General features: G+C 40.4%; 2 protein-coding genes across 4 annotated transcripts; both read right to left on the bottom strand.

Annotated features, from left to right (window-relative positions):
* Positions 1–37689: 37689 nt before the first annotated feature.
* On the bottom strand, positions 37690–45188 carry LOC109217256 (uncharacterized membrane protein At1g16860-like). Of its 2 annotated transcripts, none has more exons than XM_019381485.1 (5): positions 44980–45188; positions 43100–44025; positions 38718–38873; positions 38398–38609; positions 37690–38213 (listed from the first exon to the last, which is right to left on the bottom strand). In XM_019381485.1, exons 2-5 carry the CDS (start codon positions 43997–43999, stop codon positions 38021–38023), a joined length of 1461 nt encoding a protein of 486 aa, XP_019237030.1. In that variant the 5' UTR covers positions 44000–44025; positions 44980–45188; the 3' UTR covers positions 37690–38020. The 2 variants fall into 2 exon arrangements, with proteins under 2 accessions (XP_019237030.1, XP_019237031.1); XM_019381486.1 differs by having other exon boundaries at positions 43100–44039.
* Positions 45189–54879: 9691 nt separating this feature from the next.
* On the bottom strand, positions 54880–58964 carry LOC109217257. Of its 2 annotated transcripts, XR_002066612.1 has the most exons (3): positions 58529–58964; positions 56361–56519; positions 54880–55183 (listed from the first exon to the last, which is right to left on the bottom strand). XR_002066612.1 is itself a non-coding variant. In XM_019381487.1 (2 exons), the coding sequence occupies exon 1, from the start codon at positions 58797–58799 to the stop codon at positions 58539–58541; it is 261 nt and encodes an 86-aa protein (XP_019237032.1). In that variant the 5' UTR covers positions 58800–58961; the 3' UTR covers positions 54887–55183; positions 58529–58538. The 2 variants fall into 2 exon arrangements, 1 of the variants encoding a protein (XP_019237032.1); XM_019381487.1 differs by lacking the exon at positions 56361–56519 and having other exon boundaries at positions 54887–55183; positions 58529–58961.
* Positions 58965–72089: the final 13125 nt, after the last annotated feature.

Below are 72089 nucleotides of genomic sequence, written 5' to 3' on the forward strand. Positions count from 1 at the left end.
TCGATTCCAATCCTAGCTCTCTGTGGATTCGATCCCGACCCAAAATCGGGTAAAAGCTATTGCGACCCTCTCTTGCTACTTATTAGTGGTGCGGAGTTGGTTGTGATCAACTTTTTGGCGCCGTTGATGCGATGGGTGTTACTTCTTCAAGAGTTTGATTTGGAGATAGTGGACCGGAAAGGTAGTGAGAACCAAGTGGCGGATCATTTGTCCCGCTTGGAGGAGGGAGGAAGGCTGTGTGATGGCTTAGAGATCAATGATACATTCCCCGATGAGCAACTACTTTCTGTGTCGATGTGTGATATGCCATGGTTTGCGGACATTGCGAATTTCCTTGTGACTGGCATCATCCCGTGTGAGCTCTCTTCTAACCAAAGGAAGAAGCTCAAACGGGATAGTCTGGACTTCTATTGGGACGAGCCATACTTGTTCAAGATTTGCACCGACGGAGTGATCCGGAGGTGTGTACCTGAGGAGGACAATTTAGCATCCTAGAGGCTTGTCATTCCCCCCCCCCTATGGTGGCCATCATGGAGGGGCAAGGACGGCTTCGAAAATTCTGAGTTGTGGTTTTTATTGGTCAACCTTGTTCAAAGATGCAAGTGATCTAGTAAAAAGGTGTGATCAATGTCAACGAGCGGGCGGGATTTCCAAGAAAGATGAGATACCTCTAAACACCATTCTTGAAGTGGATATCTTTGATGTATGGGGTATCGATTTTATGGGCCCTTTTGTAAGCTTGTGTGGTAACACTTACATTCTTGTAGCGGTTGATTATATGTCAAATTGGGTTGAGGCCGTGGCCTTGCCCAACAATGAAGCTAGGAGTGTGGTGGCATTTCTGAAGAAGAGAATTTTCACAAGGTTTGGTACACCTCGGGCAATCATTAGTGATGGAGGATCGCATTTTTGTAATAGAGCCTTTGATGTCTTGCTTTCCAAGTATGGTGTCAACCACAAAGTCTCTACGCCTTATCATCCTCAAGCAAGTGGCCAGGTTGAAGTGTCTAACAGGGAGATCAAGAACATTTTGTCCAAAACTGTCAATGCCAATAGGACCGATTGGTCTAAAAAGTTAGATGATGCTCTATGGGCTTACCGGACCGCGTACAAGACCCCAATTGGTATGTCGCCATCCGGTTGGTGTTTGGGAAAGCATGTCATCTACCAGTGGAGTTGGAGCATAAGGCCATGTGGGCCTTGAGGAAGCTTAATCTTGAGTGGGATGTTGCGGCCAATCTTCGTGTTGAACAACTCAATGAACTTGATGAATTCCGGTTCCATGCCTACTCGAGTTCATCCTTGTATAAGGACAAGATGAAGTACCTTCATGATAAATATGCTCGTGGAAATGAGTTCAAGGTTGGTGATTTGGTTCTCTTGTTCAATTCCCGGTTACGTCTGTTTCCAGGAAAGCTAAAATCAAAATGGAGTGGACCGTTTGAAGTTGTGTTGGTGACCCCCTTTGGTGCTCTGATTTGAAAAACAAAAATGGTGAAGTCTTTAGAGTGAATGGGCACCGGGTCAAGCATTATCTTGGGAAGTTTGATGATAGCCAGGTGGTGGCTGTTGTTCATTTCAAATGATTGGAGGGTAATATGCGTCGTGCCGCGACGTTAAATCAGGCGCTTCTTGGGAGGCAACCCGTGTGTTTTTCTTTTTGTTTTCTTTGATTTTATTTATAGTATAGGATTGATTTTTAGGCTAACTGGTTGTGAGATATTGCAGGGTTGAGTTGATGCAGTACAGGACATAATTGGCAAATTGCACAGGTCTCTGAAGTTTCCAGTGCGGCCGCACTACCATTTTGTGCGGTCCGCACTGGTAAAGGGTGACAAAAATCGCTCTTTGAAGTTTGCCACCGCGACCACGGTTGATTTGGTGCGGTCCGCGATGGACCACCGCGATCGCGGTCCATTTTGTGCGGACCGCGGTCCATTTTGTGCGGTCCGCGCTGGTAGGTGAGCATGGGCCCCAGGGGTTTCTCTATAAATAGACCCCAAGGACCCCCTTTTACCCTTTTCGCAAAATCGAACCTCAGAGCTATTATTTACTGTTCATCCCTTGCATCTTGATCGTAATTCTTGCTTGACATTGATTACTTGCACTTCATCTCTCTATCTGGTAACATCTCACTCAATTCTTCTTTGTTTAATTGTATAATTTCATTTTATTTTCATTTTTCTTAGATTATAGTTCTTCTTCTTCCCGTAATTAGTTCGATTTTTAGGTTAAGTTAGTTTAAATGATGATTCATGTGGACTTAGTGAGTATAATGGACTTGGTAAACATTTAGGGACATAAATTAGGGACCAAACTGACCTTAATTGCAAAATCTGAACCCTAGTTTATTGCTAAAACTGGGCACCCTGTGCGGACCGCGGTCAATTCTGTACGGTCCGCGGTGTCTCTGCGGTCCACGATACCATTTTGTGCGGACCGTGATGGTGATAGCTAAAATTCGGAACTTTGGGCAGTGCGGCCGCGGTACATTTTGTGCGGTCCGCACTGCCTAGATACAGAGAGTGGGTAGTCTGACCCCCACCTCTGTGCGGACCGCGGTTGTTTTTGTGCGGTCCGCACTGGGCAATTTCTGCAACAGTTTGCAACACTGTGTCTCTGTTCTGCTATTTGTTCTGCTGCAATAACTTGAACTGCCTTGATTGATACTAACAAATACATTGAATGATGTTTGCAGACAATGGTAAGACAACAAGGAAAAGGCTCAAAACAACCGGGAAAAGGAGAACCCTCCCGAGGAGGGAAGAAGAAGATGATAAAACTCACTCCCCAAGCTCGGGAAAACATAAAAAAGACCAGAAAAATAATCAAAGATGCAGACAGAGCTGCTTCCCATTCCTCGGGGAGTGAGTATCAACCTTCAAGGGAAATTTCTTCAGACTCCGTGCCAGGATATGTTGAAGACTGGCCGGAGAGATTCAGGCTAAGAGATACTCCTCCACCATCACCCACTGCCCAAGCACCAGAGCATGTTCCCACTGAGTCGTCTGAGGGCTCAGCAGCCGGCAGTGGTGAATCTCCACCTCCCCCACAGCTTCATTATCCGGGGAGAGTGCAGACGGAGGTGAGGTGGAGGTACAGGGAGAGGAGGAGATAGCTGAGGGTGGTGAGCCTCAGGTGGGAGGCATCACCCGAACTAGAAAGCCCGATGTTTGGGAGGATAGGTTCATGAGCCAGGTGGCGTACCACAAGTTTAGGGAGTGGTGGCCGGTGAGAAAGTTGATACCGGAGCGGAGTTTCATTGACAGAGATCTATTACCCCACAACCCTGACGTGTAGAGACAGTTCAGAACTAGAGTGGGTTGGGAGTACTTTTTAGATGACTGTGTGGACGCCAACGAACACATGGTCAAAGAGTTCTATTGCAATGTAGCCCACATAAAAAAGGGCTCCAAAGTGACCAAGGTTCGCAATAAGACAGTGTTGTTTGATGGGAAATACCTTAATGAATACTTGGGCTTCAATGAGGAGGAAGAAACTTTGTACATGGTGAAGTTGGAGATGGGCGAGGAGGTCCGTCCATGGTTAGCTCAGTACCTGGCAATCCCAAGTACCGTTCCTGATTGGTTGACTGTTGGGGTCAAAATATTGCGGAGGACCTTAAACTTTGAGGCGAGGGGTTGGGAGACATTTGTTTGCAGCTGGTTGGATCCTACTACACATGACCAGACCCTTCCTCTCCACCGGGCTGTTTTGGTTGCTTCGATTATGGCGGGATACCCCATCAATGTGGGGAATGTGATGTCCCGCATTATCTGGTTAGTGGGATCAGAGCATGACCGGAACTACCCTTTTCCTAGCACCCTCACCATATACTTTCGGGACTTGAAGGTGGACAAGAAGCCCTACGACGTCAAGGTCAAGGCGATCGCCCCGTTTTCCTTGTATAGCTTGAAGGGGAATGACAACCCCAAGGACAAGAATTACAAAGCCCCTGCTTCTACCCCAACTGGCAAGTCTGAAGAGCCAGTTGTGGTAGAGGTCCCTGCTGGGCCTACCCCCACTACTGCTGACATGCCTCCCGAACCTTCCACATCTGCAGGCCCGGAGATCCCATCTACCCGGGCCCATCCCATCACTGCCCACCGACTGAGCCAGGCTCTTGCCAGTATCAACAACTGGATTTCCACAGCGTCATCCAAGTTGTCTATCTTGACTACCACTGTAGAGGCTCAGTCAGCTCCCCCAGCCCCACAGGTACCCCAGTCGATCGAGGATGCGCTCAAAGAGATACTTGAGAACCAGAAGAAGATCCTCGCCACTCAGGCTGCGCTCTCAAAGGCAGTGGATTCACATAGCAAGGCTCTCAAGGAGCTTTCTAAGGAGCATAGGAAGTTGCGGAAGATACGGGCCTCCAAGGAGTCAGTGAAGGAACTGCGGGCAGATGTTGATAGATTGAAGGCAGACCAGCTGCCTTTGGACCTGTTTCTTAATGATCCAGTCCCAGCAGCTCATCCACAGCCAGAGCAGACCCAGAGGCCTCCGAAGAGGAAGAGGACGATCCCTAGAGCAGATGATGCCATCATCCAGTTAGCGGACCCACCGGAGGCTTCCTCCAGTCAGCCACAGGATGTACCAGTTCCAGAGCCTGTCCAGGTCCAGGCCCAGGTCCCAGTAGCAGCAGAGCAGACCACCGGGAACCAGTCTGAGGTTCCCGAGCACACAGAGGACCCAGGGACCACCCATGATCCTATGCAGACAGACACGGCTTAGGGAGTCTTCTATATCCTTTTTCTATATTTTTAGTGCTTATTTAGACTAGTTGGCATTGGGGACAATGCCAGCTTTCATTTGAGGGGGTGAGCCCTACATTTTGGATGATTGTATATATTGATACTTTTTATGCTTTCTTTATCTTTTTATCTTTGGTCTGTATATAATTCTGATATTTCGTACATTTATCATATTTTGATTTCACTTTTGGTCTGTATATAAAGTTACATTTCATTTTATATATTCATCCCGTCTATTGTATATTCAAATCCCCTCTTGTATATATTTATTCTATTTTCCGCAAAAATTTTCGTTTTTAGCTTCTTATTTGTGATTTGTAGCTTTTTGTTTTCGGATTTTTCAATAAACCTTTGGTTTTTTTAATGCCACGGTTCTTTCCAAAGGTGGAATGTTGTGTGAACCGGGTGGCTCTTCCCAATGATAGATGGCGTGACAACCTTCTTAAGGGTTTGAGTCCGTTTTTCTTTTTCTTTTTGGTTTTTAGTAGTTAGTAGTTAAGGGTGCCTCAAGCAAAGCTTCACTTGGGCCTAGCACATTTGCCTTTGATCTTATGGTCAAAAATAAATTATTGTGTTTAGGATGGTGAAAGTTGTGACCTTGAGACTCTTGCGTTGGCCGATAATCATCAAGTGATTTTTCGGGACCATTGTGTGCTCAAATCGTATCTAAGGTCGTTGTGGGCCCCCGACTCTATGTCTTTAGCAATCCCTTAGCTTGTGTGGTGAGTAATTAAATTGAAAGTCCAAGTCCCGAGCCATTGGTCTAGAACTTGCCCTGAATGTTTGTTGAGGCGAAATCCTAGGTGAATTTTGACTTAAGACATGATTATAGGCTCTCCTTGATCCAATTGATAGTTTGAACAATTCCATAACCTACCGATGATAAGATCCCAAGTTAACCCTTTTGAGCCTTAGACCTTTTTCTTTCAAGAACCGTGATACAAGCCTATACCCGTTCTAAAAGATACCCTCTCTTGGCACCCGATCTTTCCTTTAGCACATGGCAAAAGTATAAGTTTGGGGGGAGAGACGAGGATCGTAACAAAGTGGTAAAAAGGCACAAAAGTGAAGAAAAGGAAAGACAATGAAAAAGAAAGAAAAGCAAAAAAGTCAAAAAGAATGTTCAATGTGAAAAAGAATAAAAAGGGATTCAAGAAAAGCAAAGAATGAAAGGTGTGGAAACTTGGAAAAAGGAGAAAAGGTTTGAAATGCATAAGAAAAAGTGACAATGTGTCTCTCTAACCCCTTAGAAAGAAGTGAAAATGACTCAAAGAGTCAAGTGAATTGTGCCAAATGAATCAAATGAAGTGCTTAAGGGAAGATGGAACCCACTTGAACAAAAACATGACCTACCCTGGACCAAAAGCCTTCACAATGACTCCACAAAAGTCCTATATGATCTTGAGTCGAATGAAGCTTACATTAGTGGATACTTACATAAGGGGCAAGCATATGGTACTTAGAGCCGGACTTGTGACCTTTCCTTGAGAGAGATGAGTGAATTCCCAACGACCTCGTTTTGTATGCCAATATTCTAAAGGTGAGGTTTGCTTAGGGAGAGTTGAGGATGTGTGAGTTTGGGTTCCACAATGACCAAAGTAATTGAAAAGAGTTCTTTGATGTGTTGAGTCAACTCTTGATGCTCTTGTGTCGCACTTGATCCATGGTTTTTCAAAGGTTAAATATTGTTAATGACTTATGTGTGTCGAGGGCAATTGTTAGTCCCAATTGATGGTAGTTGAGGTTGCTTTAGGAAAGCTGAAAATTTCTTGGATTTTCCCTTAAGGGGTGGGTCTTATTGTGTTTGCTTGAGGACAAGCAAAAGCTTAAGTTTGGGGGAGTTGATAACTAGGGATTTTGACGTGTTTCATGCTCCTTCTTGCTTATGCTTTGATTATAAATTCTTACAAAATAGTCCCAAAAGGCTCATAAGTTGTGCTTGATTGCAGGTTTGATCAAAAAAGTGACGAGAAGTCAAAAATCGGCTCAAAAGGAGTGAAACCTGCACAAGTACCAAAGACAAGACAACTCAGGACAAACAGGCCTAGTGCGGCCGCACTACACTTTGTGCGGTCCGCACTAGGGAGATTCAGAGACCTGGATTTGAAGGCATCAAAGCAGTGCAGCCGTAGTAGATATTCTGCGGCCCGCACTGAAGACACCGTGGCCGCACTACCATTTTATGCGGTCCGCGGAAGCAAACTTCAGAGAGATGTCAAGTGCCAAGGTTCAAACCTGTGCGGTCCGCGGTCGTGTTTGTGCGGACCGCGCTAGATGCCTCCGCGGCCGCAGTCCATTCTGTGCGGTCCGCAAAGCCTGGGTTCAGAGAGTTGATTTTTCAGAGTCAAGGGCCTAGTGCGACCGCACACCATTTTGTGCGGTCCGCACTGACCCCGCAGGGGCAATTTTGTCCAGTTTTTCCAGCTTAATATAAATAGATTCTTTTTCCATTTTTAGGGTATCAGATATTACAATACTATAGCTGCACTCGTGAGACAATATTTCCTAGCCATTTTGGGCACTTTTGCTTAGTTTTAATCATTGAATCTCTGTATTTACATTAGTAATTAATTAATGTCTTTCTCTTCATCTATTTCTTGCTTTTCTTCTTCTAATATGAGTAGCTAGACCCCATAGCTAGGGTTGTGGCTCAACCCTAGTGTGGTAATTGATGGGTGTTGTGATTTAAGGTTAGATTGATTATGGGTGTTTGTTATTTGGTCAATTTTATGGTTTAGTTTATGAATTATGGTTGCAAAAACTAGTTTGTGCTAAGTTGACTTAGGTTCTTCTTGAGAAAGAGAGCCTAAGTCTCCAAAATTGACTCAACAAGGAATTGGGATGGACTCAAGAGATTTGATAGTTCCAATTAAAGGGTTAAACCTCGAGAGAGTAATTACCCGACTTGAACCCTAGTTGCTTGGGCAAATATGCATACCTAATTGGTCTCGAGAGAGTCAATTGGGCAAAACCACTCTTTCTACCGAGAGGTGTAGAGTGGGTAGTATCGAGCAACGGTTATAACATATTTCCCCAATCATGTCAATCGTGCCTTAGATGCATTTACCCGTCAATTAGCCACTTAGGTGAAAGTCACTACCCTAGTGCCTTTTAAACCATTAGATACAACTTGTAGCAATTTCCTCTTAGTCTAATTTAGTTGCAATTATAATTTGTAGTTTGATCATAGTAGAATATAAAGAAAACCCCAAAAATTATGAGAAGTGTAATTAAGAACACACACGCAATCCTAAGCTAAATAGATACTCGATTCCAATCCTAGCTCTCTGTGGATTCGATCCCGACCCAAAATCGGATAAAAGCTATTGCGACCCTCTCTTGCTACTTATTAGTGGTGCAGAGTTGGCTGTGATCAACATCCACTAATATAGTTATTATATTTCATAACACTCCCCCTTAGATGTCTATAGATAATGTGCCTCGTTAAAACCTTACTAAGAAAAAAATCCTATAGGAAAAAAATCTTAGTGAAGGAAAAAGAGTACACATATCTTGTAATACGCATTACTTGCTGCCCCATTAAAAACCTTGCTAGGAAAACCCAGTGGGATAAAACCTTAGCTAAGGGAAAAAGAGTACAGTGCGTATTTGCCTCCCCCTTATGAAAACATCACTTTTATTTCTCGGAGATGACGAATTCCAAGCTTGTATATCAACTTTTCTAATATTGAGATCGCAATGCCTTGTGAAGAAGCTTGTCAAATTATCATTTGAACAAATTTGTTGAACAACGATCATGTCTGAAATAGAACTTTGGTGAAATATGATTTATTTTGTCTCCTTCGATAGTCCTTCTATCAATTGAGCTATGTATGCAGTATTGTCGCGCCCCCTTTTTGCCCTCATCGCGGAGAGAGGTCCGGGTTTCGATATTCACGGGGTGTAATGACTCATTTCCTTTTGGAAATTGGGTATTTGAAGAGTCGCTACCTAACGGATTATGGTGCGTTAGGGCACCTAGAGTGATTAACTCTTGGATTAGTTTGCGTTACCAGAGATTAGGGTAAGGCTCGAAGTAACCTCGAGGGGAAGGTGTTAGGCACCCCTCTTGGTCCACAACTGTGGGCCCCGGCCGAACTTGTGTTCACAAATTAGTCCACTACAAATAAACAGTTGGATCAAATAAGTTACAAGTAAAGCACGTTAGATAACTCAAGTAGTAAGATAAAGATTCGGACAGGTTGTAAAACAAAGGTTTAAATAAAAGGGAATTTTGGTGAAGGAAGGGTCCTAGGTTGGTTAGCCTATAGGATCACCCCACACAATGTCCGGTAAACACTCCTCGATGAGGGGCTACACGTGACATTAGCGCGTAGTCATCATATCCCATATCTACCCTTCCCATCCCCCTTATTGGTCATGCAAAGCGAGTGTTTGGTCAGCACTCTCTATTGCATGCTGCTACCCGTCCCTTCTTAATGGTCCTGGAGGGAGTTAGGACCTCCACCTATAGGTGGTTCTAGACGGACCCCTAAGGTTTCAAAAGGTGAAAATCTAAGGCGACAAGCAAAACACTTAGGACTTTCAGCACATAAAAGGGGCAATTAGAGGCTCAAAGTTTCCTCCTCAAACAAGCACATAAAAAGCACGACTCAAGCACAATTAAGGGCTTTTATTGGACAATATCTTAAGACGGGATGTCTAGGTGAATATGCAGAAGACAAGCAACTTATTTTTATAAACTCAGGAGTAGTGACCCTAGCAGTTGCCTACTGATTTTTTAAAGCCTGTTAGGATCAAAAAACATTAAGCGTTAGAAACAGTTTTAGAGTTGCAGTTTGGAAAACGCCCTAAAGGCTTGCCTATACGCAGAGCACTAATTAGTACATTTATATAGTGAAACAAAGCAGGTTTTGAAACGGATTTCTGTAATACTTATAGGCATGATATCTAATGATAGATTGAGGCCGTTTTAAAGAACTTGTTTCGGGAAATATGAAATACTTAATTAAACCGGTTCAGAATTGACTAAACGTGGATTAAATTGATTTATTTAGACTAGTTTAGGTTGACAGGCAGAATTTCGAGTATGGTTCCCTATAGGCACGATATCTATTAGCTAAGCTGATTTTAAGACATTGAAGATATGATTGCTATTACAGAATTATTTGAAACCTATAGGCATGGTTTCTAGCATGGTGAGATAAACATGACAAGATATAAATCCCTATAAACATGATTTCTACTTGATAAGGTAATCAAATTAAAATGTAAAGTCCTATGAGCATGATTTCTACTTGGTAAAGCAATCAGATTTAAACCTAAAGTCCTATGAGCATGATTTCTACTTGGTAAAGCAATCAGATTTAAACATAAAGTCCTATGAGCATGATTTCTACCCGTATTACCCCACAAACATGCATCTACCCATCCCTTTCACTAAATACCCCATATTTGTTTACAAGTTATTACAGACCAATGAATGAATTACATAAGTAAATAAGAAAAATAAGAAGCTATTCTATAAGGAGCCTTCGATTAGGCCCAGATTCCCAAAGCCTCAAATGGCCTCGAATGCCTCAATTCCATAGACAATGACACAGTCTAGGTGCATCAAAGTTCCCTAAGGATCTCAAGGATCCCGGGCAGTGCTTACACCTAGACTTGGTAACCAAAAATTGAACAAGTGCAGTGTGGAAGGGCCAACCTCAGTATGCCAGAGTTCAGAGGGTTCTCAAGAGGATCCCAAGGCAGTACACATACTGGAGGGGGCAGAACTTATTGACTTAGGAGCAGAGTCAAAGTGATTGACACAAGTTGAAAGTTTTAGTGAAAAACTGTATTAAAACAGAAAGCCTGTTTGAAAGTGATTTAGTAAAACAACAAAGATTGTTTGAAAAGAGATTGAAGAAATGAACAGAAGTCCAAACACAACACCTTAGGACAGGTTTATGCATAGCCAGTGGTCACAGAACCAAAGTAAATTCAGTAGTCATAAACAAGGGTCAAGGGGTTTGGGATTCATGGAACACTTGATTGCAAACACATAATCAAGCAAAGGTCTAGAAATTGATATAGACATGCTCAGAGACACCTGACCAGGCATAGTCACAAAACTAGACATGAAGAACAAAATCACATACAAGGGTGATATGGATTTGGGGATTCATGGAGCATATGATGGTAAGCACACAACAAGTAAGAGATAATTGGTATAGACATGCTCAGAAACAAACAGAGGGGTAATATACTGATCTTAATGAAGGGGAGTACATAATAATGTAAACATCAACTGCAAGTTTCACAACAAAACCACAAATAGAAGCAAACTAGAAACAGGATGAACTGAAACAATAAGAGAATCATATTGTTGTGGAACTTTGAATTGAAACTAGAACATACCAGTAAAGAGGACAGTAAGCAGAGTGAAAGAACAAGAGAACACAATGGTTAGCCTTGGCTTGCAGCCGGCTAACTTAGAGTAGTAGCAAGTAGCACAAAAGATAGCATAAAGTTTTAGGTGTGAGAGATAGTTTTTGAACCAAGAGTTCGTGTTGTGTTAATGAAAGACTAGGGTATTTATAGTTTGAAAGCAGGTAGTAAATAAGGTAAAAATCAAAGTCCATTAGTAATTAAGGAACTCAGAATCAATCAGTCAGGAAATCAAGATAAGTACTCCCTTTAATTGAGGAATTAACCTCAAACGGTAATAGATATATAACAAATAAGGAAGGAAATCGTATAAGGCTGAACATGCCAATTAAGGAAATATTTTCTGCATAGTACAAGTACACAATATGTAATAGAGGCCAGGTTCAACACACTTCAATCAAGGAAAGACTTGAGCAATCAATTAATAGCATAACTGACCATAGAATAGGGTCGAAAAATATTCTACAAGGTAAAAATCAGTAGAAATAACATGCGGACTCAGTGAAAGATCAATCACAAAGATTCAAGGATGCAAAAATAGGAGATAACACTGATTTAGCACCACTCTATAAGAATAGGCACATGGTAAGCAAAATCAGAACCCTAAGAGGTCGAGTAGGACAAAAATCACATATAAAATTAGGGATTCATGTAGAGCATAGTCTGAATTAGTATGCTAAGTATGATACAGGTAGGAGAAGTGAAGAATCAGAAACATCGGTGAACAAAAAATAGAGCAAAATCACACAATAGGTAAGGATAACCACAATTAGGAAACCTAACAAGCAAACATAGGGCAAAAATCACAGAATCATAGGAACATACAGATTAACTGAACATATTATCAAAACGACACTCAGAAACCCAAGGTTGGGACTAAGAAATTAGGGTTTTCAACATAGGCGAGTTGAAAAAGTAGTAAAATCATAGAATCAGTTGAAATATGCAAGAGATAGAAGTTTTAAACATGGAGAATCGGTTTAACGAAGTGTAGAAGAAGTTCCGAAAAACCCTAACTTCAAAAGGAAGTAAAAACAACTTGAAATCGATGATTTTTGCAAAAGAGGTTCAAGAACAGTGTGAAACATAAAAGGAACAGACTCGAATCGTTTAAAAATAGCAGAGATCTAAGAGATGCAAACAAAAATTAGGGTTTCAAAAGAAACCCAAATAGAGATGGTCGAACCTGTTTAGAAACTTCATAGATCGTAACAAATACAGTGTGATTTTGCTCGAAATCACACCGGAGTAGCCATGAACAGCCAAAACAGCAAACCCTAGATACAAGTCGGCATGGCCCAGGGCCCTTGAAGGCCTCAGAGAAGGTGAGCATGGCAATAGAGGGGCCATTGGAGGCTTAGGAGTTGATGGGAGATTACCGGAGAAGACCGGAGAAAGGGAGGTCGGCGGTTAAAAGAGCTGGGGTTAGGTTGAGTGGTTGAGAGATGAGAGAACACAGAGGCGGCGGGATTTGGAAATGAAATGGGGTTAGGGGGTCATTTGGGATTTGACGGGTCTTGGGTCGGGTAGGCAGGTTTAGGGCTTGGGTCGGGTAGTTTAATGTGAAATTGGGCTGGGGTTGGGTCCAATTTAAGCTATAATCGAAATGTAAATCTGGCTATATTTTAAATAGCCATTTTTCCCCTATATAATTTATAATAAATAATAAATAACTTCTGGAAAATAATTTTATGTACCAAAATAATTTAAAATAGATATTTATCATTTTAAAAAATATAGGAACCAATTTTACCCATATAAAATGTAATTATACGTCAAACGGGCTAATATTGCAATTATGTGCAATTTAGCTTAAAAAATACCAAATGCGATAATAAAAATGCATAAAAAATATATTAACCATATCTTGGCATAAGTATAGAAATTAAATGACTAAATCACCATGGTAATAATTTGGGGAATAATTATTGGAAATTTTATGAATAAAAGAGAAGGAAATAACATAATTTAAATCCCTAAAATTATGGAAAAAATTATAAAAACCTTGTGCATGCTTATGTATATGCTATTTTGAAGGTATTTATGCATATAAAAAAATATAGGGAAAAATTGGGTATCAACAAGGAGTTCGTACGAAAATGTGATGAAAGTCAAAGACATATTCCGATGATACATTAACCTGAAGAGCTGTTGCATTCGGTTTTGTCACCATGGTCATTCATGAAGTGGGGGATGGACATCGTTGCCCCCCCTTCCACGGGCACCCGGTAAGGCTCAATTTATATTGTTTGTGACCGACTATTTTTCTAAGTGGGTTGAAGCCCAGGCGTACGAGAAGGTCAGGGAGAAGGAAGTCATCGACTTCATTTGGGACCATATCATATGTAGGTTCGGAATGCCTTCCGAAGTCATACGTGACAACGGGAAACAATTTATCGGCAACAAAGTGACCAAATTTCTCAAGGATCGGCCCTAGTGGGAATGGACAAGCAGAATCGACCAACAAAACCATACTCCAAAACCTCTAAAAGAGGTTAACCGACACCAAACGAAAATGGAAGGAAATCCTACCCGAAGTCCTATAGGCATATTGTACGACCTCGAAGTCCGGTACCGGGGCCACCCCATTCTCGCTGGTTTAGAGCGCCGAAGCTCTAATACCGGTCGAAGTCGGTGAACCAAGTATCAGATTCCGATATGCAACAAAGGAATCGAATGATGAGGCCATGAGTACGAGCTTGGAGCTTTTAGATGAAAGGCGCGAAGCCGCCCTCGTCTAGTTGGCTGCCCAAAAATAGCGGATCGAGAGGTATTACAATCAAAGGGCCAACCTTCGACACTTCAATATCGTAGACTTAATACTAAGGAAGATCACACTAAACACTGGGAACCCGAACGAAGGGAAGTTGGGGCAGAACTTGAAAGTACCGTACCAAATTTTCAAGATCGCTAGAAAAGGATCGTACAAACTCGGGGCAATGAACGGTGAAAGGCTACCAAATAACTGGAACATAACTCACCTGAAGTGATACTACTGCTAATGTGCGACCCCATTCATTTCCTTTTTACTTATTTTTCAACTAACACTTGCAGGTAACCAACAAGAAGCAGTACAGATTTTAGGTCTGAAAGCACGCGTTGCACTCTTTTTCCCTTGAATCGGTTTTGTCCCAAACGGGTTTTCGGCAAGGTTTTTAACGAGGCAACAAGGGATCGTGCTAACTTATAATAGAAGGCCGGTCATGAATCGGTGTTAAGGATCGCATCAACGAGGCTTCTCTCTATGATCAACCTCGAATATTGGAGGGCATTACCCTCGGATATTGACTTTAGCAAAGAAAGAAACTTCGTGATGAAAGGGTCTCGATAGATAGGATTTATTGTAAGGGCCAAACGGTCAAACGAACCGTGCCCGTATAGATTGCTCGAGCCCTAGCACAAAGCATGTACGCATATGTAACTATTTTACGCAAGAATAAAAAGAAGTCTCTCCCTTGCGGATAAATATTTTGTCCTTTTAAAAACAATTCTTGCATTTTTCAAGGAATTTCCTACATCCGGTCCCCTAAAGGTATCGAGCCCAAGGGCCTCCTTAATCCGAGTTCGAACAATCACTCTCACTGGGGGACTACTGTCCGAAAACAAACTCGAATGGTCCAGGCTATCGGAGCTCGGGGGCATAAGACCTTTCAGGCAACACCAAATTCTTAAAGGCCACAGCCATCCCTACTCGGGGATTGTTGTCCTAAGCAAGCCCGGATAACTCGGGGAGATCATCCCACTGGTCGACACCCAAACTAAAAAGGCCACGTCCAAATTAAAACGGCTCGGAGACGTCCGAGGACCCGTAATAAAGACAACAAGGCCTTAAAATTTCAAAACCGGTTCTAAAGGCTACCCTTGGCAGACTGTGACTTAAAAAAAGTCTAAGTACTTGGGGGAAAGAAAACTTTCAGTCACTCCGAACCCCCACGATGCCTTAAAATTAAATAAAGTTGAAGGCAAGGTTTCTTCGAGTCTTTGAACAAAACCTAACTATTTCATGCTAAGGCATTTAGATCTTTGCAAATAAAAGTACATAAGGCAAAGTGAAAAATCGGAAGCTGTTGAAGGGAAAAAGCCTTATATTCATAATCAAAAATTCTTTTTACAAGGTCCAAACAGCCCGATGAAAATTACTACAAAGGGCCGAAAGGCCTCAACAAAAATACAAAAATACAAAAAACAAAAACATCTAAAGACTAAGTGGACTAGTCTTCGTCGGGGGCAACATCATCACCTTTGGGATCTCCGCCACCCTCAGACTCGCCCAAATCTTCGGACTCCTCGTCATCTTCGAGATAGGCCAGTTTTTTGGCCTCGGCTTTGAGCTCTTTGGCACTTTCGATCTCAGCTGATAAGTCGAAACCCCGAGCATGAATTTCTTCAAGGGCCTCCCTTCGAGATTGTCACTTAGCATGCTCGATGATGTCTTTTACTCGAACCGCCTCGGCATCAACCTTATAAACGGCCACCATCTCGTCGGCATAAACTTTAATTACCTTGGCCTCCGTCTTAACCGTTTCGAGCTCCTTGGCCAGATTTTCTCGATTAGAGACGGCTGAATTCAACTGAGACTGGAGCTCCTCGATCTTCTTAGACTGCACCAAGGACTTCTCCTTTACAGCTCGAAGCTGGACCTTAGCTGAAGTCAGTTGTGCCCAGGCAGTCTCCTTTTCTGAGGCTAGGCGGTCCATGTTCTTTTTCCATTCTTCGGATTCGGCCTTTACTGCATCCACCTATTCCTGGAGCTGTCTGATCTGGTCAAGATTTTGTTGGACCTGCGGGTTCGGGTCATTAGCCACCGTATCTGACTCATTGTCACTAACCTCAAAACTATTCTTACCTGCTCGACCAGGTCGGCATGCTCCTTCCGAGCTGCCTCCAGCTCAGCTTGAAGTTTCTTGACCTTTCCCTCATGTTGCTCACTGAGAAGTTTGTAAGCACCCCTCTTCTCAATGAGCTCATTGGCCTCATGTTGGTTTAACTCTTCTCGATATCGGAGAAAAGTCTCGTAATGAAGCACCGAGGACTACAAACGCAAAAGAAAAAGTTACAATCTTTTATGACTTAATCTAAGTACATAACAGAAGTCGAGAAGAGGCATTTGAAGTTACTTAACGCATGTTGGGCTTCGTTGAACAGGCATGGTGCTTCTACCTCGTTCATCTATGCTTGATCCTTTTCAGTCACCAAGTCGACAAGAGGCATTTGAAGTTACTCGGTTTAACGCATGTTGGGCTTCGTTGAACAGGCAGGGCGCTTCTACCTCGTTCATCTTTGATCCTCTTCGGTCACCAGGCACCGAAGATAACTTGCAACCCCCACGGGGGGCAGAGAGGACTCGGGCATCCTCCGAAATAGAAATAATAATCGACCGCTTTCGATCGGGATCTACACTCGGAGTTGGGAATCGGTTTACTAGTTTCGAGCTTGAAGAAGACCCGCTGGTCCCCAAAGACGGCCTCTTCTTTTCTACCGGTAAATCACCCAACCCCGTGACGTCTTCCGAGGCGGTAGAGTCTAAACCTCCAAAGAAGTTGTGAAATGGGTCTACCACCCCTTGGGGCCCCTCATTTGGGCGTTATTTGAGCCTCTAAGCATCGTGGATCATGGAGTCTGTAAATGAGGGTGACTCAAATAGATCGATCACTCCGAGTGCATCCTTTAAGGCATTATCCTCTGCCCGAGGAGAATCAGCCACAGTCTCTTTGTCGGCCTCGCCCCTTCTGGTTCGAAGGCCTCGGTCATTGCCTCCTCATCGCCCCCCCTAGTTTAAGGCAGTTTGGTGTTGCCTCGCACACGGGCCACCAGTTAGGAAACTTCTTCTTCTTCTTCGGACTCATCCCTCAGCCGGTGGATTGAGTCCGATGAAGCTTCTTCTTCTTCTTCGGAACCTTTCTCTTCTTCTCCTCTTGCCTCGGAGCGGGGACTCGACGACGCTATCCTCATCACCAGATAGAGGCCCTATGGTGACATCCTTGGAAAGACCTGCAAAGAAAAAAGAAATAAGTAAGAGCTCAACAACACAAAGGGAACCCAAGCGTTGCTCACTCAAGAAAGTAATCTCACCGTTAGAATGGACCTCCCACCGGCCCTTCGAAATTTTGTGCCGTGTGCGCTCGGAATATGTTTTTGTGAGACAATGTCCTTAACCCATTCCTTGAGTCGAGGAACTGCATCTGGAATCCAAGCAACAACTACATCGACACTGAACATCGATTAGAAAGGATAAAAAGAGAGTAAAAGTAAAATTCTGGAAAATAGAACTTTACTTACGTTTTGTGTTCCACTCCTCGGGGAACGGCATGTCTTTGGCCAGGATCAGGTCTGACGTCCTCACTCGAACAAATTGGCCTAGCCAACCTCAGCCTCAATCTTTATCGATGCTCGAGAACGGGGCTTTAGAGGCCCGACATGCGAGTTTAATCAGTCCCCACCCCCCGGAAGAATCGGGGACTGTACAGGCGCATCAGATGGTCAACGGTGAATGGGCATCCGTCAATATTGCTCACTAAGAATCTGAGAAGAATGACTATCCCCCAGAACGAGGGGCGGATCTGACCAAGGCACACCTCAAACCTTTTATAGAATTGGATGATCACCGGGTCCAACGGACCCAACATAAAGGGATAAGTGTAAACACTTAAGTATCCCTTAACGTGGGTAGTGATATCTTCTTCAGGGTCGGGCACCACCACGTCTTTTCCGGCTCAGTTGTAGTCCTTTATGACTGTAGGGAGGGTCTCTTTGGTGATCGAGAAAATATATCTCGATACCTTTTCACCGCGCCCGGAACAGGTGAAGGTTTTTCAACTTTAAAGTCGGCGGTCATTGAGCACCCCCCAGGAATAAACGCTTCAAGAGGAGGTTCCACCGTTGGTTCCTCGTCAGCCACCCGTGATGAAGAAGCAGTTTCTTTTTGAGGGACTGTCTTAGAAGTAGGGCTGCTTATCGGGCAGATTGGGCATTTATTTACTCTTAACGATTTGGCTTATCGATTATCGGCTTTTAAATGTATAAATCTGCTAGCCACCCGATAAGATATCGAGCGGATTGGTATCGGCTTAGCTCTTATCGGACGGTTATCGGGCAGTTTATCAGCCTAATTCAATCAAAATAAATTAAGATTTAGTCTCTGTATGTTTAAATAGGTGGTCGACGTACTAAGAGGGACGAATCAGAAGAGACGCCATGATGGGTAAATCATCTCTCTAGAATCGTATTTATGTATATGCACATTGGCCTTAGTCCATGTGAAAGATTTCCAATTGACCGTTGTTAAAATAAATGTTCGTCATGCTTTGAATCTAGGAAGCCTTAAAACCCATGCAAAGTTGATGAAGCAATGGTGTAACGGTGTTGTTATCTTGTTTCAGACAGCAAATTCCGTCTTTTGTCACAGTTAGATGACTCCTTTTATTTGGCTTTGTTTTATTCTAATTCACTTTGATAGAGCAATGGAGGAAGAAGGGTTTTTGATGATTTAATATATACATGGACAAAAATAAATTTCATATGTATATATATATATTCTTAACGGGTTAACGGATTTTCCGTTAAGAAAATTGAATAATTCGCTCCCAAACCGATAAGCCGTTAATAAAAAAAATCTCTATCCGTTCCCCGTCCATTAAACCGTTAGCCCGATACCAATAAGCCATTAAGCTTCGGTTTCAGTTCCGTTTTCGGTTTCGGTTCGGTTTTGAACACCCCTACTTAGAAGTCTTCGCCATTTTTTTTTCTTTTGGATAAAGATGAAGAAGAAGGAGATAAAGGAACGCTTAACAGTTCAAACAAGCTAGGGTTCTTACAAAACTCTCAAGAAATTTGGGTACAAGTACTAGAAAATGCAAAGATTTTTTAAGAACAAGAGTAGGAAAAGATTGGATATAAAGTTTGAATGAATGAAGGAGGAGATATTTATAGTTTTCAAACGACGGTTCAAATCCTGAACTGGACAACCAGCAACTAACGAACACTTAATGCCATTAAGACGTGACTAACAAGATATTTCATCCATTTTGTCGTTTCTGACGCAAAGTATCAAGATGAGGATCGGGGGCTCATAACGTTTCTCGTCGTTTACACTCCGAAAAACGAGGGGACCATCTGTATATGGTCAAAATCGGGCTCGTCTATTGCATGACGGATCGGGATTAAAACATAATGGATTAAAGATCGACCCTGGGTTCCATCGAACTAGGGTATGAGGACACTGCACTCTTGTTACTATTTTGCTTTATTTGTGCATTGGGGACACTGTACTCTTTTAAGTGTGGGGTGGGAGAATTCTCTAGATGATTAGAAGGGTAGAAAAAATGTCAACTTCTTATTTGTGATTTCGTAGTTATGTAGTATTTTAGTAGCTATGAAAAAAATTGATTTTTTTTTTTTAGAAAATTGGACTCTTCCCGGCGATGGATCTCCTAGATAGTTTCTTGAGGGATTTAAGTCTATAGAAAAAGGACAAAAAGATTTTCTTTGTAGGTAGTGTAGTAATTCCCCCTTGGTTTTTCTTTGTGTCGCGGTTCTTTTCCAAGGGTTTTGTTTGAACCAGGTGTAGGTAGTTTTTTTTTTTTTAAAAAGAGCCATTGTGATGTGAATTGAATTGAAGCAATATCACTTGACTTTGTTATGCCTTGAGAATAGTTAGAACTTTGGTTGTGACACTTAGGCTCAGTTTTTGACTCTTGTATAAGTACCTTAAATTGTATAATCTTAAATTTGCTTAACTACTTTGACTAGAGTGTCTTGATTAGTCCAATCCTGAGTGAGTTATGTGCCATGTGTGCGTGAGGTTTGTATGTTATTCTGTGCATTGCATTTGATGTCTAGAACTTGCCCCATGTGTTTGCAAAGCGAAATAGTAGTTTTGTTCAGTCTTGGAAGTGATATAGGCGTTTCTTTGTTGAGCCAAATATATATAGTTTACCCGCCTAATTGTTATGTATCGTAGTTAACCCCGTTGAGCCTATAATCCTATTTCTTTGGCAACCACATTACAAGCCTTACCCATTTGTTTGAATTAATCATCTATTTGAACCTTTTCACCTCTCATGAGGACTTGAATTGTTATGAACTTTGTAAAAGTTAAAGTGTGGGGTGTTTGGTTTGGCTTTTGAGTGGAACTAATGAAATAAGGAGAAAGGTGCACTGTTTTGAAAAAGTAAGAGCCACTTGAATTGAAAAAGAAGAAAAGAAAAAAAAAAATATATATATATATATATATATATATATATATATATATATATATATATATATAGCTGTATTGTTGTGAAAAGTATTCTGTGATAGTGGTGACTCATGATGTAATTGTGCTTAAAGAAATATGGAGTTAATATACATTGATTTGAAGGTGGAGTTATGGCTTGACATAAGTATGGGGTTTGAATGTTAAAGTATATCTAAGTGCTTAGGGAGGTGTAGTCACTCTTATATCCAAATGTATCTTACCCAACCCGCAGCTTACATTACAACCAATGAAAGTCCTACTTGATCCTAGACTGAATGAGCTCGATTAGTGGAGTATTACACTACGGGCAAGCCTATGGTGCATCTTTTGTAGCATATGAATGTTATTTCTGAGAGTGAGTGAATTCTTTCTATCTTGAGTTCCTAATTGTTCTTAAATTTTTATTATGTGTGGAATACTCTCTTTGTTGCGTGAGGGCACTTGATTCATGAAGGAAAGGTAATGTCATTGACCAATATGTTAGAGTAAGTGAGTGAATTGTGAAATAATGCATGGTACTTGTGAGTCAAATCTTGAGGTGAATATGTTACACCCTTGTGCTTAGTCTATTTTAAAGATTCTTGGTATAATGAGTTAAGGGAATTTCTTAATAGGTTGTGTCTATAAGTATAGTTTGATTGCTCGAGGACGAGCAATGTTTAAGTGTGGGGTATTGATATGGGGCTATAATTCCATAGTTTCGTACATTATTTACCTTGCATTTTACATGCTTTAGTGATAAACTACACTTTATTTGCGCGTAATGGAGTCTATTTTATGTGTAGGTGAATTGAAGATGAAAGTAGAACCAAAGTGATACTTAAACGTTGAAAATGTGCTAGAGAAATAGTGAAAAGGAGAAAGCTAGCGACGCTAGGCTTGAAGCAGGCGTTAACCTAGCGAGGCCAGGCTTAAGCAGGCGTTGACCTAGCGAGGCCAGGCAAAGGCCAAGCAGAATCAGGCATTAGCCTGGCGACGCCAGGCCTGGGGCCAGGTCCATTCCGAGTCTTGAAGCTTTATTTCGTCTCCTGGTTTGACTGGAACTTGACCTACAAGTTTAGGTATTTTCCTACACATATAAATAGACCTAAAAACGCCACTTTGAGAGTATTTTGCGACGGGAGGCAAGAAGATCACGTGGACAACTTTCGGAGGAGAAAATCATAGAGTTCTTCATCCCTTTTTCTTTTCTTTGTAATTTGTCTATGCAGAATACTTGGAAAAATGTTATTATGAACATGAGTGGCTAAGCACTCTACGTTCTAGGGTTGTGGTTGACATGATTATTAACGTTTATTAACTACATCTTCGCTTATTCGGATTATCATTGTATACCTCGAAAATACGAGTAACAATTAAATTTGATTTGTGGTTTTAAAGATATGTGATTTAGTTCAATACCTATTAATAATCAAGAAATAAGAAGTAAAGATAAAAGAGATTAGTGAATCGAACCAACGTAACTCAGTAGCAGCGACCTCGAGACGGTGACCTCGATACAGGCTAATAGCAATAAAATAAGATAAGTAAAGTAAGAAAAGTAGAGCTAAAGGACAATGCTGATGAATAGTTGGCAAAAAGTACAGAGTACATTCTTTTTTTAGTGATCAGATAATCTTACAAATGATTGGGGTTCCCTTTATATAATAGGGGAACCCTAAATAAGGAATGTTTCTATTTACAGTAGGGAATATTCTTGATACAGTTGTCAAACCGCCTAGTACGGAATCGTACAATCTTATTACGGGATTTGTGCCACGATTATGGGGACATGGCAGGAATCTAGCTCATTCTGTTATAAATTCCTAACTGTACTATTTCGGGGTCGAGTATACTCGGGCCTGGTATTCCTCATACTCCTATCTTCGGGCATTGCGCTCTATCTTCGAGCTTGATTTTGGTCCACTGATCTCGAACTCGACCTCGCCCGAACTCGGGCCTATGACGGACCCTTGAGCCTACAAATCGGAGGCATATGATTTTGATCGTATACAGATAGTCCCTGTGTTTCTTAGAATAAGATGATAAGAAACGATTTGCACCTCGATTTTCCCGAGCTTCTTATGATGATGTCATGCCCGTGACTTAGGTGCTTGAAGTGACCGGAAATGTCACGTCGGCGCTCTTCCCCAAAATATCAAATGCGCGCCAGTGCTGGTCGGCCACTAGCGTCGCGGAACCGCCGTCGCCGAACTGCCGTCGCCTTTCTATAAATATGAGGCTACTCTATTAAACAAAGAACTGTATGCATTTCATCTTCATTCACTCTGATTCTTTCCCTTCTTTCTCTAATCACCTGTTTCCATGGTTCGAACCTGCGATCATAAGGTCGCATGGCAGCAACTTTACCAGTTACACCAAGGCTCCCCTTTTTAAAGCTTCGATTCGAAACAATGAGAGAATGGAGCAGAACCCTTCCCGCATCAGAAAATATGCGAACTTCACCTTGCTTCTCATCTCTCTTAACTTCAACCTGGTGTGGCATTTCATTTCTTTTGCTTTCCATGGAATGAGGTGGCACTATCATCTACTAACTTTTGCATCCTACACCGACACAACGTCCCAAGGATGAACATTCTTGGATCGTTGCTCGTGCATCTTACAACCCTTTTTGTTTTTCTTGTGATAGTAGGTGAAGCTACATCTTCTTGTCTTCCCTTCTGGTCTTTTTCTTTTGCTGCTCCTTTTTAACGGATTATGGCTTAAAATTTCGACGGAATGCTTAATCCCCACTGCTGGAAATATAGTTACATTTATCAAGGGTTTTCTGCCCTAAATCTCTTCGGGCACACAGACATTTCCAAAGATCAAAATGGGATCCTCGGGAAGGAGGTTCCCAAAGATGACGCTCTCGAGGACGTGGCCTTAAAAGTAGATTAGGTTCTTGGATTTTGTTTTTCTCTTCTTTGTTCCTGTGTAAGTACCCTTCTTGGATGTTGTAGTTATATTTTGTAACCATCTCTTGGAAATATAAAAGGAACTCTTTGTCTCCTTTTTTGCTCGTGTTGAATTCCATTCCGTCTTTACTTGGGAAAAATATGGTTGTATATCTTTAGTGACTAGTCCAAATACCGGACTTAGGACATAATAAACCCCCAGGTTTTTAATTGATCAAAATAATACCCCTTAAGGTTTGCTAATCCTCAATCTAAGCTTATATTGTTTTGATGCGAGTTCGGGACATCGGGACTCCTGAGTTCGAGTTGTACGAGACCAAGGTCTCGAATTTGAAATGAAGTTAGTCCTTAGGCGTCGTAGATAATCACCGAATGAGGATTTTCTCAAACTCGGGTAACCCTTGGGCTTAGTAGTCGAGTGAGCACTTGCTCGAACTCGAGATAAAGTTAGCCCTTAGGCATTTTTATTGTCCCCGGGTGAGAATTTTCTCAGACTCGGGTAGCTCTTGGGCTTAGTAATCGAGTGAACATTTTATGCGAACTCGAAATTAGTCGATAAGAAACAAATTAATCTTCGATGCCTCGATCCTGATGCCAATCTCGTGACGTCAGTGGCTGTAGTGACAGAAAGGTTGCTTTTCGTGCGGTTCCCAAAGTCATTAATTGGAGGCGACTGATGGTCGGCTTTTTGGCTTTCTCAGTATGCTTAAATGACCTCTATAAATAGATAAACTTCAAAATCTTGCAAACTTTATTCATATATTGTTCTCAAAGTCTCATTAGCTCTTTCAATTTCTCTCAATTCTCCCTTCTCTTATATTAGCTCTTACTTCATTGTCAACATTCTCCATTTTCTTTAATTTCCGCATTATAATGGCTAAGACCTCTAAATCGGTTCCCCAAAAAGAAAAAGCTTCTTCATCTTCTCGACCAACCAAGAGTAAACCGGTAGTGCCCCCTGGTATTGAGGAGTGCATTCCTCCGCCATGCGAAATAACATCTGATTTCAAGATCGAGAAACCTGTATCGACACCAGGCCGATGCGAGCCCATGTCTCGATATGTCAGTTTGATAACCAAGGACGAGCTCGTGCAAGTTAAGGAGGACTGCAAGTGGGAGAACAAAGAAGTAGTGATCCCTTCCCCCGAGGAGGATATCACTACATATAAAGCGGGGTACTTAAGCGTGTATACCTTCCCATTCATGCCGGGCCCTCAATTCCAGCTCAGGGTCCCATAGATCTAGTTATTCTCGACTTTTGCCAATGATACCGAGTGACGCTTGGCCAGATCTACCCTTCATTCTGGCGAATCGTTCATTTGATCAGGTTCTTTTTGAGTCAGGTCGAGGGGATGCCTTTCACCCTCGACCATCTGATCAGACTGTACAGTCCTCGACTTTATTGCGGTGGCTTGATAAAACTGCAACGCCGATCCTTGAAATCTATCTTCTCCAGTACTGATGAGGACAAAGACCGAGGGTGGATGAGCCGGTTTGTCCGAGTCAGGACCTCCAACCTGATTCCTGCTGAATGGATGCCGTTCCCCGAGGAGTGGAACATGAAACGTAAGTACATAATAGGTTTATACCCTGCTTTTTCTTCTTTTTCTCGGTTTTATCTTTTCCCTTGGTCTAACCCCTTTTTGATGGCGCAGCTACTGCTTGGTTTACTGGTGGGGTCCCAGATCTTGAAGGTTGGGTCCAAAAATTGGCTTCCACTTCCTCTTATTCGGAGCGTTGCTGGCGAGATTTAGCCAAAGGCCGATGGGAGGCCAAAAATCATGGTCTCTTGTTTGTTTACTTGTACTTCTTTAGTGGAATACTTACTTCGGTTTTTGTGCAGGTTTTGGAGATGTTGTTGCTATGCGGTCGGCCCGGCTGGTAAAGAAGAGACCCCGAAGCCTTCTAAAGAAAAGAAAAGAAAAAGGGAGTCACCTGCAAATCCCTCGAAGCCTAAGAAAATCGTGGCTCGAAAGTCCAAGGCCGATACGGTGGCTTTATTTCCGGAAACCGCCCAACGCTTTCAGGATCAGGATGAAGAAGAAGATGACGACTGCCTGTTGGTAGATTGTAAAAGAGGAAACGCCGGTGCTTCAAAGTCCATCGAGGCGGTGATGGTTAATGTGGTTTATTCCAAAGTTGGAGAAATCTCCAAGGGGAGAACAAAGTCCCCGAGCCATCGGGCAGAAAAAAGGCACCTCGCCTAGGAGGCCATTTGGAGGGTGAGGCCTAGGGCCCCAATCCCGAGCCTCTTCAAATAAAAGAGAATGCCCTTAGTGGATCACTTAGGGTAATCAATGTGGATGACTCACCGCCTGGTCCCGAGTTCTCCGAGGGGCAAATCCGAGATGCTCAGAACATGAGATCTTCTGAAGTGGGGGCGAGCCACGAAGGGCATGAAATCTTTCGAGAATGCCTTGCGGGGTTTGGAGATGGCCCCGACCCAGATGCTTCTTTCATCTTTGATGAAGCTCGTCGACTCTTCAAATAAATAAGTTTTTTCTCCTTTAGAATTATGCCTATGTTTTGCCTTTGTTGTTCTGAATATAACTTTCTCCCTTTTTTATGAAGGCTGTGGTGCTCCATAAAAAGGCATTTTCCAAGTCTCAAGCTGATCTTGCTCGATGTGAGGCTGAGTTTAAGAAGATCTCGGAAGAGATGGACAGTCTTAAAACCCTCTATGTCAAGAAGGAGGAGGAAATCAGCGATCTTCGAGCCGAATTGGCAAAAGCTTGTCAACAATGAATCGAGCTTACCTAAGGGGTAATATTCCCTCTGAAGTTTTATCATGGAACAACCCGTTCGGTCTTCTAACAATTTTATTTTTTAGTTTCAACGAAAGGGCGACTTGGTGGAGCAGCTTCGAGAGGAGCTCAAGATGAAGGAGGTCGAAACCTTGGGCTGGAGGCAAGGCATGGACAATCTTGTCTCTGAGAAAGAAAACCTTCGGGAGTAGCTGGCTTCACTCGAACGTCAGTTCAAAAGCGTGAAGGAAGAGGGCCTGGCTCGAGGCCGCGAAATTGAGGGGCTCAAGGCTAAATTTGCTGTGGAGCTGGCTAAGGCCAAATCTGATGCTAAGGTAATTATGTCCTCGTACCGAGACGACGCTGAAGCAGCTAATGCCCGGTCCAAGAAGATCTCCATTGCGGCCGAAGTTAAATTATCATGTGCACTCGACCATGCTAGGCGACAGTCCCGGAAGGAAACCCTCGAAGAAGTACACGCTCGCAGCTTTGATCTTTCAGCCGATATAGAAAAGGCGAAGACCTTGGAAGAAGAGGCTACTGCTTTGCTTTCCGATGAGGACGATTCAGCCAGTGGCTTTGAGTGTGGAGGAGACGAAGATGGAGTCCCCAAGGGTGAGGACCCCGAAGATACTGCTCCTGAAGATGCAGCTGCCGAGGAAATGGCCCCGAAGTAGATTTAGGTTTCTTTATTCGCAAGTATCCCTTGTGTAGATATCTTTTGTAATCACCTTTTGGAAATACAAAGGAACTTTTTGACTTGTGCTGGATTTCATTTTGTCTTGGATTTCATTTTGTCTTTATTTATTGAATACTTTGATTGCATAACTTGAATGGTTGGCCCGAGAATTGGTTCGGACTCGGGACATAATAAACCCTTGGGTCTTTATGATAGATGTAATAATCCTCGAGCTAAGTTTAAATCGATTCGATGTGAGCTCGAGGTGTTATGACTCTTGAGTCCGAGTCGAGTGAGAGCGGAATCTCGAACTATATGTTTTTGGCCCTTAAGCCTTTCGAAGTTGGCCCTTTAGGCTCTATACATCGGCCCTTAGGCTCTTTGAGTTGGCCCTTAGTCTCTTATATATCGGCCCTTAGGATCTTTAAGTTGGGCCATTGCGGCCTCTAAAGTGGCTATAATTTTTCCCTCTTTTTGGCTAAAAGTCATAGTAAAAAAAAATTTGTATGCCTTAGCATGTGTTTTTTGTACCCGTTTGGGTTTCTCGAAGGTTCGACATATTGGAACCTTATTAGTAATTAGTTTGTGTAAACATAATCGAATACCTCATTGAGGTTTTTTCGAAGATTGATGTCTATCGAAGCCGTTAAAGTATTCGAGGACTGAATTTATCGAAACCCTTCAAATTATTCGAGGGCTGAATTTATTGAAGCCCTTTATATTTTGCTTTTGCTGAGGGTAGCCTGATTTAACCGGTTTTTACAAAGTGTTTGGAGGCCTTTGATTTATAGCGGAAGTCGGACGTCTCCGAGCCGCATTATTTAGGCCGTAGCCTTTTTACGTGACTGTAGTCTTTTGATATGGCCGTAGCCTTCGGGTATGTCACTTGGACTTGTTTCTCGATAACTTTTCGAACTTGTTTGAAAAGTTAGTCCCCGAGTATATTGGCCTTGCCTTTGTTTCGAGGGGATGCCTCTTTAAGGTCTTGTGAGTCTGAATTTTTGGTGACCCAGATGTATTGACTATCCATGACAGTCCCCGAGTATTTGGGGGTGCTTTTATGCTTTGGCTCTTAAGCCGTTTCCCGTAGGATTATAAGTGTAGAGCTCGTATAATAGTAGACTTTTTGAGACACATTGTTTTTGATATAAACAAAATGCTTCTTCAAGTAATGCGTACATGTTTTGCTGTTGGGGCTCGACTATTCTATATGGACACGGTTCATCTGACTGTTTGGCCCATTACAAAGTTTTCCTACTGAGGCCCTCTTAGGCATGAAGTATTTTTCTTGAAAATATAACCTCCGAGGGTGATGCCCCCCAGTATTCGAGGTTGATTGAAAAGAAGTCTTGGATACTATTGAGTTCTCCTTAGGTAGCACATAACTGTTGCCTCATTAAAAACCTTGCCGGTAAAACCCATTTGGGACAAAATCCAATCTAAGGGAAAAAGAGTGCAACGCATGCTTTAAAACCTGAGGTCTTCGTGTAAAAAGGGGTGTCTCATAGATCGCGTACCTTCGATAGCTTCGATCGAAAATCTATAATAAGTTAGTTTTAAACTTAAATAGACAAAGTATAAAGTCATACTTTAGCAGTAGTATCGTTTGAGTAATGATATGTTTCAATCAGTTGTTCACATAAGTTTGTAAGATCCTTTACCGGCAACTCTGAGGACTCGATACGGCCCTTCCCAATTCAGGCCTAGTTTCCCTTCATTAGGGTCTCGAGTATTAAGGGTGACCTTTCGTAGAACTAAGTCCTTGATTCCAAAGTGTCGAAGGTTGGTCCTTTGCTTCTGTGCGGCCATCCAAACAAGCGCTGCCTCTCGCTTTTCATCTAATACCTTGAAGCTCACATTCATGGCCTCGTGATTTGATTCCTCCAATGCGTGTCGAAACCTGATGCTGGGTTCTCTAACCTCGACGGGGGTGAGGACCTCAGAGCCATAAACTAGAGAGCACGGGGTAGCCTTCATGCCTAACTCCGAAAGCACATTTCTCCGGGTTAAGCTTCATGTAGTATTTCCTCAAAATTGCGAAAGTTTCCTGCAAGCGAACTAAACGGTCCTCTGCGCGCAGGGACTTAACCAACATATCATCAGTATAGACTTCCACTGTTTTTCCTATTTGTTCTTCGAACATGTTGTTAACTAGGCGTTGGTATGTAGTTCCTGCATTCTTTAGCCCGAAAGACACTACGTTGTAACAACGGAATCGTGGCCAGTCGTGGCATCGATCATACGACCGATGTTTGGCAAGGGGAAAAATCTTTTGGACATGCTTTGTTCAAGTTATCTACGCACATTCTAAGTTTGTTTCCTTTTTTAGGAACTACAATTATGTTGGTTAACCGCTAGAGGTACCTTACCTCCCGAATAGATCCTATTTTAAGAAGTTTGGTTACCTCGTCTTTTACGAAAGCATGTTTTACCTCGGATTGAGGCCTCCTTTTTTGCTCCACCGGTTTGATCCTAGGATGCTTAGTTGACGCGTGGTGATTTCTGGTGGAATCCCTGTCATATCTGTTGCTCCGACTCCATCGAGGCTGGAGGCGATGATTGCTTATTTGATCGCCTGCTTATCTTTGGTGCTCGATTTCTCCGAGGTTAAAGGTTCTGGTATCGGCGCCACTTCCTCAATTGAAAACATCTCTTTGCAGCATGTTGCTCTCCATAGACTGTTTTCACTCATTCCTCTGTCGGGAACTTCATCATCTGGTAAAGAGTTGAAGGCACTGCCCCCATGTTGTGTATCCATGGTCTCTCAAGGAGTGCGTTGTACCTCATGTCACCTTCGATGACATGGAACTTGGTGTCTTGTATGATCCCGGCAACATTTACTGGCAAGATAATCTCTCCTTTTGTTGTTCGCTCGCCATTGAGGACCCGGGATGCAGGTACAATCTGATCTTGTAGGCCGAGTTGCTCCACGACCCTCGATCTGACTATATTCGTTGAGCTACTTGGGTCCACTAAAACATGTTTAACTTGAATTTTATTTAAAAGGATAGAGATTACCAGGGCATCGTTGTGGGGCTGAGATACGCCTTCTGCTTCTTCGTCGCAGAATGATAGGATGTCCTCGGGCACATAGCTCCGAGTCTGTTTTTCTCTCGTGATCGACACCTTGGTGCGTTTGAACACAGGTTGTGAGGGACATCGACTCCTCCAATGATCATGTGGATTACATGTTGTGGTTCGTCTTGCTCATTTCTCCTTGCATATCTCTCCTTGAAGTGATTCTTAGCCCGATCACTTAGGAATTCTCGAAGGTGGCCCTCATTGAACAACCAAGCCACTTCTTCCCTTAGCTGCCTGCAATCTTCTGTTATATGACCATGTGTGCCGTGATATTTGCACATCAAGTTCGGGTTCCTTTGAGAAGGATTGGTTTGTATAGGTTTGGGCCACTTGGTGTCTTTGATTCTCCCAATAGCTGAGACAATCCCCGATGCGTCTACGCTGAAGTTGTATTTTGATAATCGAGGAGCCTCGACTGGGTTGGTATGCTTATCGAACCCACTCTTACTCGTGAGTCCCCGAGAACTTTGGCCTCGATCTTTTCTCTGAATGTTTCGAGGATCGTTCCGACCCGAGCCGTTGATCCTTCGATCGACATACGGCTGATATCGTTCTTTGTTGAATCTCGAATCCCGGTCTGTGTCCCTCGGGGGCTTGGCTACGAATCTGTTAGGCTGAACTGAACCCGAGGGGGCTCCCAACTGGTCGTCCTCGACCCTGATTTTTGACTAGTAAAGATTGTGCACATCCGACCATGTCACAGCTGGATACTCGATCAAGTTCTGTTTTAATTATCGAGACGCAATCGAGCTTATTTCATTCAAACCCTGCATGAAAGCTTGTACTGCCCAGTCATTGGAGACTGGTGGTAATTCCATTCTTTCCATCTGAAACCTGGACACGAACTCCCTTAGCATCTCGTCGTTCTTTTATTTTATTTTGAAGACATCCGATTTTCTTGTGGCCACCTTTATGGCCCCAGCGTGCGCTTTCACTAAGGCATCTGCTAACATAGCAAACAAGTCAATAGAGTTAGGATCTAGGTTATGATACCAAATCATAGCTCCCTTCGACAACGTTTGTCCAAACTTTTTTAACAAGACTGATTCGATCTCATCGTCATTCAAATCATTTCTTTTAATTCCGCAAGTGTATGAAGTAATATGTTCATTGGGGTCGGTCGTTCCATTATACTTGGGTAAATCGGTCATGCGAAATTTTTTTGGGAATGGGCATCGGAGCCGCACTCTGAGGGAATGGTTTTTGTATGAATTTTTTGGCATCCAATCCTTTCAAAACTGGAGGTGCCCCTGGTATCTGGTCTACAGGGAGTTATAAGTCTCTACCTTCTTATCATTGTCTTCAATTTTCTTTTCTCCGGACTCGATCCTCTTAGTGAGCTCTTCGAGCATCTTCATAATCGTGGGGTCATTCCCCGAACCGTTTTCATTTGACCTTTCTGGCGTTGGCTCAGCACGTCAATTGTTTCCATGTTCAGCTACGCTCGGAGTTTTATTTTGACTTTTGAAGTTGAGCGATGGCGATTTGCTGAGCCTGCAGCATCTCGAATATCAGTTGGAGGCTGACTCCCCCATCTCCTACTCCTGGTGTTCCTTGGTCCCTTGGTTGGGCTTCCTTGCGTTCATTCCCTATGGGGTCTGCGCCTGAATCCACGTTTAGAGCATTATGTGAGCTGGTATCAACTGGCTCCATATTTGGCACTTCCTCAGGGTTTATTGGTGGTACACCGACCCCTATACTGCTATTTTCTCCAAGACCTTCGTTCTCATAATAAGGTGCGTTTTGTGTGCTAGACATGTTTCAGCCTGAGAATCAAAAAATCTTGACAAGAAAAAGTGTAAAAACAACGTGTGTAACAAGAATCAGTAAAGAAATAATCACTATTATCTTTAGCCCCACGGTGGGCGCCAAATTGTTTACCTCGAAAATACGAGTAACAATTAAATTTGATTTGTGGTTTTAAAGATATGTGATTTAGTTCAATACCTATTAATAATCAAGAAATAAGAAGTAAAGATAAAAGAGATTAGTGAATCGAACCGACGTAACTCAGCAGTAGCGACCTCAAGACGGTGACCTCGAGACAGACTAATAGCAATAAAATAAGATAAGTAAAGTAAGAACAGTAGAGCTAAAGGACAATGCTGATGAATAGTAGGCAAAAAGTAGAGAGTATATTCTTTTTTCAGTGATCAGATGATCTAACAAATGATTGGGGTCCCCTTTATATAATAGGGGAACCCTAAATAAGGAATATTTCTATTTACAGTAGGGAATATTCTTGATACAGCTGTCTAACCGCATAGTACGGAATCGTACAATCTTATTCCGGGATTTGTGCCACGATTATAGGGACGTGGTAGGAATCTAGCTCATTCTGTTATAAATTCCTAATGGTACTATTTCGGGGTCGAGTATAATCGGGCCTGGTATTCCTCGTACTCTTATCTCCGGGCATTGCACTCTATCTTCGAGCTTGATTTTGGTCCACTGATCTCGAACTCGACCTCACCCGAACTCGGGCCTATGACGGACCCTCGAGCCTAAAAATCATAGGCATATGATTTTGACCGTATACAATCACCTTGTGGTTGTTTCTCTAATTCTGTGCATAATTGCTTAATTGTCTGTCCAGCAGTTGAGTTCTATTTACTATCTATGCTATGCTTGGGAAAGACGTATTTAGATTAGAGTGGAATTAGAGAGAGCTCGTTTTTGAACCCGTGGCTCGAGGGTAGATTTCGCGGTTAGAATAGGAATATACCTAACAGTCTTGGTTAATTAAATACCGTATTATGTTCGTTCATGATAGATTCAATACCATAGGAATATAGGGTTGATATATTGTGGGCAGGCGAGTAGTATTGTGGGAACATGCTATTCATATAAATGATCCAGTTAATTGGCAACCATAGATAATGTGGATTAACGAGTGTGATTATTGAACTTAATAGGATTGATAAACCAACCACAACCCTGGAATTTCCATCTCCTTTGAAGTAAAATCTCGTCATACAAAATTGCATTCTTGATAATTTAGTTGTTAGTTGTTTAATTTCCGCAATAGTAGATTAATAGAAAAATATCACTATTAAATATCATGGACAATTAATTGATTTTAGTTTACTTAATTAATGACCAATCTAAGTCTTTGTGGGTTCGACATCCGACTTTCGAGTCACTTTATTACTTGACGGCCACGTATACTTGCGTGTGTTTTTGGTCCCAACAAGTTTTTGGTGCCGTTGCCGGGGACTTAGTTATTAATTGTTTATCTAAGTTAAGCTTTTAGTTGATTTTTGTTCAAGTTTTTAATTTTCTTATTTAGTTAGTATTTTCTTTTCTTATCTTCACATGACATCTTGGAATGAAAATTATTTGAATGATGATTATTCTTACTTTGATGATCCTTGTCCATATTATGGAGGACCCCACTGGTGGGAAAATTGTTAGAATATTCCTGGGAGCGAGTTGTGCTCACAATCTCAATCCTTTGAGTGGAATATTTGTAATATGTGTGGTGGTCAAGATGGCCATTGGGATGGTTGTCCTAATTCTTTTCATCCTTCTCTGAGCCCTTATTATGATCTTTCTAGCTGTGTTTGTGAGTTTGATAGGGACAATGAAGCGCAGGATATGGAACGTGATGCATATATCAGGGATATTATGAGGCAAGTAGAAGAGAAACATGATGAACTCAGAAAATATATGAAAAGAATGAGGGCAGCAATCACAAGAATGAAGGCTAATATGAAAGAGTTGAATGAAGAGAGCGAGTACCAGCAAGAGGAAAATTTTGAAAAAGAGGAAATTTGGAGTCAAACTTGGCTAGTAGAACAAGCTGAAAAGTTAGCAATATATGAGGCTCAACGTGCCCGGATCTGATGAAATAGGATGAATTGAGACGGTATTTTGTAAATACGTAATTATCTTGAATATATTAACCATTTCTTTATTTTCCGATCGCCTGGAAGGGACAAAAAAATTACATATGAGATTAAAGACTTAATAGAAGGAAGAGTTGAACAGGGACAAGAGATCGAAAAATTTGGCACTGTTATTCACGACTTTGGAGCTCAATTAAATGGAAATGTTGATGCGTCTAACACCCAACAAAATAGTAATGAGTTCTGTGAAGTTGAAAAGGACCTTGTACGCCAAATTGAGGAGCTAAAAGTGGAGAGTCAATCAGTCGAGCATATGTTTGGTGATGATGCCCATGTTGAGAAAAGTACACCAGATCCATGCGATGAAGTAGATAATGTTATATTTGAAGATTATAGTGCATGTAAATATGAGGATGTAAATAGTAATACAATTCTAGAGTTACAGCGTATTGGTCCTCATTTACATTTTTCAACATAGTGTTTGGATGATGACATGGAAATCGAGTCATCTGAGTATTTGGAGGAGCCAATGGGCGGGGTGCTTACATTCTTGAATTCGTTGTGCCAAAAAGTAAAAAGTACATTCCTCATTTAAAGGCCAAGAAGTGTAGAGATGAAAATTTATTGCTTGGCCTGGTTTTGTAGCCCCACTGAAGGAGCATAGCCACAGACTGGATGCCCTATTAGGGGCTCAATTCATTAGTTCGAGATGGAGGCAAAAAAATGGTTCAAGTCGTGCCGCGACGTTAAATCAGCGCTTGTTGGGAAGCAACCCATCTTTCCTGCTTTCTTTTATTTTTATTTTTATCTTATTAATGTTGTAGTGTTGTTTTTGTTTTGTAGGATTATAAGAATAGGAAGCAAATCCATTGGAAGAGTGCAAAAGTGAGTTAGATAGTGAGAACTAAGTGTGGGGTGCCACACAAAGGACCATACATGGGGAAAGTCTGAGTACCCCGTGAGCCGCTATTGCTTCGGCCTTTGGCCTTTCAGGGAGTTTCTTGTCCACCCTTGTTATTGTTTTGCTTTATTTGTGCATTGGGGACACTGCACTCTTTTAAGTGTGGGGTGGGAGAATTCTCTAGATGATTAGTAGGGTAGAAAAAATGTTAACTTCTTATTTGTGATTTCATAGTTGTGTAGTATTTTAGTAGCTATGGAAAAAAAATCGAAAAAAAATTAGAAAAATTGGACTCTTCCCGACGATGGATCTCCTAGACAGTTTTCTTGAGGGATTTAAGTCTATATAAAAAGGACAAAAAGATTTTCTTTGTAGGTAGTGTAGTAATTCCCCCTTGGTTTTTCTTTGTTCCGCGATTCTTTTCCAAGGATTTTGTTTGAACCGGGTGCAGGTAGTTTTTTTTTTGAATTGAAGCAATATCTCTTGACTTTGTTATGCCTTGAGAATAGTGAGTACTTTGGTTATGACGCTTAGGCTCAATTTTTGACTCTTGTATAAGTAACTTAAATTGTATAATCTTAAATTTGCTTAACTGCTTTGACTAGAGTGTCTTGATGAGTCCAATCCTGAGTGAGTTATGTGCCATGTATGCGTGAGGTTTGTATGTTATTTTGTGCATTGCATTTGATGTCTAAAACTTGCCCCGTGTATTTGCAAAGCGAAAATAGTAGTTTTGTTGAGTCTTGGAAGTGATATAGGCGTTTCTTTGTTGAGCCAAATATATATAGTTCATCTGCCTAATTGTTATGTATCGTAGTTAACCCCATTAAGCCTGTAATCCTGTTTCTTTGGCAACCACATTACAAGCCTTACCCATTTGTTTGAATTAATCATCTATTTGAATCTTTTCACCTCTCATGAGCACTTGAATTGTTATGAACTTTGTAAAAGTTAAAGTGTGGGGTTAGTTTGGCTTTTGAGTGGAACTAATGAAATAAGGAGAAAGGTGCACTGTATTGAAAAAGTAAGAGCCACTTGAATTGAAAAAGAAGAAAAGAAAAAATATATATATAGTTGTATTGCTGTGAAAAGTATTCCGTGATAGTGATGACTCTTGATGTAATTGTGCTTAAAGAAATATGGAGTTAATATACATTAATGTGAAGGTGGAGTTATGGTTTGACATAAGTATGGGGTTGAATGTTAAAGTATATCTAAGTGCTTAGGGAGGTGTAGCCACTCTTATATCCAAATGTATCCTACCTGACCCGCAGCTTACATTACAACCAATGAAACTCCTACTTGATCTTAGACTGAATGAGCTCGATTAGTGGAGTATACACTACGGGCAAGCCTATGGTGCATCTTTTGTAGCATATGAATGTTATTTATGAGAGTGAGTGAGTTCTTTCTATCTTGAGTTCCTAATTATTCTTAAATTTTATTGTGTGTGGAATACTCTCTTTGTTGCGTGAGGGCACTTGATTCATGAAGGAAAGGTAATGTCATTGACCTCTATGTTAGAGTAAGTGAGTGAATTGTGAAATAATGCATAGTACTTGTGAGTCAAATCTTGAGGTGAATATGTTACACCTTTGTGCTTAGTCTATTTTAAAGATTCTTGGTATAATGAGTTAAGGAATTGCTTAATAGGTTGTTGTCTATAAGTGTAGTTTGATTGTTCGAGGACGAGCAATGTTTAAGTGTGGGGTATTGATATGGGGCTATAATTCCATAGTTTCGTACATTATTAGCCTTGCATTTTACATGCTTTAATGATAAATTATACTTTATTTGCGCATAATGGAGTATATTTTATGTGTAGGTGAATTGGAGATTGAAAGTAGAACAAAAGGGATACTTAAACATTGAAAGTGTGCTCGAGAACAGTGAGAAGGAGAAAGCTGGTGACGCCAGGCTTGAAGCAGGCGTTAACCTAGCAAGGCCAGGCAAAGGCCAGCCTAAAGCAGGCGTTAACCTGGCGAGGCCAGGCAAAGGCCAGGCTGAAGCTGGCGTTAACCTGGCAAGGCCAGGCAAAGGCCAAGCAGAACCAGGCGTTAGCCTGGCGACGCCAGGCCTGGGGTCAGGTCCATTCCGAGTTTTGAAGTTTTATTCCGTCTCCTGGTTTGACTAGGACTTGACCTACACGTTTAGGTCTTTTCCTACACATATAAATAAACCTAAAAACGCCACGAGAGTTTTGCGACGGGAGGCAAGGAGATCACATGGATAACTTTCAGAGGAGAAAATCATAGAGTTCTTCATCTCTTTTTCTTTTCTTTGTAATTTGTTTATGCAAAATACTTGAAAAATTGTTATTATGAACATGAGTGGCTAAGCACTCTACGTTCTAGGGTTGTGGTTGACATGATCATCTTGTGGTTGTTTCTCTAATTCTGTGCATAATTACTTAATTGTCTGTCCAGCAGTTGAGTTCTATTTACTATCTATGCTATGCTTGGGAAAGCCTTGTTTAGATTAGAGTAGAATTAGAGAGAGCTTGTTTCTGAATCCGTGGCTCGGGGGAAGATTTCGCGGTTAGGATAGGAATATACCTAACAGCCTTGCTTAATTAAATACCATATTATATTCGTTCATGATAGACTCAATACCATAGGAATATATGGTTGATATATTGTGGGCAGGCGAGTAGTATTGTGGGAACATGCTATTCATATAAAAGATCTGGTTAATTAGCAACCATAGATAATCTGGATTAACGAGTGTGATTATTGAACTTAATAGGATTGATAAACCAACCACAACCCTATAATTTCCATCTCCTCTGAAGTAAAATCTCGTCATACAAAATTTGCATTCTTGATAATTTAGTTGTTAGTTGTTTAATTTCCACAATAGTAGATTAATAGAAAATATCACTCTTAAATATCTTGAAAAATTAATTGATTTTAGTTTACTTAATTAACGATCAATCTAAGTCTCTGTGGGTTCGACATCCGACTTTCGAGCCACTTTATTACTTGACAGCCACGTATACTTGTGTGTGTGTTTGGTCTAACACCATCACTCCCCTAAAGAGCATAACTCTTTTTTGTCTAATTGCATAAATTTACAGAATTTTCTTTTTTTACTTAATTGATCATCAAATGAAACAAAGATCCCAAGTTTTGCCAAGTTCCTATTGGAGGCTAGAGAGTAACGTTTACATTGTTTGTCTTTCACCCTAACAAGAAATAAACAAACAAAAAGATAATGTTCACCTCGTTCTTCGACTCTTTCCCACAGCTGATACATGGTATATATAGTAATAATACAAGTATAACCACTACGCCTCAAACATTTAATTTTCCATTGCTACAGGCATTCAACCATTCCTTCATTACGATATTGTCTAATAAAAGTTTAAAACAAAACCTAGTAACTATACAGGAAATTGAATACCAACTATTTTCAGACACCTCTCCACAATAAACATATTAAGTACCTAACATCACACACACCATCTTAAGTATGTCGAACATAACCTATCATACTGGTATAGCATCAACTTTTGACGCATCTTCACATCTTAACACAATGCCGTCAAGGCTAGCCGGAAATATACATTTCAGCCACTGGCAACCTGTTGTAAATGGCTCGGGAGGAGGGACTATCATAAGCACGTTCTCATTCCTTTGAACCACTCCAATCACGCTAACTGTGCTTCCTTCTTTTATATACCTATATCAGTAAGACAGTAATATTAGCATTGAGATAATTCAACACATGGGTACACATTCACCTGACGTGTTCAGCAGATGTTGCCGAAAAATAAAAGAAATAAAAGTCATCAAGCTACATTGAATTCCAACTTTAGTGCCTCGGAGTAAAAGGATTAAGCATAATGTACTAGCAATTTCCATACCCTTCCTTCAGTTGCATTTTACGATCATCACTTGAAAGATTTCTTTCTCTCAACCACCTGATAAATTCTGGAGATAACTCATTATTCGATGGATCCACATCAACAACTATTGACTCGTCTACATAAGGAGTCACCTTTGCACCACAGCCACTCTTAACCAATGCTCTTAACCCTGACTGAAAATCAGAGATATAAAAATCGACCACATGCCTCTGCAAAACAGTATGGACAAAGAATACTGGTCAGCAAAGTAAAAATTACAAGAATTTGATTGAACCTAAACAGGATACCAAGATTAGGAAATCTGCCTAGCGACTCACTTCTGAAGATCTGAGGCCCCATGTAAAACGACGGTGAGTAGGATTTGCAGATTTTGAATCCCATCGTCGATACTCATATAAACTTGTAGACGTATAGACACACCTAGGAACTTTTTGAAAGGATGACTCAAGAGGCACGTTTCCACAAGTCACCACCTTCATGAAAATAGAGTGTTATAGTACGTATAGTTTGGACAAATGTCAATCAACAACTGGAAAAGAAAATGTTGAACGGAAGAATCTCAATGTTCATATGTTAAAATATCACCTCAGAATAATCCAATATTCATATGTTAAAACGTCACTTCGGACTAAATAGCAATAATAGCTTTATCCCATCAAGAGATGACCAATATCCCTCAGTTCTATCCTAGCAACTTTCCATAAGATAAGTGCCATCGCATAGCTGGCTACAAACTAGTAGCTAAGAAGAAGATAACAAAGCACAGCTGCTAAAGAAGAGTTAGTTCCGGTTCTGGACACGAGAATAGTGCAACTACAGTGCATTTCTACACCAATCACCAGACCTTAAGGATGATGTTTCATCTGCTTATGAAAAGCATGCATGAGTGAAAAGGTTGAACACTGCCATGCCTTTTTCTGATACAATTCAATCCTATCATTTCCATCACGAAATGAGGACTTGAGCATCAACAATTATAGATCTAACTTTCATATAGCATCAATTAGTTGAATACAAAGACACCCAAAGAAAAGGAAATAGTCCCTTGACACAAAAGCTCTTATCTTCCTGTTCCAAACTGCGCAGCATCAAATGAATTGTCGGTAGGGAAGACAATTGGTTCAGCAGTTGCACCAATGACAACATTCAACAATCTATCAACTGTAACATAAAGTCAATCCTATGCATCTAATGATAGTCCAGAGATAAGTGTTTCTTACTTAAATTGATACCTACAATTTTGTTTCCCTTACCCCCTGGCATTTGGGATTCAAAAAAAGGCAAGAACAACTCCTTCAAGACCAAAGCCATCGAACAATTTTATTAGTATGTTCCAAATATCATTAACTGCTAAGAAAACCCGACCTCGACGCCATGACCCCAACAGCATACCACCTGATTGCACCAGTGACCACCTTTCAGCCATGTCCTTGCTAATAACCTTCACCAGTAAGAAACACTCCACCTAGACACTCAGCCACAGTGCAGAAACAATTGGAGAAGCCATTATATCAGCCACCGAAATCACTACAGCTGCCTGTCAGCAACCATATGCAAATACCGAGTTAACTCCTTCCAGAAAAGAACCATCAGACGTGCTGCCAACACCATCACACAACAACCATGTGCTACTTTTCATCTACTGCAGACCAACACCTAAGCCATCTACAAAGCATTACTAGTAAAACCCATCTACACTTCCAAGATATAGTTCACCTAACTTCAACAGACCGCTGCTATTGCTGGCCATCATGTCCCTCAAAAAGGGAGGAAGGAAATGGTCAAATCTAGTTGCACCAGAGTGACAACCACTTTGATTTGACCATGAAGAAAAAGTATGTGGAGAGGTGAAAAAGGTGAAGTTACCTTTAGAAGAACATATACCAAGTGTTATCTCTTATTTGTCAATAGATTTTCTTACCTAGTACCATATGAGTAACTGAACTGAAGAAGAGGTAGCCTAGTGGAAAGGATCCTCCATCTCCAACCTTAGGGTTGGTTGGAGGTTCAAGTCACCAAGGGAACAAAGTGGGAAAGGACCACGGTTGACAACTTAGGGGGAGGTTTCAGGTGGATGGGGTTACCATATCAAAAAGAAAATTAACTAAACTGTACTGATTGAGGACATCTGCTGGAAACTTAGTAATTACACTTCAATATAATTTAGATTGAGACGGGGAATTTCTAAGTGGTAGAAATGGATTTTCATCTTGCAAGATAAATATGAGTAAAAGTTTAGGAAAGAGAATTTAAGAGTTCAAGAACAAAAAATCCATAAATAAGGTAAGGTAATATACCGATCGAAAAAAAAGGGTAAGGTAATATAATATGATTGATAGCACAACTAAGTGATTAATTAAATAGAAAGACACGTGTTTGTTGTAACATATTAAACTCTAAAAAGAAAGAGCGTCACAACATTCACATATGGTCACATTAGGACCAAGACCACTATGAACTACAACAACTTCTATATCTCAGTCCCAAACAAATTCGGATCGTCTATATGAATCATCACTGATAATAACAATTGTCCATTTAAACTCGTCTTAAGTTGACCACGGGGAACTACAACATGGAAAAATATTTCTTAAAGCTTACTAGATATTAGAGACAAGTTCTAATGATAGACTTGTTACCTGCTAACTACTAGATGACAACACCATATAAAGCCAAAAACATCTATAATCTTTAACCGACCACTAATATATACTTAACACATTAATCTTGTGTTTTTAAACGGGAAAGGTGTAAAAAATTACAAGACTCTTCAGCACGATTTTTCGGAATGAAGTGCACAATTTACAAAAAAATAGAAAAAGTTCTTCAAATAAGCTGCAGTATGACATCAGATTACACTTAAAATTACTAATTTTAGTATCCAGTAAACAATAACATCAATATTAATCCAGCATCCCAAATTAAACATCATTAACACATAATTTCAACAAGACTGCATAAAGAAATTCTCAATCACAAAATTGATCTTCAGCTTTCATTTCATCAGCTATTAAAAGGAACTAATTTGCAGAAATCAATTTTATATTTAGTTGTAACAAATATATTCAATTTCATATTAAACTACCCAGGTAAATATACTAAGCAAGTAGAAGAGAGAAGCATACAATAAGAAGAGCAGAAGAAGAGGACTTGCATACAAGAAGAAAGAATCATCATTTAACCCAGAAAAGGAAGTAAACCAAGAAAAGCAGATCAGTAGTAGAAGACAAATCATTACAAACTTGAGAACAAGAAGAGGGCGACAACAAAGAGAACACTTAAGCATATGTGGAAAGGAGTCTTAGTACCCAGTTAGCAAAAGGCCCTATGTTTTCTCCTCTTATTTTCTTTTTTTTTCTTCAATCTTTTGAAGTTACATGCAACTAATCAAATCCATCTTGCCTGAATCACTTCGCACATTATTATTTGAAGTGTACGCTTCTTCGAAGCACATCACTTTGTCCCCTCACTTCCCATTGCTTCATTGCCTTAATAGCAACAAAGCAATGGCTTCTAATAACACTGGTTAAGCCATAAAAGTACCGCATAAAATGATGGTATTTCATTTTACCCCATCAATTTTAAGATAAGGGAAGAGATATCTTCTTAGACTATCAATAGGGACAAACGCCTCGTTGTTCATGCATTTTTTACTACTTTGAGAATATGCTAATGAGGGTTGAACAAAAGGAAAAATATTCCTTATACAGAAGGGGAATTAGTACTTGATGAAACAAAAGGAAACTGACTTGACAAAGCACAACATTTATATACTGAATAAAAGAAAAACAAAAAGTTAGCTTTCCAGTGGAACATGTATTTCTTGGAAGAAAGACCCAAAGGATAAAAAATGATTATCAAAAAAATGATTCTTTGTTTTATCTCGTAATTTCTACTCTGTAATATCAAATCAAGTATTAAACCAGAGAAATAGAAAGAACGAGTGGGGGATTGGCAATTGCTATTCCTCTTTTTCGCAATTCGGTAGTTGGCTCCAATTACTTAAAGAAATTGCATTTGTGAATCTAAATAAAGTGGGCCGAGCTTTTTCGATCTTTCTTTCTGTGTGTGATGATACTGAGGAGAAAAGGGAATGCACCAATACGGGAGTAATTAGTTCCATTGGAAAAATCAACACAAACGTCATGTTTATTTTCTCTCTCCCTAACAATAATGATAAACAGAGATCATTTTTAGAAAAGTTCAACAGTAAAATCAACTAATAAAAAATAGATGGTTTAGTATTACCATACATGACCTACTCTGTCACATTAATTACTATCTGTTACGAAGATGCTTTAATCATTTTACTTAATCACTCATTAAAATATCCCCGAACTCAAAAGAAAATGCATAGTGCGGGAGTGGACTATACCTATCCATAGTCTACGGGTATCTTATTCCCCTCCCAAAATTTTGAGGGGGTGAAGTGAAAGAAGCCTGAAACATAATTAAGATTTGAACTATAGGTTATCTTTTATAACGCTATCATTGTAGCTAAGATTTTTTTTTATCAGGCATAGCAAAGAATAGACATATAAGACAAATGCATCTCTAATTGGCATAATATAAGCTTTAAAGGGAAAAGAAATTAAAAGAGCACATGACCGACAATTCTAATTCTGAATCAAGCACCAGAACTGCACAAACTTCAAATGGTAACAAGTAAGATCTTATCATGTTATGGAAAAATACATACCCCAGAAACCTTGACATATTGGCCATTTTTGGCTGTTCTTAGTTCCGCATCTGGATAGCGGGAAATAAAACTAATTATAGCACTTCCACCCCAGCAAGAGTTCCATATGAATAATGCAGCAACAATGCCAAAGAGAACCACAACAACGATCAGCAGAATAGCATTGTGCACCGCTCCAAGTATAAATCCCCCGGCAATAAAGCCCATCACAAATAACAAAATCATTGCCCACAGAATAGGTTTAGGGAAGCTCCTCTTAAAGGAATACACATCATTTTCACTGAGAGTTGTCACAGCCTGGCTGTTAACAACAGAAGGGCCATGAAACTTGGCTGATCCCATTGAGTCCAAGGGACCGGAGACCTTTCTTGGGGCCCCAGAGGAATTCAGAGGCCCAGAAGAAATAGGACCAGAAGTAATAAGACCTGTTGCAGGGAGAACCGGTGCTTGAGGACCTGAGTTTTGGCGTCCTGTTGGTGTCACTCCACCAGATTGAGGACCAGATGACTTTTTTATAGGCTCGCCATGCTTGCTAAGGGGCCCAGAATTTGATTTCTTTGTAGAAACTGAACCAGGCACCCCTGAGGATGATATGGGACCTGAGGTTGAGTAGCTAGTCCTAGCAGCGGCATTAGGATTGATAGGTCCTGAATGTGATGCAGCACCTGTATATAATCCAGTCCTCGAAGTTGCACCTGTTATGGGTCCAGATTTCCTCGACTTGGAGCCATCCACAGGAATATCAAACATTTTCCCAAGCTCTCCTGACTTCTTTATGTCACCGCCAGTATAAGGCATGGGCGCGGAAGTCATTGTTGGTGTTCTTTCTTTCGGCTGCTCTGGCCGGCCTGACACGTAAAGGCCATTGCTGAGCTGGTGAGATGGGAATCTAGAACCCATCAAATCTTTTTCCCAACTGTACAAGTCTGGCACAGGCACGCTGAATTCACTTAGTTTATTAAATTTGCATTCCGCATTCAGTACCACGCTATTAGATTAAACATGCTCAGCATGTTCTAATAGTACTTCACAAAAAATATACATTTAATAATAGTAAGATGCTAGCATCAAAAAAAGCGTATAACAATTACAGTGTGACGATAAACGGCACTTCATAAGCATATGACAATTACAATGTGATGATAAGGGGCAATTGATATATTAATGTGGTCATAGTTTTGCCATCCAGTTTGCACTAAAAAGGATACAACAATTTGACAAGGAATATAAAGAGATTTTCACAAATAAAGTAGAAAAATCAAGCAGTGTGTTGAAATCTAAGAATCAGGATATAACATCTAAAAATACATTTTTCAGTGCGTGTCATTATCTTTTCTTTATTTTCCAGAGGATGTAAACATAGGAGGAGAGAAGCAATTGAAAAGAAGTATAGAAACTGCAAAAACTTGCAGGCAAGGTGGACCTTTACCAATTACCACCGACTACCATCACATGGAATACACAGTAGTAGACTCTAAGCAATATTGACACATAATTCTTGCATAAGACGTCAAAATATTAATCAGAAAAATGCAAGGTTGTTCTCCACAGTTGAATATCAACTTGTGGTGTCTACAATCTCTGTCTATTTTAAACCCCAACCTGGGAAAAAGGGACAGATAGAAAAGCAGAACAGCGGTGATCAAATAGGAAGCGAATTCAGCATAACAGATAGATATGAGTGAGAAATACGAAAAAGGAAAAGAGATAAGAGTCAGTAAGAGCAACTGAGAAATGAAGTTATACAGTGAAGCATATAGTTGAAAAACAAGAGAAGAGAAAAATAGCGATTTGGGTAGAAAAGAAGCAAAAGTTGGGGGTTGGGATTTGGGAAAATGGAATATGGGAGGAAAACAAAGAAAGAGAGAAACTGTAGGTACCCTGAGAAATAGGCAGAGAAAGAAAGAGGTGTATTTGCAGTCCGTACTAACTCAGCAATCCCATCACTGCTCACTGTCAGGGCATCTCACCATCTACTGCTTCCTTTGCTCTAACTTCAGCCGCAACAACTTGCTGCCCTTTAATTTGTCCCCTCTCTCGTCGGCAAATAGATTTTATTTTTACCTCAACTAATATTAATCATTTCAAATACTGTACACTACTTATTCTAACTACGGCGTACACCTCAAGTAAAGACCAAAGGGAGTGCGTAACTCGGACGGGATGACTAATGACTTAAACCTACTGTAACACCAACATTGACCCCAGTGGGGCTGTTCAAAACCGTAAACCGAATCAATTCGATGGCTTATAGGCTTATTGATATGGATTATCAAGGTAATGAATGTTGAACGGATTGAGATCTTATAATTAACGATTTAACGGTTTGGGGGCGGATTAGTTAATTTTTTTATCGGGTAAACCGTTAACTCGTTAAGAATGTTTACATTTACACTTTCACCTCTATGTATATAAAGTACTATTGAAACCCTAAATGGCTAAATGCGTAATTTCTATTTTCTAATTCTCAATTGTATGCAGCCACCAGAGGCAGAGAAGTCGTCAGTCTCGTCTCTCTCTTGAACTGAGAACTGAGAAGTCGAAAAATCGAAATCTCAATGATTAATACGTGTATGTCTGTATGAGTAGTCTTGATGGTATTAAAAATTTTGTTAATACGTGCATGACAGTATGAGTAGTCTTGAAGACTCTTCAATTAAAAAATACCGTTTGGTTAGATCTCCGATTATATTAAAATTTTGGTATTGATTTGAAACTATTTGATATTGATTGAGTGATTTTTAAAAAAAGTTCTATTTGGTTTAGCCGATAACCGCCCGATAATTGTTAATCTGATACCAATCCGCCCGTTCATGTCTTATTGGATGGCTAGCGGATTACTACATTTATACTCCGATAATCGTTAAACCGACCGTTAAGCATGATTATCCGCCCGATAAGCACCCCTAGAACCCAGCCTCCTTCTGCATTTCAACTTTTTCCCTTATTATTTTTTTTGATAAAATTACTACAATTCTTGGTCATTCGACAAAAAGTATAAGTTTTAACTACAAAATTTATTTTAGTAAAGGTTTTGGAAAAAAAAAAGTTCATTTAACACAGTTGGATGTATCACCCGTGTTCTGTTTAAAGGAATAATCAAGACAATTTATTTTAGTAAGCAATTTGGAAAAACAGTTCCTTGAACGCAGTTGAATATATCTCCCGTGTTCTGTTTAAAGGAATAATCAAAATTTATTGATCTATTTTTCTATGTACGAGTGACCAATTTATTGAGGAGAATCATTAAAACTAATAGGACACTAAATGTTTCACGCAACTTAACCATACATGATATTTAGAAAGTATTGTTTTACCAAAAAATGTGGATCTTGGTTCGAATAAGCGAAAGTATATTAATAAGGGTCAATCTTAGCTAATAATAATATCCCTAGATTGAGTTATTAAAGAAGCAGTAAATAGCGGCGGTGGCATACAATAAATATTCTAGAAATTAGAAGCAATAATGTAGCATTCAATATCAATGAATAGCAATAAATGACATTTAAGTAAATAGAATGAATGAGTCACTCAAGAAAGAGCGGAATGAGTAGATGTTCTCTCTGACGATGATGAATGATAGACAATCCCTTGAATATTTGAGTTATTCTCGAATTTAGTGGAAAAGTATAGATAAGAATCTCAGTGAAAAGGTGATGCTGTATCTTAGCAAAGAAGATCCGATTCTCTTTCTCAAGTCAAAGTGTGTTTAATGAATATCACATGTCCCCTATTATTGTGTCTTTTTTAGGGAACATGCTCCTAAGAAACCCTAATAGTACAAATGCAGAGAATATTTACTAGAATATTTGTTGGGTTTTGGATGTGTTTAATTAATATATTAAATACTTAAAAGAGGGTGAATGGGAAATGGAGGGAAATAAAATTTTTGAGTGAAATTTTAAGTTCCCCCATTGGCAAATGGGCATTGTCCCATATTGGAAGAGGAAGAGGTTTTTTATGGGTATATAAGCAATTGCTCTTCTTCTAGCTCTTAAAGAGTTGAGAAGAAGGCAAGCCTCGCGCCGTCGTCGTCGTCGCTCGCTCGGCTTCGGCTTCGGCTTCGGCTTCGACTCGGCTTCGGATTCGGATTTGGTCAAATGATTGATTGATTAACTTTTTGGACCAAATTTATTTGTTAATAGTAAAATATTAATAGAAATGTTATTAAATATTTGTTTTAATAACAAAATATTAATATTAAATCCAATCCGTTTTTCTGTTTTGGTAACAGAAAAGTAACACCCTCTTCAATTTTCCCTCTTTATTTTCCCTCTTTATTATTGAGTAAATGGCCATTTATGTAATGGCATTTATGCTGTGGGCGTTTTGTATAAACAGCCATTCTGAAGAGTTGCACCTCTTCAGATTTCAGCCTAACTTTGGCTATAAATACAACACTATTCTGCTCAGAAATTCACTACGATTTTCTGAGTTTCTTCTCCTTCTTCTGCATACTTTTAGCATCAAACAAAGCAAAAAGTAAGTGTGATTTGCTACCGAACTTTGTATTCGCTGAAACACTGGAGTTTGAAGTACCACTACACCAGTGTGTAATTCGTTCTATCCTGGGAGGAAATAATCCATAACCTTTGGGTACTAGGAGGGGATTAAATTCCTTAAGGAAACACTGTGAATCCAGTGGGCTCGAATTGGTTTTATGTCATTTCTGTTTATGTTCATTTCTGTTTATACTCATTTATATTTCCAGAATTATTTTACAAATACAGTATACTAACAAGCTTAAGGAATTTAGATTTGATTTTTGTATTTGTACTTACTGTTTCTGGAAGAGTAAAACCTTTGTGGTTTTGTACTCTATTAAAATCTACGTGATTTTAACGTTTGTGTCATTCTTTTACAGAAATGACTAATGAAAATGAGAACCAAGCTGTTCCAATGGTGACTGCCAATGCCTCAACAAGTCGAACGACACCGGCAGCATTGGCACCGGCGGAGAAACCCGAAAAATTTTTCGGGATTGATTTCAAGCGCTGGCAGCAAAAGATGTTCTTCTATTTGACTACTCTAAGTCTCCAGAAGTTCATCAAGGAAGATGTTCCTGTTCTGTCCGACGAAACTCCAGAAACTGAACGCTTTCTCGTGATTGAGGCGTGGAAGCATTCAGATTTTTTGTGCAAGAATTATATTCTAAGCGGGCTGGAGGATGCTTTGTATAACGTCTACAGTGGCGTGGAAACGTTAAAGGAACTGTGGACTGCGCTTGAAAAGAAATACAAAACCGAAGATGCCGGGTTGAAAAAGTTTGTTGCTGCAAAGTTTTTGGACTACAAAATGGTAGATAGCAAGTCTGTTATTACCCAAGTCCAGGAATTGCAAGTGATTATTCACGATCTCCTTGCTGAAGGTATAACTCAATTTAATATTGATGTTGAAAGTAGTAATCTTAGTATTTTTACTAATAGAAATTTCATTGAAGGTCTTGTTATCAATGAAGCATTTCAAGTAGCAGGGATGATTGAGAAGTTGCCTCCTTTGTGGAAGGACTTCAAAAACTACTTGAAACACAAACGCAAGGAGATGTCCCTTGAAGATCTCATTGTTCGGTTGAGAATCGAAGAGGACAACAAAGCTGCGGAAAGGAGAGGCCGTGGAAATTCAACAATAATGGGAGCAAATATTGTTGGAGAGAACAAAAAGAGAAAGAAGGCTTCTGGACCGAGATTAGGAAGAATTTAGTCTCTACTGGACTTCTTGTTAAGAATGGGTTTAAATGTATTTTTGTTTCCGATAAGGTTGTAATAAGTAAGAATGAGATGTTTGTAGGAAAAGGTTACCTCACTGAGGGCCTTTTCAAGCTGAATGTAATGGTTGTTGAAAATAATAATAAAATTTCAGCTTCGTTTTACTTACTTGAGTCAAATGAATTATGGCATGTACGTTTGGGTCATGTCAATTATAAAACCTTACGGAAAATGATTAATTTGGAAGTATTGCCCAAGTTTGAATGTGACAAATCAAAATGTCAAGTATGTGTGGAATCTAAGTATGTTAAACATCCTTATAAGTCGGTTGAAAGGAATTCAAATCCTTTAGACTTAATTCACACAGATATTTGTGACATGAAGTCAATACCATCTCGCGGTGGAAAAAAGTATTTCATAACTTTTATTGACGATAGTACTCGATATTGCTATGTTTACTTACTTAATAGTAAAGATGAAGCAATAGACGCATTCAAGCAATACAAAAATGAAGTTGAAACGCAACTTAATAAGAAAATCAAAATGATAAGAAGTGATAGGGGTGGTGAATATGAATCTCCTTTTGAACAAATATGTTTAGAATATGGAATTATTCATCAAACAACGGCCCCTTACACGCCCCAATCCAATGGGATTGCAGAAAGAAAGAATCGTTCATTAAAGGAGATGATGAACGCATTATTGATAAGTTCTGGTTTGCCACAGAACTTGTGGGGGGAAGCCATTCTTACGGCTAGCCGAATACTAAATCGAGTACCCCATAGCAAAACACAATCCATTCCATATGAAAAATGGAAAGGAAGGAAGCCCAACTTGAATTATTTTAAAGTGTGGGGGTGTTTGGCAAAAGTGCAAGTTCCTAAACCCAAAAGGGTAAAAATAGGACCGAAAACCGTTGATTGTGTTTTCATAGGATATGCGACTAATAGTAAAGCATATCGATTTCTGGTTCATAAATCAGAAAATCCCGACATTCATAATAATACGGTTATAGAATCAGATAATGCTGAGTTCTTTGAAAATATATATCCGTATAAAAAGGAATGTGAGTCGATTGGTGAAGGATCTAAACGACCCCGGGAAGAAACAAAAGAAAGTACACTTAACCAAGAGGATCCAAGACGTAGTAAACGTCAAAGAACGTCTACTTCATTTGGACCAGATTTTGTGACTTTCTTATTGGAAAATGAGCCTCAAACATTTAAAGAAGCTATGTCTTCTTCGGAATCATTGTTATGGAAAGAGGCGGTCAATAGTGAAATAGAATCCATACTGAACAACCATACATGGGAATTGGTTGATCTTCCTCCTGGAAATAAACCGTTGGGTTCTAAATGGATCTTTAAGAGGAAAATGAAAGATGATGGCACTATTGACAAGTATAAGGCAAGACTTGTGGTCAAAGGGTATAGACAACGAGAAGGTCTTGACTATTTTGATACATACTCTCCAGTTACAAGAATTACATCCATACGAACGTTAGTAGCGTTAGCTGCAGTTTATGGTCTTGAAATTCATCAAATGGATGTTAAGACGGCCTTCTTAAATGGAGAGTTGGAGGAAGAAATTTACATGGAACAACCTGAAGGGTTTGTGGTTCCAGGTAAAGAAAAGAAGGTCTGTAGACTTGTTAAGTCCCTTTACGGATTAAAACAAGCACCCAAACAATGGCATGCTAAATTTGACCAAACAATGTTGTCAAATGGATTTAAGATAAATGAATGTGATAAATGTGTGTACATTAAAAATGTTCCAAATCACATAGTCATTGTTTGCTTATATGTGGATGATATGCTCATAATGAGTAATGACATTGCCAACATAAATGCTACTAAGCGTATGCTAACTAGCAAGTTTGATATGAAAGACTTGGGAGTTGCTGATTTAATTCTGGGAATTAAGATCCATAAGACTTCTCAAGGTCTAGCATTGTCACAATCTCATTATATTAAGACAGTACTTGAAAAATTCAAGCACTTGGGCTTTAAAGTTGCAAAGACTCCAATTGATGTGAATCTTGCATTAGCAAAGAACAAAGGCCAGAGCATATCACAATTGGATTATGCTCGTGTGTTGGGTTGTTAATGTACATCATGAATTGTACACGACCAGATATAGCTTGTGCTATAAGTAAATTGAGTCGATATACGAGCAATCCAGGCCAATCTCATTGGATGGCCATGAAACGAGTTTTGGGGTATTTAGTACATACCCAGGACTTTGCTTTGCACTACAATAAATATCCTGCGGTCATTGAGGGATACTGTGATGCAAATTGGATCACCGGATCAACTGATTCCAAGTCCACAAGTGGATATGTATTCACTATTGGTGGAGGAGCGGTATCTTGGAAGTCATCCAAACAAACTTGTATTGCCCGCTCTACAATGGAGGCTGAGTTCATAGCCTTGGATAAAGCCGGTGAAGAAGCTTAATGGCTCCGAAATTTCTTGGAAGATATTCCATTTTGGCCCAAACCGTTGGCACCAATATGCATACATTGTGATAGTCAAGCGGCAATTGGAAGGGCTGGGAGCGTTATGTATAACGGTAAGTCTCGCCATATACGACGAAGACATAAAACCGTTAGACAATTACTCTCTAGAGGAATTATCACGATTGACTATGTAAAGTCAAGTGATAATGTGTCGGATCCACTTACAAAAGGCCTAACTAGAGAGGTAGTTGAGAAGTCATCAAGGGGAATGGGACTGTGGCCGAGAACAAGTCATAGTGGCGGTAACTCTACCTAGAAGACTGGAGATCCCAAGATCTAGGTTCAAGGAGATCAAACAAAGTCATTTATGACGGTTCAACATTGTCAACTAAACTTTTGGTCCATTCTCGTGATGAGACAATGTTCAGTACCAAGGATAAAGCATTAAGGCTTTTTAATGATTTCTAAATTTGATACGGGGTATATCAAATAGTGTATCTACGGGATGACACGTTTAGGAATCACCTATGTAAGTGTGAAGTGTTAGCCGCTTCAAGGAGAACATTGTAAGGCCAGTTCTCTACGCACTTATGAAACCAGGCGGTGTTCATGGCTGAAAAGAACACAACAATGAGAACCAAAGACGGTTAAGGGTTGGTTGTGTGACTTGTGGTTGTCTAGGTATACACTAAAGTTCGACGGTTCAAAGATATCAAATCTACCGATTGATCGAGTATATCCGACATAAGTTCACTAAGGAAAGTTCAAAGGGAAACCTACTTATCCAGATGCAATTAATCCTTACTTGCGAATCACACAGTTTTTCATGCATACTTCCGTGATATAGCCATTCCCCATTCATGTGGGGGATTGTTGGGTTTTGGATGTGTTTAATTAATATATTAAATACTTAAAAGAGGGTTAATGGGAAATGGAGGGAAATAAAATTTTTGAGTGAAATTTTAAGTTCCCCCCCCCTTGGCAAATGGGCATTGTCCCATATTGGAAGAGGAAGAGGTTTTTTATGGGTATATAAGCAATTGCTCTTCTTCTAGCTCTTAAAGAGTTGAGAAGAAGGCAAGCCTCGCGTCGTCGTCGTCGTCGCTCACTCGGCTCGGCTTCGGCTTCGGCTACGGCTACGGCTTTGGCTTCGGCTTCGGCTTCGGCTTCGGCTTCGGCTTCGGATTCGGATTCGGATTCAGATTTGGATTTGATCAAATGATCGATTGATTGATTAACTTTTTGGACCAAATTTATTTGTTAATAGTAAAATATTAACAGAAATGTTATTAAATATTTGTTTTAATAACAAAATATTAATATTAAATATTAATATTAAATCCAATCCGTTTTTCTGTTTTGGTAACAGAAAAGTAACTACCCTCTTCAATTTTCCCTCTTTATTTTCCCTCTTTATTATTGAGTAAATGACCATTTATGTAATGACATTTATGCTGTGGGCGTTTTGCATAAACAGCCATTCTGAAGAGTTGCACCTCTTCAGATTTCAGCCTAACTTTGGCTATAAATACAACACTATTCTGCTCAGAATTTCACTACGATTTTCTGAGTCATCAAACAAAGCAAAAAGTAAGTGTGATTTGCTACCGAACTTTGTGTTCGCTGAAACACTGGGGTTTGAAGTACCACTACACCAGTGTGTAATTCGTTCTATCCTGGGAGGAAATAATCCATAACCTTGGGTACTAGGAGGGGATTAAATTCCTTAAGGAAACACTGTGAATTCAGTGGGCTCGAATTGGTTTTATGTCATTTCTGTTTATGTTCATTTCTGTTTATACTCATTTATATTTCCAGAATTATTTTACAAATACAGTATACTAACAATATTCTCTTTAATATCCTATCTTGAAACTAGTCGTTATAATTTTATCAAGGGTACTCGACCTCGACCTCGACCCTTGCTGATACCTCGACTTCGGCCCTGTTGGCTCTTCGACTTCGGCTCTTGTTGACTCTTTGGGCCGTTTCGACAAGCGACGACTTAGGAACTTTTCCCCTAATACTATCTTTGCTTAGATATTCTAAAGATAAATTTTGACCCATACAAATAACATTGTAAAGTTATTTAAAACAAAATCACGTCGATGAATTAAAAACATAACATGAGTTTAAAACGCAAATAAACATTACTGACATTTAGTTCTAGCAACACTAGCCACTTTAAAAAAAATTCTTAAAATGGTTTAGAAGACAAGATATCATGAATATGATAATTACAATTAACATGACATAAGCGAAGGTACATTACCATTTAAATTTGAGCGTGATGAACGTGACCCACAAATGATTGCAAAGGACTATACACTTTATGTTCAGAGGTTAAAAGAAATAATATTCTGTGCCACGTTAACTTTTCTCGTGAGTTAAAATTTTGCCATAGCATAATAATGATGACATTCGCATACTAACAACAATAACAAACCCAGTTTGATCCCAACATGTGAGGTTTGGGAGGATAGTCTGTACACAGATCTTACCCTTACCTAATGCAGGTAGAGAGAGGTTGTTTCCAATAGACCCTCGGCTCGGGAAGGGATGACATTCGCAGACTAACCATGGCAAAATTACCAAAAAGACAATAAAATTTAAAATAAAAGAGAGAAACTGTGAACAGCGGACGAAAACAGCTCGTCCACCCAAATAGGAACCAAACAAAAATGTATATGTCAAAAACACAAATCCAATCTATTAGCTCGAGTTTCAATTGAATATGACATTCCAAATACAGTAGTTTAAAGATCAAAACAGATGAATATAAGGATTAATAACATTAATTATTTTGATATTTGATTAAATTGCTCAAATTCATTTTCACTTGGATATCTTGGTAGGATCTCATACGCCGACATACTCGCACGATATTAGATTCGTTCTTAGGAATAAAGAGAAATTAAAGAGAAAATCGTTAGTTTGTTTGACACAAGCAAAACGTGATACTTCACTTGTAATCATTTGGTAAGGCTTCGACGCAAAGTAAGGGAGATCTATTTCATCCTCTATATTCAATTTTGAATTCAAAACTGTTCAAAATTGAAGACTTCATTTTTCCATTTTCGCTCAAATTGATGAGGTAGACATAAAAGGCATAAAACCCTTTTTACGTGTGTTGCCTCATACCTTTTACTGTTAAACAAAAGAAACGATCTTTGCCCCTCCTTGATCACTCCACAAACTCCAACATCTATTTTATCCACCCCAAGGTCTCAGCATATGCCCAAATTTGATATTAACTTGACTCTCCGAATAGTTTATTTCTATTTGACAAACCATATCAGTTTCATGTTTCAAACACCATCGGTCACGAACAAATATTTGATTAAAGGGCGATTTTAAGTGTCAGTAACGTGCCACTTGTACACCAAGAGATAATACTTGGGGCTTAGGAGCATCCAATAAGAATGCCACACTTGACCTATTTCTCACGTCCAGCTTTCAATTACTTGTACCTCTGTAGTTATTGTCTCCATACTACAATGAGGCCTGGCCATGATTAATAGTATAACAGATATAGCCAGGTCTCCCATACTTGGCCAGAGGCATGTGTTCCCAGAACTTGCCAGTACGCACTACAAATGATTTTCAAGAGTAACGTAAGCAAGGTAACAACATAATGAGATTATCAGATAACATGCTGTAGATATTGGGACGCAGCAAAAATCTTTACATCCAGTCCTTAAAACGGGCGCAACACAACCCAAAACCAGTTTTGCCTATTCCAGGCATGACAATACTAAGTATAAACGCATACACGTTAGGAACTTGTAGTACGACAAATTTTATTTTCATCAATCTAAATGAACCAAATTTTGCACACATTAGGAAAAGGAAACAGAAAGCAGCCGACAAACACCAATGCTAGTCCTTCGCTGAACCATCTAACTTCGACTCCCAAGAGACCTGTCAAGAAAGGCAAAAATGGATGAGCTTTAACATACAACCCTTGGCAAAATATAGAACGCTACTCTAAAACACATTCAACCAATGGGTGTACTTCAGAGGTATTTACAGTTGCAAAGCACTTTCTCATTCAACAAGACTTTTAGTAAAACTTCCATAAGAAAATTGCAATAGTAGTTCAGCTTCTGAGGAGATATACCATACATGAGTACCCAATGTCTACAAGATTGAAATTTACTTAGAAGTATGAGCGTAAGAAATATATTAATAAGTAAACAAGTCAATACAATAACTCCAAGGTTGAAAATACTCTTTCCACTGAGTAGTTGCGTAAATTTCGTTAACCAGTGTTTACTCACATTAAAGAATAACATGACACAAACTGAGAGTATAAGCTTAGCCGCTGATGGACTAATTAGCAAGGTTTAAAGTGGCATGCTACAGCTGGACAGTGATGTAAAAGCCTTGCCTAACTCGAAATCTGATGAAAAGAGGGTTCAAACTTTGCAGCAAATGCTGCCTATGAAACTCAAATGTAGAGGTTGTAAAACACTTGTTCCTACATTGTGCTGTGGCCAGAAGTATAAGATGTAAGTTCCTCAATATCTTTTCTACAACATGGACAATGCCGTGAAGCTTTTGTAAGCCGGAGAGCATGGAACTTGGAAAAGGAAAGGGGAAAAAAGGAGAGATGGCAAGCAGTACTTTACTGCATTTTTTGGACACTAAGAAAGAAAATGAACACCAGATGCTTTGGGAGACTTCAGCTTCAAACCCAGTACTAAAAACTAGATGTCAGTTGAATCTTCTTTTTTTTGGGTGTAATCACAGGACTGTAAACAACAACAACAACAACATATCCAGTGTATTCCTACAAATGGGGTTTGGGGAGGTTAGCATGTACGCAGACCTTGACACTACCTTGTGAAGGTAGAGGGGTTGTTTCCGGTAGGCCTTCGGCTCAATGAAAGCAAAATCACAGCAGTTAGGACAAAGAACTAGGGAAAGAGAAGCAATAACAACATCCAGAAAATAATATAACCGAAGCAAAAGAAACATCAGGTAATAATAGAGATATAAGAATAGGGAATACGAGGATAACACTAGTACTACAGCTATGGAAAAGAATTACAGGTTTGGAAAAGAAATACACTGAGACTACTTGCTAATCTATTACCCTAATCCTCGACCTCCACACCCTCCTGTCAATGGACATGTCCTCGGTAAGCTGAAAAGATGTTTGGGGGACTCTTAACATTTTGGTAACTTGTAAATCATCCTGATGCTACTGTGAAGAATATATTCTTCATTATAAAATAAAATAAAAAAGTATAGCCTGCAAGGATAAATAAGAAAAGAAAGTCATGTATAAAAGTTGCTAGCTTAGTGCACGAATAAATCATTAAGTCATAGCGAGGCAAAAATGGAGACAATTTAGGAACTATCTTACGTCAAAATGCAGTTCATGAGTTAATAAATCATTAAGTCATGCACAACAATTGTCTATCACCATGGCCCTAATAATGGATATAGATGAAGAAATTATTAGAAACATTATTATCTCGCATATGGTCATTACCCCAAGGGTAGTAGCAACTCAGCAACTATCTTATGTCAATTGCAGCTCATGATTGATAAATCATTAAGCCAAGCACAACAATTTTCTATCACCATTGCCCGAATAATGGATACAAATGAAGAGATTCTTAGAAACATTATTATCTTGCATATGGTCATTAGCCCAAGGGTAGTTGCAACTCAGTATGTGCCCAAACAAGCTAATTGGTTATCCTTTTCTTAGCTTGTTCTCTCACTCACTAGGACGAGCCGATAACAAAGGGTGGTTGCAAATTCTTTTAGCCTGTTCTCTTCCCTCTATGACGAGATGAATTACAAAACTTATCAAATGATAAACCTAGACACACGCGCGCACACACACACACACACACACAGAGAGAGAGAGAGAGAGAATGCAGTACTGATTTATTTTTTAGAATTAAAAAATTGCAGTATTCATTTATTTCTCTCCTCCTACTGTTTCTTAAGGTCGCATGATTGCCTTAGAACAAAAGGCTTTCTCCTTTGAGTTCTGCACAGTGGTAAATCACTGTAAAGAAATGACGCCCCTAAATAAATACAGTGTCACACGATTACCTTAGAACAAAAGGCTTTCCTTTGTGCCCTGCACAGTGGTAAACCACTGTAAAACATGATGCACGTACATATAGAATTTGCAGACGATACAAGTTACAATAAAGTAGATGACTTAAGGAGGGAAAAATGCAGCGAAAAGAAAGATGACACATTTTACAACAAATAGATGAAGAGTTGAGGGAGAATGCACCCACGTGCAAACAAAGAAACTAGATTTGATTTCCACCATGGGAGGAAAACAAAAAATTAAATGAAGAGAAGAAGACATCACATTTTAAAACTAGGTACGCAGGAGGATGGAACTAGAGTCTAGGAGACTAGGAGGAAGGAGAGAGCACGAGAAAATAAAAGAATTAGGACAAAGTCATAACAAATTCAAATCAAAGTATAATCCATATCCTTGTGACTCTAAGTTCCAAGATCTAACCACAACTACGATTGGGGCTTAGAGAAAGACACAGTTCTGCTGATCATTGGATGGACCATATTCCTGCAGGCTACAAACTGTTTTCTTTCAGAATCCACAATCAATCCTCCTTCAAATACTGACTCTAAGGGGAACCAAGTGCTCCGCAAAACATATCAAACATATCCTTAGACTGCGGCCCACAAATATTATAGCATCTTCAACAGAATAATGTTGACACTCCAACCACCAAGGTATTATTATATGTTCTTTTTCATCAACCTCACCTTACCAACCCTCCAAAGAAAACAATAGAGGAAACAAACTAGCATTAACGGCACACAAGTTGAGCAAATTTGAAGTATAAAAATCAAAATCTGCTCAAGCTATCTCCTCTCTCACAAATGGACAACGTGAATGAGATATCCCTAGTTCTCAGGATCCTAAGAGAACATGTAGAAATGGTTTGATGTCCCAGCGAAGATTAAAAAAACTGTGATGACTGATGGCTAAATGTGAAGTGATGCAATGCGCCAATCAGTGTGAAGTGAAGAATATGCTTCCCACATGATACAGATTGCCGGGAGCCTTAGCTTCTAAATTCACCCGCTGATCCATTTTAATATATATCTTAGATAGCAAACAGTATAGCCAGTAAGCCAGACCTATCTATGTATATAACATAAATATCACTAGATTTGACCCCAGGATTTCAATGAAAATTGTGTAAAGGCGCTATTTCAATGCCAATTTAATAGCTAAATTCAAGTTTAGTAAAAAGATACCTCGGGAGAATCAATGTTTGGCGTGTTGCTTGTGTTCAAGGTGGCGACGCTCTTCGGGGAGGGCGACGAGGTAGGAGAAAGCCATGCCTCCGAAGCAGACGTGGTAGACGGGATCAACGGAGCTGGTTTGGATGTACTTGGCATGGTAATTATCCAATCCCCTCTTCACAGCACTCTTCGCGTAACCCACGGAGAACATCGGCTTGAGGTAAGTCCCCACCTCCTTCACTCTCATGCCCTTGATCTCGTTGTAAAAGTTTCTCATCGCCATATCCTTTCCCCAATGATTTTGCTCAGATCTGAAACCCTAACCCTAGAAATGAAGATTTTCCCGTATGAACTACTTTCCCTCAGTTTGGACTACTTCAGTACTTTGGATCAAGTATTGCGAAAAATCCTCACTAACAGTTTCGGTCAAGTGCGTACAAGACCCTCGAATTCTATGTTATTCGGCGATCTAACAATAAAGTTAAAAGGGAGAATGCATAAGCATCCCCCAATTTATTTCCTTTTGCCAATTACACGCTTAAAGTTTGTGAAAATCATATAACCCCCTAGATTTGTAAGTAGAAACATTCACCAAGATATTTTTTTGGATAATATAATTGTCGGATGGTTTGCTTTTCTCTCTCGGTGCATGTTAGCTAACATGTGCCAGCCATGGACAAGAGAGCTCGCATCCCATCCCACAAGGCACTAATGGCCAAGGAAGCATCCACATCATATGGAATTGCTCAACGAGGTGTAACGACCCGGCCGGTCGTTTCGTAAGTTATAGCCCCGTTTCACCCATTTCTGCTTCCTTTTGTGTTCTTCAGCTATATTTTATCGTATCGTGTTAGTTGGTTTGGGTCCCGGAGTGGTTTCGGAGTGGAATGAGATACTTTGTCTCCTAATTAGAAGCTTAAGTCGGAAAAGTCAATCGGATGATGACTTATGAGTAAACGACCTCGAATTGGAATTTTGATGGTTCCGTTAGCTCCATTAGGTGATTTTGAACATGGGAGCGCACCCGGAATGTGATTTGGAGGTCCGTGGTAGAATTAGGCTTGAATTGGCGAAAGTTGGAATTTTGGCGACTTTGGTCGGCAGGGGAAAATTGGATATCGGGATCGGAATAGAATTTCGAAAGTTGGAGTAACGTTCGTAGTATCAATTGTGACGTGTGTGCAAAATTTCAGGTCATCGGAGGTGATTTGTAGGTTTCGGCGTTGTTCGCGGAATTTGGAAGTTTAGAAGTTCTTAGGCTTGAATCCGAGGGTAATTGTGAGCACGTGATTTTTGCCCTATGTGAAATACTCCTACAAATTATAGATTTTTTCCAATTGTTTGCAATTTTATAGGATTTTTTTGTTAATTGTTTGCATTTCTGTGCATGTTTACTTTTATTAAAATCATGAAAAAATACCAAAAATATCATGCATTGCATTGAGATTTTGTTTTCATATTTTAGGATTAATCAGTGAATTAGTTGTTTTATTAAGATAAAAATCACAAAAGAATTGGTCACTTTTACATTTTTAGCTTTTAATTTTAGATTAGTAATTTTTCTCTTTTAATCTAGGGTCAACTGGTTTTTATAAATATTATAGTTAGATAATTAGCTTAATTTACATTTTAAATTAATTTAGAAATTTAATTTAGGTTTTTAATTAATTAGAGAAAGAAAAAGAAAACAAAAAGAGAAAAGAATTTGAAGAGGGTTTTAATTTGGCCTTAAAATTGGGCCAGAGTTCAAATTGACCCAATTACCACCACCAGCCCAATCTCCCAATCCCTTACCCGGTCCGACTCAGCCCAATCCCTTCAAACCAGTCCAGCCCCACCCTAAACCAAACGACCTCGTTTCTGTTCCCTGTCATCACAACTGTTGGATCATTGAGATCCAGCGGCTCGGAACTAACCTACTCACCCCTATAAAAATGTCCTAACGACACCCCCATACCCTTTCAGACCCCCCATTTCCTCGTTTCCTTCTCTCTAACCCAAACCCTAGAGACCAGCCGCCCTAAATTTATCCGCTGCCTCCGCCGTTGACCACCCACCAGAAATCGCCTCACGGCGGTTTCGGTGCTCCAAACCACCCCAAAATTTAACCATGCAATCCTCATCTCCCCTCCTTTCCAAATCCTTCAATGGTTTCCCTTAAATCCCCATCGAACTCCTCCAATTTCAGATCTGAGATTCAAAAAGAAAATCTGTTCTTGCATGTTCCGGTTTTATGCAATCCTTTATGTTCGTGTAGTTCGAAACTCACCCCAAATGGATTGTTCTTGACAAGAACAATCATTTGGGGTCAATTCCGAATTATTTCGAAGTCGAGCCAAATTTGCATCGGATTCCTTTTTGTTTTCTCAATAGGTACATTTCTTGTCTTCATTTTAGGTTTAATCTCCTTCTTCCTAGTGTTGTCCGCTATTTGTTGTTATTCCATCTTATTTTTTTATTTCTATTTTATTTTTCTTAAATTTTGACATTGCTCTGTGGTTAATTAGTTCAATGGTTAGTCATTAATTATTAGTTAATTTAGGTGTTTAAAAGAATTGAATCAATTCCTTTAATAAGGCAGTAATTCAGTTAGGTTTCTTTTAGGGTAATTGTTGGTTTGCCGTGTTTTGGTTTGTTCAATTTATTCAATTTTTTGTTTATTTAGAATCTCTCTTTGATTAATCAGCCAATGGGTATCAGTCATAACATTAGTTAATTTTAATCAGTTTTTCTAGGGTTCATTGACTTGGTTTGATTCATGCCTGATTAGTAAACTCTTAAATAGTTTAGTTTAATTAGTGTATGCCTAATTGCTTAATTAGCTTAGGTCAGTTTTTATTTTATTCAATGGTTTTGTTTCAACTATTTCAGCCTTAATTGAAATTTGTGAGGGGTAAAAGAATGAAAGCAGTAACTTAAGGGGTCGTTTGAGGGTTGGATTAATAGGAAATTCAGATAAGGTAATTAGAGACTTCTAGAACATGGGCAGCTAGCTCTATTTGGCAGTACAAACTGCTGAAGTCAATTAGAAATGGCCAGCTGTCCCATTTCTGTTAAAAAGGATGCCTTGTGGCTGAAGGAATAATTCCATTATTCTCTTCAGCACATAACACTCCTCAAGGGCTATATATAGAACCCTTCTTTCACTCCTAAAATCAGAGATTCGGATTTCATGGGATTTCTGGTTTTCTGGGTTTAAAGAAGCTGAATATTGATGTTGATTTGCTGCTTTGCTCACGCTTCTGCTTTTAGCTGAGATCCTCACATTTTTGTTTTGCCTTTGGTATCCAGGTACACTCATGAACTGCTGACAGGCAAATGAAGATGTACAACATGTTTTACTTTTTTTTTTTTTTTATAATAAGTGAATGTTAATGTTATAGTTCTCATATGAATGTTAGTTGTAATTTATTTGGTTGGCATTATGTTTTGTGTAAATATTCTGAAATCTGGACATTTTAGGTTGTTAGTAGCTATTTGTATGAATTTTCAAGCATAGTTTGATTGTTCCATGTGCTGCCTGGTAGTCTCGAGATTGTTTAAAAGTTGTAATAGCATTTATTCTTTATTAAGAGTTTGCTGGATTTTAGGAGTATTTTGTATAATAATGGTTCATAATTAATTGATTAACCATGTTTGCAGCCAGGATTTTAGTTTCAGTAACTTTTTGCTTTTTTTTTATTGAAATTGGTTGAAACTCCAATTTTTAAGCATAGTATGTCATGGTGTTTAATTTATTTGATTTAGCTAGTGTAAATATTTCATACACAGATTCAGCATGATAATCTTTTAGAATCTAGTGTTGTATGTTGCTGGTTGCAGCAATATGAGTAATAAATATGTTAAAGGGACTTGGTATATTCAGAGCTTTCATTTTGGGCCTTATATCAGCCCAAATGATACGATGCAGGCGAGACCATACCTGACGGGGTCTGGGATCCATTTTTGGGATTTTGCTTTTGGGTTTGGTTTTAAGCCCAACCCCCATTAGTCCCCATTTATTTTGGACGTTTTGTTTACAATAGCTTGGGCCTGAAATTGGCCTGTTTTTCCCCAAATAATTAGAGACCCAGTACATGCACCCCAAACGTTTTTTACAACTAATAGTTGCTTATTAAGCTCAAATCATTTTCTAAAAAAAATAAGAACATCCTTGGACTGCTTTAATTAAGTGTAATTCTTAAAAAGTAAATTGAGGTGTGCCAGCTAATCACCTAGTCTATGGCCCTCACATCAATATCTTTATTAATGTAGAGACATGCCTTGAACTCTCGTAGTTTTGCTTTAGGCGCGTTAATGAAATAATTGTCATAGCTACGGGTACGGTTCCCGTGACGTAGTTGTGATACTTAATTTCTAAAATTCGTGTGTACATTTCATGTGACCTGACTTCAAGTTCCAATATTGTTAAATAAATAAAACATGTCGTGAACCGCAGGTGCATTTCATGTAGCGTGGTTTACGATGTGTTATAAAAAACAAACAAGTGTATGACGACCCTGAATTTTCCTAAAAAATACTAAAAGCGGTTAAAAGGAATAATTAATGCACAATAGGTATAAAATATGTAATTAATCAGATAATTAGGCCAATAATAATAGTTGAGCGACCGTGTTAAAACCACGGAACCCAGGAATGCCTAACACCTTCTCCCGGATTAACAGAATTCCTTACCCGGATTTCTGTATTTCGCGGACCGAAACAGAGTCAAACATTCTCGATTTGGAATTTTAAACCGGTGACTTGGGACACCATAAATTATCCCAAGTGGAGACTCTGAATTTAAAAAATAATCCCGTTTCGATTGTCACTTTAATTGGAAAAACTCCCCTATACCCCTTCCGGGGTAGAAAAAGAAGGTGTGACAGCTCTGGTGGACAAGGACCCAGAACTTCTGGTTCAGGGTTCAAAATTTGAGCTTAGAATATCTGTTATAGTTGGCTTTTATTTGTTATCTGATTTTTACGTGTTTGAGCCTAATGTGCTAAATGTTGCTTTTTACCGCTTTGATATTGCTTGAATTGTATATAAACTGTTACGAAACCCTCTTCTCTCTGAGTCTTCTAAATCATCTGGGAAGTGTGCACTTCGTGTGACTTCTCTTCTGTAAGAGTCATATCCTAATTTTAGAATGAGTTTCGGACAAGTTGCAAAGCCGGTTAAGCTTCTGTATTCCCTGTACGCTGCCCCCCCTCGGCTCGAGCTGTCCGCTCGGGTAAGCCAGGTCTAGAACAATACCCCTGGTTTAAACCTAGAATAACATAACCTCATACCGGATCCCAAGTAGGAACGCTTGTTTGCATCACGTGCATTTGACTTAGGGGACTCAACACAGGGGTTGGGTTCGTCTAGGACAGGTGTACCCGAAATAAAAGACCATCCTGATGCATTCTACATGCTACTTGTACATTTATTTGATTCGGATTGCATGTTGACCGGTTTCTAGAATGGGAAAGAAAATTGAAAAAAATCAAATCGAGGTAGGAGAGAGGAAATTACCCGCCTTTGAAAAACCTGATGTCTAAAACATCCCGAAACTCTGCCAAAATTTTTGAAAAAAAAAAACAACAAAATAAAAGGGAAAAGCTATTTCAAAGTGTTTATATTTTTCTGTTGTGTCAAAACTGACCGAACTATGCGGGTTTGATTCTCACCGGACGTGGGATACGTAGGCAACCCTCATCGGGTCCAGCCCCGTTTTTGCAAAAAATAACCAAAAAACATGAAATGTTTTTTTTGTGTGTGTCACAAATAAGGTTAGGCGGTGTCGTCTTTGTCGAAATAGCCGGAAATGTCCCGACAGGGCGCCGTAAAGCTGTTTTCGCAAGAATAGCCACCTATGGTCTTTTTTTTCAAATTTTTTGGCCAATTAGCGAACACAACCCTAAAATCTTCCTTCTTGAAGTGCTGAAGGGCCGTATTTGCAAAAGTTGTTTCGTTTTGAGCAAGTTGTTTTAGTTGCAATTTTGCAAAAAATAATAACCTTCTTTGGGATCAAAATAAATCATGTTTTTTTAAATCGATCACTTTAAATAAATGTGCAGGATGATCACTATTGAAAATGAACCTTTCAAAATTGTAGAGACAATCCCGATAGGACTCCATCTGTGGTGGAATGATCTGGGGGAAGTCAGCAGGGGTGATGCGATAAAGGTTTTAGGCAGGCTCACCGGTTTGTTGAAGATTAAACCAAGGATTGATATAATTGAAGCATTAATACCATTTTGGGGCCCAGCCCACAATGTATTCCATTTCTCTGATTTTGAGTTGACCCCTACACTTGAGGAGATAGCAGGATATGCTGGTGTTAGCGGAAATCTCAGGTGCCGATATCCAGTGGCACCAAGAGCTGTAACCCCTCACAAGTTTTTGGACCTCCTGAGTATTAGCCGAGAAGTCAAAGATGGGAACTTGGCTGAAGGATTCTGCACATTCCACTTCTTATACCGCCGTTATGGGGACCCCCACGGTTTTGAGGCTCCGAATACCGGTTTAAGTCATCGTGGAAATAAAGGCAAATGGGAGGCACGCCGAGGATTGGCCTTCATTATGGCATTCTTAGGCACTTTAGTCTGCCCAAGGAGTGATGGACACATAGAGTTGGGGCTCGCAAGAGTAGCTGACTTCATGATCAAAAGGGCCGATGGCACTATTGTACCAATCCTAGCAGAAATTTATCGAGCACTAACTGTTTGTCGAGCAAGGGGAAAATTTTTTGAGGGTTGCAACATGCTTTTACAACTCTGGATGAAAGAACACCTTTGCCATCGTCCGGGGTACATGAAGTATGGTCTGACTGGTCTTAGCTGCATTGAAGAGCACGGAAACCGGGTGGATGGTCATGAGTTTCCCGAGGGTACAGAGGCATGGTTCGCATATTTGAGTTCTCTGACTATTAGCAAAATTGAGTGGACATTCAGTTGGCTCCCGGTCAACGAAGTTATCTATATGTCGGCCGGAGTGTGTTATCTTTTATTAATGGGTCTTCGGAGTATTCAACCGTATGCTCCACACAGGGTTCTACGCCAGCTGGGCAGGTACCAAACTGTCCCTCATGATGAAGATTTGAGTCGACAAGTCATTGAACTAGGTCTAAAAGCTGCATTCCCGGAAGAAAAAGTTTGCCAGATTTGGCATTAGTGTAGGTTTCTGGAGCCACAGACTTGAGTACGGGATTTGTCCAAAGGTGAGGTAGAGCCTAGTTACACGGCTTGGTATGGTAAAAGGGTTCAAGTCCATCGAGAGCCTGAACGGCCCGCCAAAAGGCCCCACGTACAATAGTTTACTGATGGATCACAAGAACAATGAGATCGGTTAGCAAAAGAGAAAAGCTACAGGGTTACGATAAGCAAATTAGAAGGGCAAATCAGAGATCTTAAAATTTGATAATAGTGTGAAAACCACTACGAACGAAGGTGAGAAGAAGAAGTTGGCCCGAGAAAACGAAGCCCTCTGAGCCTAGATTCAAAGGATGAAGATAGCTGGTGAAAACCCGGTCAGAAGCGCAGCAGATGAAAAACTTATAAACTGTCTTCGGCGGAATGCGTGCGATTATGGGGCCGATTTGGAAGAAGCCGAAAAGGAACTGGCAAAAGCCCGGGCCAAATTGGCAAAGAACGCAGAAGGACGGGCATGTTTTGTTCAGCAGTTAAAAGGGAAATATGATAGAGAGGTCGCAAATCTAAAGAAGAAGCTAACTACCCTCGAGAATAAAATGGCTAAACAGACAAAGAACTTCAAGGTAGAGAGGTAACATTGTTATGCATTGATGTCTCGACTGGAAGAGGACATGCAACAGTTGCAGGAGCAAAGCCATAATGACACCCAAGTTCTGGAAGCTAGATCTCAACAAATCGGACACCTGCTCCAAGAGAAAGGCATCATTAGAGAAAGGATTAGAGGAATTGCTGATTATATTGTGATAAAGTGCAACTAATGCGAGGATATGACTAGATCCACTTTCTTCGCCGTAGTGATGACTTTTGTTCGCCAGGTAATAGACGACCTGGATCGCCTCCAAGGAGATCTTGCACGTAGGCCCGCGACGAGACCGACTGATGTCCCGCGGGCCCCTGGAGCAGAAGTAGAGGCACTTATGTATTTCTGATTTTATTCAAGTCTGTATTTTCAGTTTCTTTTGGGGTCTGTTGGTCTACTTTCGAGTCTGTATTTTTAGTTTCTTTTGGAGTCTGTTGGTCTACTTTCGAGTTTGTATTTTCAATTTTTTTTGGAGTCTGCTAGTCCACTTTCGAGTCTGTATCGCAATTTCTTTTAGAGTCTGTTAGTTTTTTATGTTTAAGTCTGTAGGACGGAGTCGTTGTAATAGAGGAAAATTAGAATGTTTTTATGAAAATTTGAAAACCCAAAAAAAATATTTTTCTTTTATTTCGCATTTGTCTCTGAACTACGTAATGATCTGATTCATGCGGCGTCATGATACGTAGGCAATCCCCATAGGATTCGATCATAACCATAAAATGAAGAAAATCAAAAGAGAGAAGGAACCGAGTAAAAAGAAAAGAGTGGCAAAACAAGAAACAAGAGAGAAATGTAAAATAAGAGTGGTGCAATGAGAACCAAGTGAGAGAACTGATAGTGACTAAAAAGGCAGGAATGAAAATGAAAAGAAAGCCCAAATATGAAAAGTTCCTTAAAACCGGGATGAAGCATGCAACCATTCAAATACATAATAGAAAACATTTCCCTGTTTAGGTGCATTGCATTCCCAATGTGCGATTGCCTATCTATTAAGTTCTTAATCGCTAACAAGTTTGCTTGTTGTCATCAAGTACAGGAAGGTGATAGTTTGTTTGGCATTCTGGCAAGTCACCCGCATAATACCAGATCTAAGCACAAGGCAAACATGGCTGGCAAAGAATTGGACTCGAGTGTTATTGACCCGCCAAGGGAGGTAGAGGAGTCTGAGCCCGGTTTGAAAGAAGAGTTACATAAGCTGAAACACCAGATGGCTGAGATGTACCAGGCATGGATGAAAAGGCATCCTCCACCTACTTTCATCCCACCACTAGCTCAATCTCAAGAACCCCCCGTTATTGATCTATCACCACAACATGCCCCAAGCTTCAACCCCTATCACCACTATCCGGGCTCTTCTTCCCGAACTATCCAAGCTCCACTAGCCAAATCAACCGCATACCCTCCTCCACCGGCTACCCCTGTCTTCGTACGCACCTCCACCAGCCTACCCCTCCACCGACTCTTCCAGTCGACGCCCGGCACTCCAAGCCCAAGATAACCAATACTACGCCCCGGAGCCCACCTTCAAAGTCCCGGATCACTACTCCTACACTCCTCATTTTGACCTTCCTGTTGAGACTGAGAAACCACCCAAAAACCCGGAACAGGAGGAGATGTTTAGGAAGGTGAGAAGCCTGGAACAGTCGCTCAGAAATATGCAGGGGTTGGGAGGCCAAGTGAGTGTAGCCTACAAAGATCTGTGTTTGTTTCCTGACGTCCAGTTACCTGTTGGGTTCAAAATGCCCAAATTTGACTTGTATGACGGGCACGGAGATCCTGTGGCCCACTTAAGGGGATTTTGCAGCAAAATGAGAGGAGCCGGTGGGAAAGATGAACTGTTAATGGCATATTTTAGCCAGAGTCTGAGTGGCGCGGCATTGGAGTGGTACACTCGTCAGGATCACAGCAGATGGTATACCTGGGATGATTTGGCCCAAGCATTCGCTCGACATTTCCAATATAACATAGAAATTGTTCCAGATCGTTTGTCTTTGACTAAGATAGAGAAGAAGCCCGGTGAGAGTTTCAGGGAATACGGTTTTCATTGGAGGGAACAGGCAGCACGAGTCAACCCTCCGATGGAGGAAAGTGAAATGGTAGAGTACTTTCTTCAGGCTTTGGAGCCTACTTACTTTGGTCATCTGATCTCGGCCATAGGTAGTCTTTCAGTGAAGTAGTAAAGATGGGAGGTACAGTAGAAGAAGGGCTCAAATCGAGCAAGATCATGAGCTACTCAGCTATCAAAGCAACTACCCAAGCAATTCAGAATGGTACTGGAGGAGTAATAGGAAAGAAGAAGAAAGAAGATGTTGCAATGGTCGTCTCGGGATCGTGGCATGGTCCGAGGGGTACACCACACCATTACACCCAGCCTCGACCCCATCCTCAAACCTACACCCAAACCCCATATAATCTACCTCAACATTACTTTCCATCGCCAGACCCTCAGTATTCTGTCAAGCCACCTCAATACCATGTCCACCACGCCCAGTCATACGCTCAACCTCCTTCTTACCCACAATGGCGTGCCCCAACTCTACAGAATACCTACCCAGCTCCACAAAATGCCTACCCACCTCCACAAACATACCGAAACCCTGCCGGTCCAGGCTTCCGGCCCAGGCCTGAGTACAGAAAAGAAAGACAACAGCGGAAGCAGACCTTCACCCCGCTGGGGGAATCTTATGCCAGCCTATTCCAGAGGTTGAGACAGTTAGATGTGCTGAGACCAATCGAATCAAAATTACCAAACCCTCCTCCAAAGAATCTGGATTACTCCCTCAGCTGTGCATATTGTTCTGGTGCTCCGGGGCACGACACGAAAAAGTGTTGGCATTTGAAAAGCGCCATCCAAGAGCTCATCGACACAAATCAGATTGTGGTCCAAACTCCAGAAGCACCCAACATCAATCAGAACCCATTGCCAGCCCATGCTGAAACGCACATGATTGAGATAGTGCACAAGGATGGGGAGCCCAAGAAGCCTTCGCAATCTGTCATGATGATCCGGTCTAGTGAAAGTAAGTCAGTCAAGGACCCGGTTGTCACAAAAGCAACCTCTTCGATAGCTGAAGGATCGACAGACAAGTTGAGCATGCCAAATGATAAGCCATCTGTGGTAGTTGAAAAGAGGTCCCCAAGTGATGTTGTAGCAAAGCAAGAAAAGCCAAAGGTGATTGTGCCTGGGTAGCAAGTAAGCCCGTCATAATTGTGGAGGGGGCCCGCGCGGTCCCTATCATTATCAAACCTGTGACCCAGCTGCCGGTAGCTAACACCAAGGCTGTCCCGTGGAACTATGAGCGGGTGATAGTGACCTATAAGGGGAAGGAAGTGAAAGAGGAAGTTAACGAAGCCCAGAGATTAACTCGTTCGGGGAGATGCTTTGCCCCGAAAGAGTTAAGGAAAGCTAAAACACTCAGAGACAATCCAGTTCTAGTGAAGAAACCGGTCACCGAAGAAGAGGCGAAGGAGTTTTTGAGAAAAATGAAGGTGCAAGATTACTCCATCGTGGAACAGTTGAGAAAGACTCCTGCTCAGATTTCCCTGCTATTATTGTTGATCCATTCAGATGAGCACCGCCGGGCCCTGATGAAGATTCTGAACGAAGCTCATGTCCTCGACAAAATCACAGTGAACCATTTGGAGAATATTGCAAACAAGATATTTGAGGCGAACAAGATCACCTTCTCGGATGACGAGTTGCCTTTGGAAGGTACCGAACACAACAAAGCTCTCTATCTTACAGTGAAATGTGAGGATTCTGTGGTTACAAGGGTGTTGGTGGATAATGGTTCCAGTGTAAACATTTGCCCTCTCTCCACTCTGCACAAGTTGAAAACTTATACTGAAAGGATCCACAAGAACAGTATATGTGTCCGAGGTTTTGACGGAGGGGGAAAATATTCTGTTGGCGATATCATGCTCGAACTAACAATAGCACAAGTTGAATTTACCATGGAGTTCCAGGTACTGTATGTGGCCGTCTCTTAAAATTTGCTGTTGGGTAGGCCCTGGATACATTTTGCCAAAGCAGTCCCGTCTTCTTTGCACTAGATGGTCAAGTTCGAGTGGGACAGACAGGAGATCGTCGTGCATGGCGATGAGATCTTGTGTGCTTACAATGATACTTCCGTCCTGTTTATTGAGGCCGAAGATGATAAGGGGCCCTGGGTTTACCAAGTTTCCGAAATAGTGCAAGTTGAGAAGGTTCCCGAGGGGGAATGTATTCCAGGTCCAAAGTTAGCCTCCGCATCTTTCATGGTGGCATCTGAAATACTGAAGAATGGTTTTGTACTAGGCAAAGGTCTGGGCGCATCTTTACAAGGTATCGTGCAGCCAGTGTCTCTACCTGAAAATTTGGGTACGTTTGGTCTAGGATTCAGGCCTACAGGGGATGATGTGAAGAATGCTAAGAAGTTGAAAAAGAAGGCATGGTCGCTCCCTAAGCCTATCCCACGCCTCTCCAGGTCTTCATCAAGTCAGGGGCCGTGAAGCGTTCGATGTCAGCAGTTCCAAAGCCTGTGGTTGACTTTGATGAAGAGTTGATTGAAAGGTTCCAGAGTTTATTTGATGAGGTGAACATGGTAGAAATTGGGGAAGGTTCCAACAAAGCGGACGTGCAGTTTATTGGGCCAACAGTGAAGCTCAATAATTGGGATGCTACTCCTCTCCCTACTCGGAAGGAGTTTTGGTAGTTTGCTTTGTTTTCCTTTCTGTTATCCGGATTATTCCAGGGTTGTAATCTAGATTTTTATTTTCCGTCTGTTTTGATGTACAAACCCTTCTATCCTTTATTTTCAATGAAATGCAATTTCCCTTTTCCATTACTCTTGATAGTGTCATTTTTGTCTTTCTTTGTACAGTTCTTTTTATGCTGGTTTCAATGACATGACATGCATGAGGAATCTTCGGCCAAGTCATAAAAGCCAATCTAATTCTGAAATAATAATCCAAGAAATAGATTGTGATGATGAAACAAAATATGATGAAGAAGCGGCATTTGAGGAAATTAGTAAAGAACTAAATCACTTTGAAAAGAAACCCAAGCCTAATTTGAATGAAATTGAAGCAATCAATTTAGGGGATCCAAATAATATCAGAGAAACCAAGATAAGTGTACACTTGGAACCACAAATCAAGGAAGAAATAATCAAAGCACTGTTTGAATATAAAGACATTTTTGCATGGTCATATGACGACATGCCGGGTTTGAGTACTGACTTGGTAGTTCACAAATTGCCAACTGATCCGGCATTCCCTCCCGTCAAGCAAAAGTTAAGGAAGTTTAAGACTGACATGAGTGTGAAGATTAAGGAAAAAATCACAAAACAGTTGGATGCAAAGGTCATTCGAGTCACGCGATACCCCACTTGGTTAGCTAATGTTGTGCCAGTACCAAAGAAGGATGGTAAGACCAGGGTGTGCGTTGATTACCGCGATCTCAACAAAGCAAGTCCAAAGGATAACTTCCCATTGTCGAATATCCACATTTTGATTGATAACTGTGCCAAGCATGAGATCGGATCTTTTGTGGATTGCTATGCGGAGTACCACCAGATCTTGATGGATGAGGAAGATGCAGAAAAGACAGCATTCATTACACCGTAGGGAACATATTGCTATCGGGTAATGCCATTTGGTTTGAAAAATGCTGGGGCAACTTACATGAGGGCAATGACTACCGTGTTTCATGATATGATACACAAGGAAATTGAGGTCTATGTGGATGATGTGATCATCAAGTCAAGAAAGCAGTCCGACCACGTCGGAGACTTGAGAAAGTTTTCCAGAGGCTCCGCAGGTACAGTCTTAAGCT

Source organism: Nicotiana attenuata, unplaced genomic scaffold, assembly GCF_001879085.1.
Source record: "Nicotiana attenuata strain UT unplaced genomic scaffold, NIATTr2, whole genome shotgun sequence".
Classification (NCBI taxonomy): Eukaryota; Viridiplantae; Streptophyta; class Magnoliopsida; order Solanales; family Solanaceae; genus Nicotiana; species Nicotiana attenuata.

Coding starts and splice junctions, on each gene's coding strand:
- LOC109217256 (XM_019381485.1), bottom strand. CDS start 43,999: ATGGGTTCTAGATTCCCATCTCACCAGCTCAGCAATGGCCTTTACGTG. Junction 38,874..43,099: donor AATATGTCAAGGTTTCTGGG/GTATGTATTTTT, acceptor ATTTTCATGAAG/GTGGTGACTTGTGGAAACGT. Junction 38,610..38,717: donor GGGGCCTCAGATCTTCAGAA/GTGAGTCGCTAG, acceptor ACTGTTTTGCAG/AGGCATGTGGTCGATTTTTA.
- LOC109217257 (XM_019381487.1), bottom strand. CDS start 58,799: ATGGCGATGAGAAACTTTTACAACGAGATCAAGGGCATGAGAGTGAAG.